This window comes from Triticum urartu, chromosome 3A, assembly GCF_056163025.1.
Source record: "Triticum urartu cultivar PI428250 chromosome 3A, HENAU_Tu73, whole genome shotgun sequence".
Lineage (NCBI taxonomy): Eukaryota > Viridiplantae > Streptophyta > Magnoliopsida > Poales > Poaceae > Triticum > Triticum urartu.
The window spans coordinates 493,759,286-493,831,374 of record NC_141875.1 but is presented as its reverse complement, the minus strand read 5'-3'; the positions used below and the strand labels follow the sequence as shown (position 1 = coordinate 493,831,374).

Here is a 72,089-nt window from a genome sequence, read left to right as displayed (position 1 = left end):
TAATTCAATGACCTTCTGTTGACCTAGTAAATTGTGCACCAATTTTGCTAGAGGTTCTATCCTAAGACAAAGAGGGTGAACTTTTTAGAAGGGCATTTCAGGTTCATTGAAAATAATTTTAGTAAACCCTAGTTGTTTCCAGGGGGTGTTGGGGTTTCTGCTTTCCCCATTTCAAATTTAAGAGAAATTTAAACATGATGCACACTCTAATGCTTGAACTAGCTAGGGTGTGACAGCAATTGCGCCAGTATTGTCACAAAAGATTTTCATTGGACCCGATGCACTAGGTATGACACCTAGATCGGATATGAACTCCTTCATCCAGACTCCTTCGTTTGCTGCTTCCGAAGCAGCTATGTACTCCGCTTCACATGTAGATCCCGCCACGACGCTTTGTTTAGAACTGCACCAACTGACAGCTCCATCGTTTAATGTAAACACGTATCCGGTTTGTGATTTAGAATCGTCCGGATCAGTGTCAAAGCTTGCATCTACGTAACCGTTTACGATGAGCTCTTTGTCACCTCCATATACGAGAAACATATCCTTAGTCCTTTTCAGGTATTTCAGGATGTTCTTGACCGTTGTCTAGTGATCCACTCCTGGATTACTTTGGTACCTCCCTGCTAGACTTATAGCAAGGCACACATCAGGTCTGGTACACAGCATTGCATACATGATAGAGCCTATGGCTGAAGCATAGGGAACATCTTTCATTTTCTCTCTATCTTCTGCAGTGGTCGGGCATTGAGTCTGACTCAACTTCACACCTTGTAACACAGGCAAGAACCCTTTCTTTGCTTGATCCATTTTGAACTTCTTCAAAATCTTGTCAAGGTATGTGCTTTGTGAAAGTCCAATTAAGCGTCTTGATCTATCTCTATAGATCTTTATGCCTAATATGTAAGCAGCTTCACCGAGGTCTTTCATTGAAAAACTCTTATTCAAGTATCCCTTTATGCTATCCAGAAATTCTATGTCATTTCCAATTAGTAATATGTCATCCACATATAATATCAAAAATGCTACAGAGCTCCCACTCACTTTCTTGTAAATACAGGCTTCTCCAAAAGTCTGTATAAAACCAAATGCTTTGATCACACTATCAAAGCGTTTATTCCAACTCCGAGAGGCTTGCACCAGTCCATAAATGGATCGCTGGAGCTTGCACACTTTGTTAGCTCCCTTTGGATCGACAACACCTTCCGGTTGCATCATATACAACTCTTCTTACAGAAATCCATTTAGGAATGCAGTTTTGACATCCATCTGCCAAATTTCATAATCATAAAATGCGGCAATTGCTAACATGATTCGGACAGACTAAAGCATTGCTACAGGTGAGAAGGTCTCATCGTAGTCAACCCCTTGAACTTGTCGAAAACCTTTTGCGACAAGTCGAGATTTGTAGACAGTAATATTACCGTCAGCGTCAGTCTTCTTCTTGAAGATCCATTTATTCTCAATTGCTTGCCGATCATCGGGCAAGTCAACCAAAGTCCATACTTTGTTCTCATACATGGATCCCATCTCAGATTTCTTGGCTTCAAGCCATTTTGCGGAATCTGGGCTCACCATCGCTTCTTCATAGTTCGTAGGTTCATCATGATCTAGTAGCATGACTTCCAGAACAGGATTACCGTACCACTCTGGCGCGGATCTTACTCTGGTTGATCTACGAGGTTCAGTAGTATCTTGTTCTGAAGTTTCATGATCATTATCATTAGCTTCCTCACTAATTGGTGTAGGTGTCGCAGAAACAGGTTTCTGTGATGTACTACTTTCCAATAAGGGAGTAGGTACAGTTACCTCATCAAGTTCTACTTTCCTCCCACTCACATCTTTTGAGAGAAACTCCTTCTCCAGAAAGTTTCCGAATTTAGCAACAAAAATCTTGCCTTCGGATCTGTGATAGAAGGTGTATCCAATAGTTTCCTTTGGATATCCTATGAAGACACATTTCTCCGATTTAGGTTCGAGCTTATCAGGTTGAAGCTTTTTCACATAAGCATCGCAGCCCCAAACTTTCAGAAACGACAACTTTGGTTTCTTGCCAAACCACAGTTCATAAGGCGTCGTCTCAACGGATTTTGATGGTGCCCTATTTAACGTGAATGCGGCCGTCTCTAGAGCGTATCCCCAAAATGATAGCGGTAAATCAGTAAGAGACATCATAGATCATACCATATCTAGTAAAGTACGATTACGACGTTCGGACACACCATTACGCTGTGGTGTTCCGGGTGGCGTGAGTTGCGAAACTATTCCACATTGTTTCAAATGTACACCAAACTCGTAACTCAAATATTCTCCTCCATGATCAGATCGTAGGAATTTTATTTTCTTGTTACGATGATTTTCAACTTCACTCTGAAATTCTTTGAAGTTTTCAAACGTTTTAGACTTGTGTTTCATTAAGTAGATATACCCATATCTGCTTAAGTCATCTGTGAAGGTGAGAAAATAACGATATCTGCCACGAGCCTCAACATTCATCGGACCACATACATCTGTATGTATGATTTCTAACAAATCTATTGCTCTCTCCATAGTTCCGGAGAACGGTGTTTTTGTCATCTTACCCATAAGGCACGGTTCGCAAGTACCAAGTGATTCATAATCAAGTGGTTCCAAAAGCCCATCAGTATGGAGTTTCTTCATGCGCTTTATACCGATATGACCTAAACGGCAGTGCCACAAATATGTTGCACTATCATTATCAACTCTGCATCTTTTGGTTTCAACACTATGAATATGTGTGTCACTACTATCGAGATTTAATAAGAATATACCACTCTTTAAGGGTGCATGACCATAAAAGATATTACTCATGTAAATAGAACAACCATTATTCTCTGATTTAAATGAATAACCGTCTCGCATCAAACAAGATCCGGATATAATGTTCATGCTTAACGCTGGCACCAAATAACAATTATTTAGGTCTAATATTAATCCCGAAGGTAGACGTAGAGGTAGCGTGTCGACTGCGATCACATCGACTTTGGAACCGTTTCCCACGCGCATCGTCACCTCGTCCTTAGCCAATCTTCGCTTAATCCGTAGTCCCTGTTTCGAGTTGCAAATATTAGCAACAGAACCAGTATCAAATACTCAGGTGCTACTACGAGCATTAGTAAGGTACACATCAATAACATGTATATCACATATACCTTTGTTCACCTTGCCATCCTTCTTATCCGCCAAATACTTGGGGCAGTTCCGCTTCCAGTGACCAGTCTGCTTGTAGTAAAAGCACTCAGTTTCAGGCTTAGGTCCAGACTTGGGTTTCTTCTCTCGAGCAGCAACTTGCTTGTTGTTATTCTTGAAGTTCCCCTTCTTCTTCCCTTTGCCCTTTTTCTTGAAACTAGTGGTCTTGTTGACCATTAACACTTGATGCTCCTTCTTGATTTCTACCTCCGCAGCCTTTAGCATTGCGAAGAGCTCAGGAATTGTCTTATCCATCCCTTGCATATTATAGTTCATCACGAAGCTCTTGTAGCTTGGTGGAAGTGATTGGAGAATTCTGTCAATGACGCTATCATCCGGAAGATTAAGTCCTAGTTGAATCAAGTGATTACAATACCCAGACATCTTGAGTATATGCTCACTGACAGAACTATTCTCCTCCATCTTGCAGCTATAGAACTTATTGGAGACTTCATATCTCTCAATCCGGGCATTTGCTTGAAATATTAACTTCAACTCCTGGAACATCTCATATGCCCCATGACGTTCAAAACGTCGTTGAAGTCCCGGTTCTAAGCCGTAAAGCATGGCACATTGAACTATCGAGTAGTCATCAGCTTTGCTCTGCCAGACGTTCATAACATCTGGTGTTGCTCCAGCAGCAGGCCTGGCACCCAGAGGTGCTTCCAGGACGTAATTCTTCTGTGCAGCAATGAGGATAATCCTCAAGTTACGGACCCAGTCCGTGTAATTTCTACCATCATCTTTCAACTTTGCTTTCTCAAGGAACGCATTAAAATTCAACGGGACAACAGCACGGGCCATCTATCTACAATCAAACATACATAAGCAAGATACTATCAGGTACTAAGTTCATGATAAATTTAGGTTCAATTAATCATATTACTTAAGAACTCCCACTTAGATAGACATCCCTCTAATCCTCTAAGTGATTACGTGATCCAAATCAACTAAACCATGTCTGATCATCACGTGAGATGGAGTAGTTTCATTGGTGAACATCACTATGTTGATCATATCTACTATAGGATTCACGCTCGACCTTTCGGTCTCCGTGTTCCGAGGCCATATCTGTATATGCTTGGCTCATCAAGTATAACCTGAGTATTCTACGTGTGCAACTGTTTTGCACCCGTTGTATTTGAACGTAGAGCCTATCACACCCGATCATCACGTGGTGTCTCAGCACGAAGAACTTTCGCAACGGTGCATACTCAGGGAGAACACTTCTTGATAATTAGTGAGAGATCATCTTATAATGCTACCGTCAATCAAAGCAAGATAAGATGCATAAAAGATAAACATCACATGCAATCAATATAAGTGATATGATATGGCCATCATCATCTTGTGCTTGTGATCTCCATCTCCGAAGCACCGTCATGATCACCATCGTCACCGGCGTGACACCTTGATCTCCATCATAGCATCGCTGTCGTCTCGCCAATCTTATGCTTCCACGACTATCGCTACCGCTTAGTGATGAAGTAAAGCATTACAGCGCGATTGCATTGCATACAATAAAGCGACAACCATATGGCTCCTGCCAGTTGCCGATAACTCGGTTACAAAACATGATCATCTCATACAATAAAATTTAGCATCATGTCTTGACCATATCACATGACAACATGCCCTGCAAAAACAAGTTAGACGTCCTCTACTTTGTTGTTGCAAGTTTTACGTGGCTGCTACGGGCTTAACCAAGAACCAATCTTACCTATGCATCAAAACCACAACGATAGTTTGTCAAGTTGGTGCTGTTTTAACCTTCGCAAGGACCGTGCGTAGGCACACTCGGTTCAACTAAAGTTGGAGAAACTGTCACCCGCAAGCCACCTATGTGCAAAGCACGTCGGGAGAACCGGTCTCGCGTAAGCGTACGCGTAATGTCGGTCCGGGCCGCTTCATCCAACAATACCACCGAACCAAAGTATGACATGCTGGTAAGCAGTATGACTTATATCGCCCACAACTCACTTGTGTTCTACTCGTGCATATAACATCAACACATAAAACCTAGGCTCGGATACCACTGTTGGGGAACGTAGTAATTTCAAAAAAATTCCTACGCACACGCAAGATCATGGTGATGCATAGCAACGAGAGGGGAGAGTGTGATCTACGTACCTTTGTAGATCGACAACGGAAGCGTTAGGTTGATGTAGCCGTACGTCTTCATGGCCCGACCGGTCAAGCACCGAAACTACGGCACCTCCGAGTTCTAGCACACGTTTAGCTCGATGACGATCCCCGGACTCCGATCCAGCAAAGTGTCGGGGAAGAGTTCTGTCAGCACGACGGCGTGGTGACGATCTTGATGTACTAATGTCGCAGGGCTTCGCCTAAGTACCGCTACAATATTATCGAGGACTATGGTGGAAGGGGGCACCGCATACGGCTAAGAATATGATCACGTGGATCAACTTGTGTCTCTAGGGGTGCTCCCTGCCTCCGTATATAAAGGTTCAAAGGGGGGGTGCGGCCGTCCAGGAGGTGGCGCGCCAGGAGGAGTCCTACTCCCTCCAGGAGTAGGATTCCCCCCCTTTCCTAGTTGGAATAGGATTCGGTAAGGGGGGAAAGAGGAGAGAGAGAAGGAAGGGGGGCGCCGGCCCCCTCTCTCCTTATCCTATTCGGACTAGGGGGGAGGGGCGCGCGGCCCAGCCCTGGCCACCTCTCCTCTCTTCCACTAAGGCCCATATACCTCCCGGGGGGTTCCGGTAACCTCCCGGTACTCCGGTAAAATCCCGATTTCACCCGGAACACTTCCGATATCCAAACATAGGCTTCCAATATATCAATATTTATGTCTCGACCATTTCGAGACTCCTCGTCATGTCCGTGATCACATCCGGGACTCCGAACAAACTTCGGTACATCAAAATGCATAAACTCATAATATAACTGTCATCGAAACCTTAAGCGTGCGGACCCTACGGGTTCGAGAACAATGTAGACATGACCGAGACACGTCTCTGGTCAATAACCAATAGCGGAACCTGGATGCTCATATTGGCTCCTACATATTCTACGAAGATCTTTAATCGGTCAGACCGCATAACAACATACGTTGTTCCCTTTGTCATCGGTATGTTACTTGCCCGAGATTCGATCGTCGGTATCCTATACCTAGTTCAATCTCGTTACCGGCAAGTCTCTTTACTCGTTCCGTAATCCATCATCCTACAACTAACTCATTAGTCGCAATGCTTGCAAGGCTTATGTGATGTGCATTACCGAGAGGGCCCAGAGATACCTCTCCGACAATCGGAGTGACAAATCCTAATCTCGAAATACGCCAACCCAACATGTACCTTTGGAGACACCTTTAGAGCACCTTTATAATCACCCAGTTACGTTGTGACGTTTGGTAGCACACAAAGTGTTCCTCTGGCAAACGGGAGTTGCATAATCTCATAGTCTTAGGAACATGTATAAGTCATGAAGAAAGCAATAGCAACATACTAAACGATCGGGTGCTAAGCTAATGGAATGGGTCATGTCAATCAGATCATTCACCTAATGATGTGATCCCGTTAATCAAATAACAACTCTTTGTCCATGGTTAGGAAACATAACCATCTTTGATTAACGAGCTACTCAAGTAGAGGCATACTAGTGACACTCTGTTTGTCTATGTATTCACACATGTATTATGTTTCCGGTTAATACAATTCTAGCATGAATAATAAACATTTATCATGATGTAAGGAAATAAATAATAACTTTATTATTGCCTCTAGGGCATATTTCGTTCAATATTCCTTGCCAAGCTCCTTGCGCTCTGCCACAATAGCTACGCTAACAGCCCAGGCATTAGCAGCCACATATAGTAATAACGGCTCTTTATCGATCGACGCTACAAGCACGGGCGGTTCAGCTAGCTGCCTCTTCAGATCCTTGAACGCTTTATCAGCTGCCACGCTCCAAACAAAGTTATCTGTTTTCTTGAGCATCTGATATAAAGGGATGGCCTTCTCTCCAAGGCAACTGATAAACCGGCTCAAGCCTGTAATCCGGCCGGCCAGACGTTGAACATCGTTGATACATGCCGGTTTAGCCAAGGATGTAATTGCTGCAATCTTTTCCGGATTAGCCTCAATGCCTCTGTTTGACACCAGAAAACCCAAGAGCTTGCCTGCCGGGACACCAAAGACACACTTCTCCGGATTGAGCATCATCTTGTAAACCCGGAGATTGTCAAAGGTTTCTCTCAAATCATCTATCAATGTCTCCTCCTTTCTGGACTTTACCACAATATCATCCACATATGCATGAACATTGCGCCCAATTTGCTTATGAAGGCAATTCTGAACACGTCGCTGGTAAGTTGCCTGGGCACTCTTGAGTCCAAAAGGCATGGAAACATAGCAGAAGGCTCCAAAGCGAGTTATGAAAGTTGTCTTCTCCTGGTCCTTAACTGCCATCTTGATCTGATGATAACCAGAATACGCATCCAGAAAACACAAACGGTCACAACCTGCCGTCGCATCAATTATCTGATCAATGCGAGGGAGAGCAAAGGGGTCTGCGGGGCAAGCTTTGTTTAAATCTGTATAATCCACACACATACGCCAAGTGCCATTTTTCTTAAGAACCAGCATCGGATTAGCCAGCCACTCTGGATGAAAGACCTCTACAATAAACCCTGCGGCCAACAGACGGGCTACCTCTTCACCAATAGCCTTACGTCTTTCTTCATTGAAGTGGCGGAGAAACTACCGGACCGGTTTAAACTTAGGATCAATGTTGAGTGTGTGCTCAGCGAGTTCCCTCGGTACACCTGGCATGTCAGAAGATTTCCATGCAAAGATGTCCCGATTCTCACGGATGAACTCGATCAGCGTGCTTTCCTATTTGGGATCCAGGTTAGCGCTGATGCTGAACTATTTGGATGAATCGCCAGGAACAAAGTCAACCATCTTAGTATATGTGGACGATTTAAACTTCAATGCCGGATCGTGTTCCGTAGTTGGCTTTTTCAAAGAAGTCATGTCTGCCGGATCAACTTGCTCCTTATAGAATTTCAGCTCCTCCGTGGCACAAACCGACTCAGCATAAGCCGCATCACCTTCCTCACATTCCAAAGCGATCTTTATGCTTCCATGTACTGTGATAGTCCCCTTATGACCTGGCATTTTAAGCTGTAAATAAATATAACATGGCCTTGCCATGAATTTAGCATAAGCCGGCCGCCCAAACAATGCGTGGTACGGACTTTTGATTTTTACCACCTCAAACGTCAATGTTTCTGACCTTGAATCATAATCATCTCCAAAAGCCACCTCTAAGGCTATCTTGCCAACAGGATATGCAGACTTACCAGGCACCACGCCATGAAAAACGGTATTTGACGGTTTAAGATTCTTATCTGTCAACCCCATACGACGGAATGTGTCATAATACAGAATGTTGATACTGCTTCCGCCATCCATGAGCACTTTAGTAAACTTATATCCCCCGACTTGCGGGGCTACCACCAGGGCCAAGTGACCCGGATTATCAACCCGGGGTGGGTGATCCTCTCTACTCCATAAAATGGGTTGCCCAGACCAGCGTAAATACTGAGGCACTGCCGGTTCAACAGAGTTTACCGCCCTTTTGTGAAGTTTCTGATCACGCTTACACAAACTAGTAGTGAAAACATGATATTGCCCGTTGTTTAGCTGCTTGGGATTGCTCTGGTAACCCGACTGCTGCTATTGCTGCTGATTCCCCTGATGGTTGTAGCCTCCCTGGTTGCCTTGGTGCCCTTGATTGATGTGTCCGGTTTGGTTGCCTTGAAACCCTGAACCGGAACCACCACCTCCATAACCCGGCCCGTGGAAACCACCTCCTAAACCGCCGGGCGGGCCATTATCATACTGGAACATATTGGAATTTTTGAAATCCCGCATGATATAACAGTCCTTCCAAAGATGTGATGCTGCCTTCTCCTTTGATCCATGCTTTGGACAGGGCTGATTTAACAGGCGCTCCAAATTGGGGCCTGAACCTCCACCCCTCTGGGGCTGCTTGCCCTTACGGCGCTGGCCATTCTCCTGAGCATTGGTGTTAGCAACAAAGTCCAAGCTGTTGTCGGCCTTGCGCTTACCGCTGTTCCCATGGCCTGCCGGATTATGCTGCTGACCCTTGGCGTTGCCGTTCTTTTTCCCTTTCCCCGGTTTGTCCTCCTCTGAATCCAGGTCCTTGGTATTATATGAATCGACGTACTTAACCAAAGCGTCCATGAGCGTTGACATATCATTGCAGTGACGTTTGAGCCTTCCTAATTTCTGTTTGAGTGGCAGGAAACGGCAATTGCCCTCTAATGTTAACACTGCGGTGTTTGCATTGATACGATCTGATGAGTGCAAAATCGCTGAGACCCGTTTGACCCAATGGGTCGTGGACTCCCCTTCCTCTTGGACACAAGCGGCCAGATCCATGATTGACATTGGCTGCTTACTTATCTTTGAAGTTCTGGATAAACCGGTGCTTCAATTCAGTCCATGATCCGACAGAGTTGGTTGGTAAGCTCTTCAACCAAGTACGAGTTGTTCCTTCCAACATCATGGTGAAATATTTAGCACACACTGCCTCATCCACATCTAACATCTCCATTGCCATCTCATAGCTTTCCACCCACGCCTTTGGTTGCAAATCGGTGGTGTAATTTGGTACCTTGTGAGGTCCCTTGAAGTCCTTGGGCAGTCTCACATTACGCAAAGCGGGGGTGAGACACGGCACCCCTAAGGAACTGAACACCACACCTGGCTCTACTGAAGCGGTTGGGTGAACTGGAGTATGTTGTCGTGCTCTGTGTCAAGATGCTAACTCGGCCTCCCAACGCGCGCGGCCATGGTCCACAACATCATGCACATTAGCACCTTCCCCTGCCGGGTTGTTTCCTCGTGGTGAATTTCGGCGACGCGCACTGCTGGACAGAGCCGGTTCATCCTCAACATGTCTACTATAGCTCCGGCTTGGACGGGGAGTGGAATGAATCCTTTCACGACTGTGTGAATATGCCTGCTGTTGATTTAGCTTTGTTTGAAGGAGATCCCTAGCCCGACGTGCTTCAACTGCAACTAGTGACTCGCCATCGGTTGGGAGGGCTGCCAGGCGTGAAGCGGCGGCCACAATATTGTCCAACGGGTTGGAATAATGCCCGGGAGGTGTTGGTACATACTGTGGCACAACGTTGCTCTGGCGAGGCGGGTCCATCATGCGCGGTTGAACCGGCGCTTCCGTTCCTGGTGCCTCCGCCCGGTTTAGTATGGGTTGGTTACCAGCTCCTGCTCCCGGTGTGTTGAAGAGATTCTGCGGCTCATAAACCGATGAGAGACGCGATCGGTACCTTCTTCTCATGACTTCCTCTGAAGCATTGTGATCCAGCCTAATCCGGTAGGCCTGTGCTTCCAATTCAGCCTGTTCTGTAGCCATCCTAGCGTTCTCTGTCACCAGGTCCGCTTTAGCCTGAGCTATCTGATCTTTCACCTTTGCAATCTCCGCATTGTGCTGATCCCTGGCCGCTGCATCCACCTCCGCGGCCATCAACGTTGCCAAAGCGTCGAACAAATCGGACAGGACTTGGGCCGGAGGCGGCGCAGAGCTTCCTGCCCCTGTCGGTGTGGCCGTTGTTGAACCGGAGAGTATTGCTGTGGCGGCCGATGAATGAGGTGCTGATTGTGAGCCGGCCATGAAGATGGCGGCCTGGTTTGGCAGATCAGGGGAATCCGGAATACTGTTGCCCTCGGATCCTCCATCAATCCGGTCGTCCTGTAACTGGTAAAGCGATTCGGTCTCTCCAGAAGACCCGTCATCAGAACAGACCACGGTCTCTCCATCGGACACCGGCCCGTCCTCGTATCTCACTCCATGGATGACACCTACGAAAACATGCTTTGCCACGGGATGAACCGGCGAAGAACTTGCACGCTGAGCCGTTTCAATGATGTCGGTGCAGATGTCCAGCTCAGGGGTCGGTTCGTCGATCTTGCCGATGAAGACATGAATCCCATCGAAGGGGACCCGGTATCCGTACTCGATTGAATCGTCCTCGGGACCCCATCCTGCATTGTCGATGTAGAGCTTGCCGCGACGACTCTTCGTCATCCGGCCCACAGCGTATCCCTTAAGTCCATCAAAGTTGCCCTTCAAGAACTCAAAACCATCGTGCGATAGCCCCACGGTGGGCGCCAACTGTCATGGGTTTGTCACGGCAGATGTCCTTGTGAAAGGACTTAGTCGTGGAGCCATCGCTACGGGTTAGCTTAAAGGGGTTAAACCGGACAAGGGGACACGTGGAGTTTTATACTAGTTCGGCCCCTTCAAGGAAGGTAAAAGCCTACGTCTAGTTGTGATTGGTATTGCTAGGGTTTCGAAGGCCAGGGAGCGAATCCGCTTTGTCTAGCTCTCGAGTTGTTGTCTGTCCCTAAACCGCTGCCGGGTCGTCCCTTTATATACATAGGTTGACGCCCGCCGGGCTACAGAGTCCCGAAGCCGGATCATAAACGTGTCTGGTTCGGTCTCTATCCTTCCTATCTTACAATACAAGTTACATGACTAGGTCGGTTTACATTTACAGGCTTTAACCCGCCTTCGGGCCTTGGGCCTTTGTGAAGCGCCATCATCCTTGCATCTTCATGGGCTTCTAATCTTCAAGGAGTTAACCCGGCTACACAAGGCCGGTTTACCTCCAGTAGTAATATCCCCAACAACAATGCAACATTTGACATGACCAAGATGCAACATAAAGATGACAAGTGCAGAAGATGATGGCATGACATGAATAAAATGCAAAACGAGAAATCCCAACCACGGATGATATAACATACTCCCTCCATTCCAAAATATAGTGCGCCCGCGCTTCCCGAGGTCCAACTTTGACCATAAATTTAACCAACGACCAACTGCGGCGGGAGAAAAAATTATATAATTGAAAACTTCTTTCGAATACGAATTCACTGATATAATTTTTACTCCCGCCGCAATCGGTCTTGGTAGTTAAATTTATGGTCAAAGTTGAAGCACGGAGATAGAGGAAGCACTACATTGTGGAATGGAGGGAGTATAACATTGCCGGAAATGGCAAGAGTTGGAGGTACAATTATGGAATGTTACATCCGGGACGTTGCACGGGGTGGCACCAAATATACCCTCACCAGCCCCATTTACTCGCTCACCTCTAGTTATAGGACAAATCTTTCTATGTTGTTGGCATCGGCGGCGGTGGCGACTTAGATCTGCGGATGTGACTGCGGCGGTGACTCAGATTTGCGGTTGTGCCACTCCCCTACGGCGGCAAGAGGTGGCAAGAGCACTCCCCGGCAGCGGCAACTGCTTCTCCCTTTCTTCTTCGTCTCCGTCCAGCCATCCTCGTCTCCGCCATGTCTCCCCCGACCTCGAAGCTGGTAAGCTACCCCCTTCCCCTCCCCTCCTCTGGTATGTGTTACGTCATTTGATAGGAGCGTTTAGGGTCGATAGTGCCATCGTTGACCGCATCATGGATGTCGCTTAGGTTGTGGATGAACATACAAAGCTTCTAGTTCAGGCTGTTGGAAATATGCCCTAGAGGCAATAATAAAAGGATTAGTATTATATTTCCTTGTTCATGATAATTGTCTTTTATTCATGCTATAATTGTGTTATCCGGAAATCGTAATACATGTGTGAATACATAGACACCAACGTGTCCCTAGTAAGCCTCTAGTTGACTAGCTCATTGATCAACAGATAGTCATGGTTTCCTGACTATGGACATTGGATGTCATTGATAACGAGATCACATCATTAGGAGAATGATGTGATGGACAAGACCCAATCCTAAACATAGCACAAGATCGTATAGTTCGTTTGCTAGAGTTTTCCAATGTCAAGTATCTTTTCCTTAGACCATGAGATCGTGTAACTCCCGGATACCGTAAGAGTGCTTTGGGTGTACCAAACGTCACAACGTAACTGGGTGACTATAAAGGTATACTGCGGGTATCTCCGAAAGTGTCTGTTGGGTTGACACGGATCAAGACTGGGATTTGTCACTCCGTATGACAGAGAGGTATCTCTGGGCCCACTCGGTAATGCATCATCATAATGAGCTCAAAGTGACCAAGTGTCTGGTCACGGGATCATGCATTACGGTACGAGTAAAGTGACTTGCCGGTAACGAGATTGAACGAGGTATTGGGATACCGACGATCGAATCTCGGGCAAGTAACGTACCGATTGACAAACGGAATTGTATACGGGGTTGCTTGAATCCTCGACATCATGGTTCATCCGATGAGATCATCGAGGAGCATGTGGGAGCCAACATGGGTATCCAGATCCCGCTGTTGGTTATTGACCGGAGATCCATCTCGGTCATGTCTACATGTCTCCCGAACCCGTAGGGTCTACACACTTAAGGTTCGGTGACGCTAGGGTTGTAGAGATATAATATGCAGTAACCCGAAAGTTGTTCGGAGTCCCGGATGAGATCCCGGACGTCACGAGGAGTTTCGGAATGGTCCGGAGGTGAAGAATTATATATAGGAAGTGCTATTTCGGCCATCGGGACAAGTTTCGGGGTCACCGGTATTGTACCGGGACCACCGGAAGGGTCCCGGGGGTCCACCGGGTGGGGCCACCTATCCCGGAGGGCCCCATGGGCTGAAGTGGGAGGGGAACCAGCCCCTAGTGGGCTGGTGCGCCCCCCTTGGGCCTTCCCCCTGCGCCTAGGGTTGGGAACCCTAGGGTGGGGGCGCCCCACTTGCCTTGGGGGGCACTCCACCCCCCTTGGCCGCCGCCCCTTGGGGACCCTATATATAGAGGGGGGAGGGAGGGCAGACGTACCCTTGAGTCTTGGCGCCTCCCTCTCCCCTGCTACACCTCTCCCTCTCGTAGTAGATCGGCGAAGCCCTGCTGCGGTGACCCCTGCATCCACCACCACGTCGTCGTGCTGCTGGATCTTCATCAACCTCTCCTCCCCCCTTGTTGGATCAAGAAGGAGGAGACGTCACGTTGACCGTACGTGTGTTGAACGCGGAGGTGTCGTCCGTTCGGCGCTAGGATCTCCGGTGATTTGGATCACGTCAAGTACGACTTCCTCATCCCCGTTCTTTGAACGCTTCCGCGCGTGATCTACAAAGGTATGTAGATGCAATCCGATCACTCGTTGCTAGATGAACTCATAGATGGATCTTGGTGAAACCTTAGGAATTTTTTTGTTTTCTGCAACGTTCCCCAACAGTGGCATCATGAGCTAGGTCTATGCGTAGTTCTTTTTGCACGAGTAGAACACAATTTGTTGTGGGCGTAGATGTTGTCAACTTTCTTGCCGCTACTAGTCTTATTTTGCTTCAGCGGTATTGTGGGATGAAGCGGCCCGGACCAACCTTACACGTACGCTTACGTGAGACCGGTTCCACCGACTGACATGCACTAGTTGCATAAGGTGGTTGGCGGGTGTCTGTCTCTCCCACTTTAGTTGGAGTGGATTTGATGGAAAGGGTCCTTATGAAGGGTAAATAGAAGTTGACAAATCACGTTGTGGCTTTAACGTAGGTAAGAAAACGTTCTTGCTAGAACCCTCTTGCAGCCACGTAAAACTTGCAACAACAATTAGAGGACGTCTAACTTGTTTTTGCAGCAAGTGTTTTGTGATGTGATATGGCCAAAGTTGTGATGAATGATGAATGATATATATGTGATGTATGAGATGTTCATGCTATTGTAATAGGAATCACGACTTGCATGTCGATGAGTATGACAACCGGCAGGAGCCATAGGAGTTGTCTTTATTTTTTGTATAACCTGCGTGTCATTGAGAAACGCCATGTAAATTACTTTACTTTATTGCTAAACGTGTTAGCCATAGTAGTAGAAGTAATAGTTGGCGAGCAACTTCATGGAGAAATGATGATGGAGATCATGGTGTCATGCCGGTGACAAGATGATCATGGAGCCCCAAGATGGAGATCAAAGGAGCTATGTGATATTGGCCATATCATGTCACTATTATTATTTGATTGCATGTGATGTTTATCATGTTTTTGCATCTTGTTTACTTAGAACGAAGGTAGTAAATAAGATGATCCCTCATAATAATTTCAAGAAAGTGTTCCCCCTAACTGTGCACCGTTGCGACAGTTCGTTGTTTCGAAGCACCACATGATGATCGGGTGTGATAGATTCTAACGTTCACATACAACGGGTGTAAGACAGATTTACACATGCAAACACTTAGGTTGACTTGACGAGCCTAGCATGTACAGACATGGCCTCGGAACACAGAAGACCGAAAGGTCGAGCATGAGTCGTATAGAAGATACGATCAACATGAAGATGTTCACCGATGTTGGCTAGTCCGTCTCACGTGATGATCGAACACGGCCTAGTTAACTCGGATCATGTTATACTTAGATGACTGGAGGGATGTCTATCTGAGTGGGAGTTCATTGAATAATTTGATTTAGATGAACTTAATTATCATGAACTTAGTCTAAAATCTTTACAACATGTATTGTAGATCAAATGGCCAATGTTGTCCTCAACTTCAACGCGTTCCTAGAGAAAACCAAGCTGAAAGACGATGGCAGCAACTATACGGACTGGGTCCGGAACCTGAGGATCATCCTCATAGCTGCCAAGAAAGACTATGTCCTACAGGCACCGCTAGGTGACGCACCTGTTCTCCCTGCAGAACAAGACGTTATGAACGCTTGGCAGACACGTACCGATGATTACTCCCTCGTTCAGTGCGGCATGCTTTACAGCTTAGAACCGGGGCTCCAAAAGCGTTTTGAGAGACACGGAGCATATGAGATGTTCGAAGAGCTGAAAATGGTTTTTCAAGCTCATGCCTGGGTCGAGAGATATGAAGTCTCCGACAAGTTCTTCAGCTGTAAGATGGAGGAAAACAGTTCTGTCAGTGAGCACATACTCACTATGTCTGGGTTACATAACCGCTTGACTCAGCTCGGAGTTAATCTCCCGGATGACGCGGTCATTGACAGAATCCTTCAGTCGCTTCCATCGAGCTACAAGAGCTTTGTGATGAATTTCAATATGCAGGGGATGGAAAAGACCATTCCTGAAGTATTTGCAATGCTGAAATCAGCAGAGGTAGAAGTCAAAAAGGAACATCAAGTGTTGATGGTGAATAAAACCACTAAGTTCAAGAAAGGCAAGGGTAAGAAAAACTTCAAGAAGGACGGCAAGGGAGTTGCCGCGCCCGGCAAGCAAGCTGCCGGGAAGAAGCCAAAGAATGGACCCAAGCCCGAGACTGAGTGCTTTTATTGCAAGGAAAGTGGTCACTGGAAGCGGAACTGCCCCAAATACTTAGCGGACAAGAAGGCCGGCAAAACGAAAGGTATATGTGATATACATGTAATTGATGTGTACCTTACCAGTACTCGTAGTGGCTCCTGGGTATTTGATACCGGTGCAGTTGCTCACATTTGTAACTCAAAGCAGGAGCTGCAGAATAAGCGGAGATTGGCGAAGGACGAGGTGACGATGCGCGTCGGGAATGGTTCCAAGGTCGATGTGATCGCCGTCGGCACGCTACCTCTGCATTTACCTACGGGATTAGTTTTGAACCTCAATAATTGTTATTTAGTGCCAAGTTTGAGCATGAACATTGTATTAGGATCTCGTTTAATACGAGATGGCTACTCATTTAAATTCGAGAATAATGGTTGTTCTATTTATATGAGATATGTTTTATGGTCATGCTCCGATGGTGAATGGTTTATTCTTTCTCGAGCGTAATGCTACACATATTCATAGTGTGAGTACCAAAAGATGTAAGGTTGATAATGATAGTCCCACATACTTGTGGCACTGCCGCCTTGGTCACATAGGTGTCAAACGCATGAAGAAGCTCCATGAAGATGGACTTTTAGAGTCTCTTGATTACGAATCATTTGACACATGCGAACCATGCCTCATGCGTAAAATGACCAAGACTCCGTTCTTAGGAACAATGGAGCGAGCAACCAACTTATTGGAAATCATACATACTGATGTGTGCGGTCCAATGAGTGTTGAGGCTCACGGTGGTTATCGTTATGTTCTCACCCTCACTGATGACTTGAGTAGATATGGGTATGTCTACTTAATGAAACACAAGTCTGAGACCTTTGAAAGGTTCAAGGAATTTCAGAGTGAGGTTGAGAATCAACGTGACAGGAAAATCAAGTTCCTGTGATCAGATCGTGGAGGAGAATACTTGAGTCACGAATTTGGCACACACTTAAGAAAATGTGGAATAGTTTCACAACTCACGTCGCCTGGAACACCTCAGCGTAATGGTGTGTCCGAACGTCGTAATCGCACTCTATTAGATATGGTGCGATCTATGATGTCTCTTACCGATTTACCGCTATCTTTTTGGGGCTATGCTTTAGAGACTGCCGCATTAACTTTCAATAGGGCTCCGTCGAAATCCGTTGAGACGACGCCGTATGAATTATGGTTTGGGAAGAAACCTAAGCTGTCGTTTCTAAAAGTTTGGGGATGCGATGCTTATGTCAAGAAACTTCAGCCTGAAAAGCTCGAACCCAAGTCAAAAAAATGCGTCTTCATAGGATACCCTAAAGAAACTATTGGGTATACCTTCTACCTCAGATCCGAAGGCAAGATCTTTGTTGCCAAGAATGGATCCTTTCTAGAGAAAGAGTTTCTCTCGAAAGAAGTAAGTGGGAGGAAAGTAGAACTTGATGAAGTATTACCTCTTGAACCGGAAAGTGGTGCAACTCAAGAAAATGTTCCTGAGGTGCCTGCACCGACTAGAGAGGAAGTTAATGATGATGATCATGAAACTTCAGATCAAGTTGCTACTGAACTTCGTAGGTCCACAAGGACACGTTCCGCACCAGAGTGGTACGGCAACCCTGTCTTGGAAATCATGTTGTTAGACAACGGTGAACCTTCGAACTATGAAGAAGCAATGGCGGGCCCGGATTCCAACAAATGGCTGGAAGCCATGAAATCCGAGATAGGATCCATGTATGAAAACGAAGTATGGACTTTGACTGACTTGCCCGTTGAGCGGCGAGCCATAGAAAATAAATGGATCTTTAAGAAGAAGACAGACGTCGATGGTAATGTGACCATCTATAAAGCTCGGCTTGTCGATAAGGGTTATCGACAAGTTCAAGGGGTTGACTACGATGAGACTTTCTCACCGGTAGCGAAGCTGAAGTCCGTCCGAATCATGTTAGCAATTGCCGCATTCTATGATTATGAGATATGGCAAATGGACATCAAAACGGCATTCCTTAATGGTTACCTTAAGGAAGAATTGTATATGATGCAGACGGAAGGTTTTGTCGATCCTAAGAATGCTGACAAGGTGTGCAAGCTCCAACGCTCGATTTATGGGCTGGTGCAAGCATCTCGGAGTTGGAACATTCGCTTTGATGAGATGATCAAAGCGTTTGGGTTTATGCAGACTTATGGACAAGCCTGCGTTTACAAGAAAGTAAGTGGGAGCTCTGTAGCATTTCTCTTATTATATGTAGATGACATACTTTTGATGGGAAATGATATAGAGCTTTTGGACAGCATTAAGGCCTACTTGAATAAGAGTTTTTCAATGAAGGACCTTGGAGAAGCTGCTTATATATTAGGCATCAAGATCTATAGAGACAGATCAAGATGCCTCATAGGTCTTTCACAAAACACATACCTTGATAAGATACTGAAGAAGTTCAATATGGATCAGTCTAAGAAGGGGTTCTTGCCTGTGTTGCAAGGTGTGAAATTGAGCTCAGCTCAATGTCCGACCACGGCAGAATATATAGAAGAGATGAGTGTCATCCCCTATGCCTCAGCCATAGGTTCTATTATGTATGCCATGCTGTGTACCAGACCTGATGTAAACCTTGCCGTAAGTTTGGTAGGTAGGTACCAAAGTAATCCCGGCAAGGAACACTGGACAGTGGTCAAGAATATCCTGAAGTACCTCAAAAGGACTAAGGAAATGTTTCTCGTTTATGGAGGTGAGGAAGAGCTCGTCGTAAAGGGTTACGTCGACGCTAGCTTCGACACAGATCTGGATGACTCTAAGTCACAAACCGGATACGTGTATATTTTGAATGGTGGGGCAGTAAGCTGGTGTAGTTGCAAGCAGAGCGTCGTGGCGGGATCTACATGTGAAGCGGAGTACATGGCAGCCTCGGAGGCAGCGCATGAAGCAATTTGGGTGAAGGAGTTCATCACCGACCTAGGAGTCATACCCAATGTGTCGTGGCCGATCAAACTCTTCTGTGACAACACTGGAGCTATTGCACTTGCCAAGGAGCCCAGGTTTCACAAGAAGACAAGGCACATCAAGCGTCGCTTCAACTCCATTCGTGAAAATGTTCAAGATGGATACATAGATATTTGTAAAGTACATACGGACCTGAATGTAGCAGATCCGTTGACTAAACCTCTCCCTAGAGCAAAACTTGATCAACACCAGAATTCCATGGGTGTTCGATTCATCACAATGTAACTAGATTATTGACTCTAGTGCAAGTGGGAGACTGTTGGAAATATGCCCTAGAGGCAATAATAAAAGGATTATTATTATATTTCCTTGTTCATGATAATTGTCTTTTATTCATGCTATAATTGTGTTATCCGGAAATCGTAATACATGTGTGAATACATAGACACCAACGTGTCCCTAGTAAGCCTCTAGTTGACTAGCTCGTTGATCAACAGATAGTCATGGTTTCCTGACTATGGACATTGGATGTCATTGATAACGAGACCACATCATTAGGAGAATGATGTGATGGACAAGACCCAATCCTAAACATAGCACAAGATCGTATAGTTCGTTTGCTAGAGTTTTCCAATGTCAAGTGTCTTTTCCTTAGACCATGAGATCGTGTAACTCCCGGATACCGTAGGAGTGCTTTGGGTGTACCAAACGTCACAACGTAACTGGGTGACTATAAAGGTATACTACGGGTATCTCCGAAAGTGTCTGTTGGGTTGACACCGATCAAGACTAGGATTTGTCACTCCGTATGACGGAGAGGTATCTCTGGGCCCACTCGGTAATGCATCATCATAATGAGCTCAAAGTGACCAAGTGTCTGGTCACGGGATCATGCATTACGGTACGAGTAAAGTGACTTGCCGGTAACGAGATTGAACGAGGTATTGGGATACCGACGATCGAATCTCGGGCAAGTAACGTACCGATTGACAAAGGGAATTGTATACGGGGTTGCTTGAATCCTCGACATCGTGGTTCATCCGATGAGATCATCGAGGAGCATGTGGGAGACAACACGGGTATCCAGATCCCGCTGTTGGTTATTGACCGGAGAGCCATCTCGGTCATGTCTACATGTCTCCCGAACCCGTAGGGTCTACACACTTAAGGTTCGGTGACGCTAGGGTTGTAGAGATATAATATGCAGTAACCCGAAAGTTGTTCGGAGTCCCGGATGAGATCCCGGACGTCACGAGGAGTTTCGGAATGGTCCGGAGGTGAAGAATTATATATAGGAAGTGCTATTTCGGCCATCGGGACAAGTTTCGGGGTCACCGGTATTGTACCGGGACCACCGGAAGGGTCCCGGGGGTCCACCGGATGGGGCCACCTATCCCGGAGGGCCCCATGGGCTGAAGTGGGAGGGGAACCAGCCCCTGGTGGGCTGGTGCGCCCCCCTTGGGCCTCCCCCTGCGCCTAGGGTTGGGAACCCTAGGGTGGGGGGCGCCCCACTTGCCTTGGGGGGCACTCCACCCCCCTTGGCCGCCGCCCCTTGGGAGATTGGATCTCCAGGGCCGGCGCCCCCCCTTGGGGACCCTATATATAGAGGAGGGAGGGAGGGCAGCCGTACCCTTGAGTCTTGGCGCCTTCCTCTCCCCTGCTACACCTCTCCCTCTCGTAGTAGATCGGCGAAGCCCTGCTGCGGTGACCCCTGCATCCACCACCACGCCGTCGTGCTGCTGGATCTTCATCAACCTCTCCTCCCCCCTTGCTGGATCAAGAAGGAGGAGACGTCACGCTGACCATACGTGTGTTGAACGCGGAGGTGCCGTCCGTTCGGCGCTAGGATCTCCGGTGATTTGGATCACGTCGAGTACGACTTCCTCATCCCCGTTCTTTGAACGCTTCCGCGCGTGATCTACAAAGGTATGTAGATGCAATCCGATCACTCGTTGCTAGATGAACTCATAGATGGATCTTGGTGAAACCATAGGAAATTTTTTGTTTTCTGCAATGTTCCCCAACACAGGCAGCATCCCTGATAGTTGTGGTTCAGTCCTGGATCATGTTGGTCCATAAGAGAGTTGTTCGTCGAAATGAGAAACCTTGCATACAGTATGATCCGATGTTAATCCAGGATCAAGAGAGGATAGTGAATCTGAACTACATCTACAACTGCAACGACACGAAGGCTCTATAGATGCTTTGAATGAAAAGAGCACCTTTCTCCAGGCTTGTGCAGACGTTTAGGAGCAGGGGGCTGCTAGAAGATAGCATCCATGCCACTGTGGAAGAGCAAGTGGCCATGTTCCTCCATGTTGTTGGTCATAATCAGAGCTTCAGGGTGGTACACAACACCTTCGGGAGAGCAAGTGTTGTATGTTGTTGGGGAGCTCGGAGGAGAGATGATCAGGTCACCAACCGGCTGGACTCCTACCAAAATTCGCACTAGCCCATGATGGTATCCATACTTCAAGGTGAGCACTTACAGTATGTAGTTCATGCCTTCATATGTTGTTATTGTTATGTAGTAGACTAACAACATATTGTAATGTCATTCCAGGATTGCATTGGAGCAATAGATGGTACTCATGTCACTGCTAGAGAGTCGAGGTCATAAGTTGCAGCATACAGAGGGAGGAAGCACTACAAAAGCCAGAATGTGCTAGCTGCTGTTGACTTCGATCTGAAGTTCACATATGTGCTGGCTGGCTGGGAAGGATCAGCACATGATGCTAACCTTCTCAGTGACAACATGAGTCGTCATGATGGCATCAACATCCCCGATGGCAAGTTCTAGCTTGGAGATGCTGGCTATGCATGTCGGCCAGGTGTTCTTCCACCCTTCAGGAAAACTAGGTACCATATGAACAAGTTTGCTGGTAGGAACCATCCTTAGAGTGACTGTTGAGAGGGCATTTGGAGCTCTGAAGAACGGGTTTAAGATCCTAGATCGGAAGACATTCCACCCTTACCCTACCCAGGTGAAGCTTGTTCTTGCATGTTGTGTCATTCACAACTGGATCCTACAATGAGGAGTTGATAAATTTGTGCCGGAGGAGGAAGTTGTGACTCCATATGAGGTGGTCAGCTCCGACCATGGTGTGGAGGCGTTCAACAACGAAGCATGGAAAAACAGAAGGTTGGAGTGGGCTTAGGCTATCACAAGCAATGTGTGATACTAGAGGTCGGACAAGGATATGAAGCAGAAGAACAAGAGGAAGAAGAAAGAGACAGCAATAGAAGCGAGGAAGAGGAAGCAGCACATCAGCAGGAGAGGAAGAGGAAGAGGATGAACTTACACCTACTTAGCATCATTGAACTTTCCTTATTCAGTCATTTGGCTCTTAATAATTTGTACCGTCATTTGCTAGTAGTTAGAATAAACTGTCATTTGTTTTCTAGCTAGAACAAGACAATGGTCAATGTGTGTGGTAAGGTCATCACTAGTGAAAAGTGATGATCGCATCTTTAGCCATTTGCAACCAAACAACATGTTTGTTTAACAATAGTGACGCACGCAACCAAACAACATGCTAACTAATTGATTCCTTCATGCAAAAAGACTAATGAAGGTAACCAAACTACATGCAAACGTTGGTTTTTAGCCTATATTTGTCCAACCAGACCCAACTAGGACAAGTATGCAAAATGCCCTAACACAAAGATGTGAACCAAGCGCGCCCCTAGTGATCTAATCGCTCTTACAGAGTACTACCAGTGTCGTCGACAACTGAAGCCCGACAAATTGGCGAGGCATCCTAAAAAAAGTGACGTGACATGCAGAGAACGGCGGAGGCAGCAGTGAGGTTGTCACATCCACCGGAACCGGATGTACCCAGGCTACAATTTCTTGGAAAAGCAAATGATAGATCCGAGGACACGCTAGCTTAGCCCTGCGACATTCTTCTATAAAAGGAGAGAATTTTCCTTAAGAAATTTGAAAGAAAGGGTCGCCGATATACAGCCGAAATACAAGAGTTCAATATATGTATCCCTGCCGGTCTGCAGGACCAACAGGCTAGATTTTTACAAGTTTTATACAGAGAAACGGTTCCACCTCTCAAGGCACTGGGAGGTCTGTTGTAAAGCATTCGCCAGGTTCGTCTCAGCTATCAGCGTACTCGCAGTCCAGCAAGCGAGCGAGGATCTCCTGGCAGCTCGGCCGATCCTGGGGCTCTGCCCAGCAATCTGCAGTAAACAAAACAATTGTCCCTAAGCTGAAACTGAAAACAGAATAAGCTGAAGAACACTGACTCAAAAGTGATCCCAGACTTGTTCCACCGTTAACCTGGAATAGAAAAATATCGCTTCTGAAAGCATCATTACCTGCAATTAACTTGCCAAGAGGCCCTTTTGGAATTTCAAGCAGCGACCCTTCAGTAACTGCATACACCACCTATAAAATGCCAATTCTCAAGTTCAGTGAACAACTCTTGGAGCAAAAGAACTGCTTTGCCTACTAACATGTATAACCATCAAGAAATAGGGATGCACCAGACATGATTAAATGATCAGCACGGTGGAGATCAGAATGCCGCATATGGTTCAGTTAAGAGAATCTCTTTAGATAATTCGGTTATATTGCAGACGTTTTGATGAAAGTCGATGAATGCTTACTTTAACTGGGCCGATCCCATCCCATGGGCGGCTCAATGTGCACAGCTCCCACATTATCACACCAAGGCTGAAAATGTCACATTTTTCTGAGAAGGGTTCGTTCCTTATGAGCTCAGGGGCCATCCATTCTGGTGTGCCAGCAGAGGAGTTATCAGTCATAGGACTATCTGTTATCGCTCGAGAAAGGCCAAAGTCACATATCTTGACAGTCCAATACTTGTTCACCAGACAGTTGGCACTTTTCAGGTCCCTGTGAACTATCTTCATGCGGTGTATGCACATCAATCCCCTTTCACAAAATAATTCCTTTTAGACGGGCAATTAATGATAAAAAGTGGTCGGAGCTGGGACGAGATTGAGGATTTGAGCTCTAAACGGTAAGAGAATTACATCAAATGGATTGAGTATTTTCCCAGAAGTTCCAGGACATCAAATAACAGCTAATAGACATGTATAGAGTAACATCACTTGTATACAGGGTAAGAGCTAACCTGCATATATCACGAATAATTTTCAGCCTCCTGCGCCAGCTGAGTTTCTTTTTGTGACCACTCATATGGATGAGATAGTACAGTGATCCCATTTCCATATATTCAGTAACCATTGACAGGTGCGGAGGTACCATGCATGCCCCAAGGAACAATATTACTACAGAACAGAATAGAAAAGTTCATTTAAGAGCCCTGTTCCTAACATATGGCAGTTGATGCCTCAAACAGAGATGCTGAGATTGTAGTTTCATACTATAGTTTGCATTTGTCAAAATGAGCTCTTACCATTTGGATGCCGCAGCCGGCTGAAAAGGAATAGTAAAATTATTAATGCGCTCGTGCAGATAATGAAAAACAGAAGGTTAACCACATTAGTGAATCAAGAGTGGCTCAGGTACCTCAGGATGTATATCTCATTGCAAAAATCTTCCATGTTTTCAGTCGTCAGATCCTGCTCCAGAAATACTTTGATGGCGACATCAGTGCCATTCCATATACCACGGAAAACCTCTCCAAAGAATCCTGGAGAAGCATTTCGACAAAGGTGAGCCTGCAATTTTGTCAGGCTAAAAAAAATGCTGACGAATAAAAACACAAAGGAAAACAGACAATTTCAAGCTAGAGCATTTGAATATGAAACAGAAGACTGCATTATGATGACTATCAAATGGTCCAAACAAGTCTCCATGTTTATTAGCATGTCTACTCATTGATTCTAACTATCAGAGCGGAATAGCCGCCATTTAATAGTGACATCTTTAAATTCTCAGAAAAAAAAGATGTCACTTACACAGTTTGACCTGAATATTTGATTTATTTTAATAAACTTTCAGTAAAACAATAATAAGATTTCATGAATAGCTTTGGCGAAGTCAAAATATGAAGACAGATATAACAATATCAAGACAGTGTGTAAGACTTAGGATATAATTGAATCCGATTCATTTGATTATGAGAGCATTGTAGATAAGTCATACAAAAAAATAATAACATTTTGTTGATCATTTGATTCTGAGTGCATACTACAAACATATCATACCATACTAAAAGCAGCAAACACTTATCATTGCAAAGAACACAAGCATAACAACAAAAGAATGGGAAAGGTTCATTTCAAAACACATGCATCAAGTCGACAATAGTAAATTTGTGTGAGGAAGTTCAAGATGACTTGCCTATTCCAACCCGTGTACCAATTGTAAGCTCAGAGAAATCTATGTTCCACTCTTGGAAAGGCGATAGAGGCTTATTAAAAGGAGAGCTTTGCAAAACCCTGTTCCATGCAAATACCATCTTCTCTTCGCTTATAAAATCACAATTATTGCTTGTTTCAGAAATTTCGCCCCCATAGTCATGAGGAGAAGTAGGCAATGACATAGCCTTCTGAGTAGAACCAGCTCGGTTTCTCAAGCCATTGTTCGTCCCAGATTTATCATCCTAAGAATGAAATGAAATTAGGATCCAAGCTGATGAAATTCACAAGGGAATTACACGCACAGGAGATGAAAAGCCAACATATATAACATAAAACAATGAAAAACTAATGTACATTATTTGGGCAGTCATTTGCATTGCTTTCGTCCGCCCCAATATATGAACATGAACCATCATTAACATGATCCCTTTGGAGGCGATTCTGCTTTAGTGTTTCATTCATAGCCCGAACTGCCCTGTCAAGATTTAAGATTTAAACAGTGAATACCTGATGCTCGATGAGCATATCTAACAGAATACAGACACATGCTCTAGGATATCTAGCATCTATACATGGCCATGAGCAAAGTATTCAGTGACACTTGAATCTTGCTATACTGGATTGAAGGCAACAAGCAAGCGCACCTACAAAACTTCTAATACAACCATGGAAACACCAACCCCATCATATAGTTCAAAACAAGAATTACCTCACAATGTCATCTCCAATCTCAGGTGTGATGCTAATGCTTCTTCGTCTTATTCTTCGAGGGTTCGGTGTAGTAGTGACACCCTGATCATCTGATCTGCAAGTGTGTAATGATTTATTCAAAAATGGGGTTGCTATCCGAATTATTTTCATGATTATGAAAAGAAGCTTCAGAAAAGAAAAGAAAAACTGACATAAGACAAGTTCTTGTTCTTTACAAGGGTAAAGGATGCAAATTAATTTGGCTTCTCAAAAACTAACAAGGAATTTGAGTCCACAACCATGGAGATGGACATATGGGTGGAGATAAAAAAACAGAAATGTAAGAGAAACATATTTCAAACTAGTTTCCATTACGAAGAGCAACACAAAGGTAATATTATGATTGGGAATAAGGTTAGTGGTTAACTAAAAAAAGGTAGATTTCATCATCTATCGTGCGCAACACTTGTATTGGTTGCCCCTTTTCTTTTAGAGAGCTTGCATTTACCTCCTAGATACATATATATGTATATCAAATCATATGGTTGCTACTAACAGTGAATAAGAGGAAGAACATAATGGAATAAAGGCCAGCAGTTTGTATTTGTGGCAGTAGGCAGTCAAGCTGACCAACTGAAACAAATTGGTCAATCGATATACAATGGAAAATAGTTGCACCAGCAAAAGAACATTAAAAAATGCAACACCACACCAATAAAAAAACACTGGCAAACCTTAAAGTAACTCTATCGGTGTATTCTTGAAATGATTGCCGGTCACCACCAAGTATAGATCTTCCCTTGGCCCTCATTAATGGATGCTCAGGACTACAACAGGGGAAAGCGACAAAAGTATCCTGTGAGAACATATATACCACCAGAAACTGGGAGGAAGACACAATGAAACAATAGATCGATGCTTATAGTTCCTATCATGTAAGAGAATACTCACTACTAGATAAACATTTGGTAACACAGAAAAGCATACAAATTATAAGCATGCACGTGATATGGTAATATTAGTGCTAGTTTTGGTGAATGCAAAATAGGATGATTTTAGGAAAGGCGTGTATGAGTGCATCTGCAAATCAAACAAAAAAGAGCATGTAATTCGTCAAAATGGAATTTCCCAAGCCTATGAACAATGCATAGAACCTAAAAATCAGTGCATTAAACCCTCGGTAAAAATACCTTAGTACCTCTCAGCAATAAGGTTGTAGGGAAAGAACTACGAACAGCAATACAAGGGATTACAGAATTTTACTAAAGCAGTTAATGCCTAGAGTCGAGTGGAAACCTTGAGCTAGCACCACGAGGTTCTTCAGCAACTCCTCTCCTCTGGCTTCGCCTCCAGAAGGCATTTGCGATGTTTGGCTCACTACATGATGTGCTGGTTTAAACAACGAACAATTTCTTAGAAAATGCAATGGAAAAGGCAGTAAAAACTCAAAATATTGACACAAGTATGAGATTATTACATAAAATTCTGACAAAACAAACAAGACATCTCGGCAATAGCAACTTTCAATCTATGAAAGAGAAGGAAGAGTTCCATCTTTTTTCGAGAAAACGCAAAAGCTTTGCGTTTCTTTTCATTGAAAAGGGAGAGGTTCAGTTACAATCATCCGGGGATGTGCGGATTACAGCCGGTTAATTAATGTACATCCCAGGTTTGGGGCAGCACAAGTCGGAGGCCAGGTGCCCCAGCTGCCCCCCATGAGCGGGCCTCGTCCTTAATGCTATCTAGAAGCGTGTTGAGGGATGGCGTCACATTGTCGAAGACGCAGCTGTTCCTGTGCTTCCAGACCATCCATGGCACGAGCAACGCGACAGAATTCAGGGCCTTGCGTAGGATCAGCGGCGTGTCTTCCTTGGCATGTTTCCACCAGTCCGTAAGCGATAGTTCCTGCATGGGGATCGGGGCCGGGATGCGTAGCCAGGCCAGGGTCTCGTGCCATGCCTGTCGGGCGAGGGGGCATTCCAGCAGCAGATGTCGCACCGTTTCCGGCTGCTGGTCACATAGGAGGCAGCGGGGATGATGCTGGAGGCCGTGGCGAGCCAGCCTCTCCGCCGTCCAGCAGCGGTCCTGGTTGGCCAACCAGTGGAAGAACTTGACTCGTGGCGGCGCCCAGCATTTCCAAATTAGCTTCCAGGAACGGCAGGCCGTTGATCCATGGAAGGTGGCCATGTAACAGGACTGCGCAGAGTAGTTGCCGCCCGCTGTCCATCTCCAGATCAACCTGTCCGGTGTGGTGGAGAGGTCGGTGCGCTGCATGATCTGCCAGAGCTGCAGATACTAACCAATTTCATGGAGGCCGAGGTTGCCTTGGATGTCGCATGCCCAGGAGTTGCCATTGAGCCCGTCCGCCACAGTTCTCGCCGTCCGTCGTCGCTTGGGGATGCAGCCGTAAAGGTTAGGCATGAGCTCGCAAACGGATTGGCCGCCGATCCACTGGTCCTCCCAGAGCAGGGCGGTCTGCCCATTCCCAATGACCGTGAACGTGGATGCCCAGAACAAGGCTCGTTCCGTGGGCGAGAATTGAAGGTCTAGCCCTTGCCATGCTCGCTCCAGGTCCGTTCTGGAGAACCATAACCAGCGTAGTCACAGGGCGAGGCCGGCACGCTCGAGGTCTCGCACGCCTAGGCCCCCAAGCTCGATAGGGCGGCATACTCTGTTCCAGTTCAAGTGGCAGTGTCCACCATTGGCAGCGACACGTCCATCCCAAAGGAAACCGCGCTGAATCTTCTCGATCTGCTTGAGGGTTTTTTTGGGAGGCGCAAACGCAAGCAGTTGGTGCACCGGGATGGCACACAAAACCGACTTGACCAGCGCGAGGCCCGCCCGGTTTTAATCATCAGCCAGGCCTTCTAGGTCGGTAGGCGCGCGGCGACCGCATCCACCATGGGTTGTAGCTGGGCGGCAGATGGGCGGCACATAGACATGGGGATGCCCAGGTAGGTGATGGGAAGGGTCACCACCGGGCAGCCGAGGTGCGCGATCATCTCCGTGGCCGCTTGGTTGCCGTGCAGGATGGTGGCGGAGCTCTTGGTGTAGTTCACCTTCAGGCCGGAGGCCCTGCCGAACAAGGCGAGGATCTCCCTGATCGCAGTTGTGTCATCCACCGTGGCGTGGCAGAAGACCATGACGTCGTCGGCGTAGAGGGAAATCGCCGGGATGTGTCGCCGTGGGTGTAGTGGCTGCAGGATGCCCAGGCTGTGTGCGCGTCGTAGGAGCCGTCCCAGAGTGTCGACGGCGAGCACGAAGAGCTGCGGGGACATGGAGTCGCCCTGCTGGAGCCATAGGGGGGGGGGGGGGGGGGCTCGCCGCTCAGGAGGATGCGCGTGCTGGCAGAAGACAGGAGGATGGCCGTCCACTCCAAGAATCGGTTCCCGAATCCATACTAGCGCAAAACCTCAGAGGAATGGCCATGATAGGGAATCGAAGGCGCGTGTGAGGTCGAGCTTGAGCATGACTCTCGGAGCTCCCAGTTGGCGCAGCAGCTTGAGTGACTGCTTGACAAGGACGTAGTTGTCGTGCAAGCTCCTTCCCGAGATGAAAGCGTTTTGGTTGCGGCTAACCAGGTGGTCCAGTTTGGCACCGAGGCGGATTGAGAGCACCTTGGCGAAGATTTTGGCCACAAGGTGTATCAGGCAGATCGGCCGGTAGTCGCGCAGCCCATGGGCGGCGGCGTTCTTTGGAAGCAGCGTCAGCAAATGCTTGGTTCAGCTTGTAGAACCCCCTTCCTCGCAAGTCATATAGTTGCTGGAACACGTCAAGGAAATCCTGCCTGATGATGGTCCAGCATGCGCGGAGGAATTCTGCTGTGAACCCGTCTGGGCCCGGCGCCTTGCGAGCAGGGAGGCACTTGACAGCCTCCCAAATCTCCTTAGCGCTGAAAGGCGCATCGAGGTCGGCGAGGTCGGTCGGCTCAATGAGCTGTGACAGGTCCAGGGAGTGCTCCCGGGCAGTCGCCATGCCAAGCAAGGCCTCAAAATGAGCGAAGGCTGCCTCCGCCATGTCAATGTGGTCCGTGAGCACCCTACCGTCCGCGACCAGGCTGTAGATGTGGTTCTTCTGCCGACGGGACGAGCACTGCCGGTGGAAAAAACCGGTGCTAGCGTCACCGTCTTTGAGGTTGGTGATGCGGGAGTGTTGCCGGGCGATCATGCGCTCCATGGATGTGAGCCCAAGATAGGATATCTTGAGCTGCTTGCGGAGCCAGGCTTCCGATGGCGAGAGGTTGCGCGATTCCTGGGCTTGGTCGAAGCGCGAGATGAGCTCCCGTGAGATCGCAAGCTTGGCCTTGATGTTGCCCGTAGACCTGGAGCTCCAGCTAGTAAGTCTCGCCGCCGTCGCCTGGAGCCGGAGCATGAGCCGGTGGAAGGGATCGGCGTGGTGTGTAGAGCCCCAGGCCGCGGTCACCACGTCATGGAATCCGTCCAAGCAGAGCCAGTATTCCTCAAAATGGAACCGTCTGTGCGAGGTGGGCGTGGGTGAGCAGTCCAGCAGCAACGGGGCGTGGTCCGACACCACAGCCGCAAGGCATCGCAGGTGGCATCCGCTGTGCGCGTCCTCCCAATCTACGGTGCAAAGTACACGGTCGAGCTGCACAAGTGTCGGCGGTGATTGCTCGTTGGACCATGTGTAGCACCGCCCGTTGAGGTAGATCTCCTTGAGCGCGAGGTCATTTGTGAGACGGCGAAATTTGCCCATCATTGCGCCGATTGACTTGCCGGTGTTTTTGTCGTCGTCGCGGCGGATGAGATTGAAGTCGCCGCAAACCATCCACAGGTCGGGGCAGGCGGCTCGGATCTCGCGAAGCTCCTGCAGGAAGGTGATCTTGTCGGCATCTTCCTGGGGGCCATATACCACCATTAGCCACCATGGTGTGCCTGTGGCCGTGGCCACCTTTGCGGTGATCGCATTGGTGGTGAACATTGGGTCCGTGATGGTCACAACCCTGCTCTTCCACGCTAGCAAGATGCCGCCCCGCGTGCCATCGGCTGGGAGGTACGTGTAGTCATCGAATTCGGAACCAAACGCATCCAAGACAATAGCCGAGTAGATCAATTCCATTTTCGTTTCTTGAATGCATACAATGGAGGCCCCGGTGGTGTCCAGCAGCGACCGGATAGCACGTCGGCGAGCCCGCGCATTCATGCCGCGCACGTTCCAGATTGCGATCTTAAGGCCGTGATCCATGGAAACGGGATCGATGGGTAGACGCGCCTAGACTGGACTAGCCCTCGCATGCAATGTCGACGCGTGCCTCGCCGGTCGCAGCCGATGCCATGCAGACTGGGATCTCGCTGTCAACCAGTGTGGTGATGGCCTTGAGGACCGTCAGGGGTAGCGGTGCCGCGAACATGCCGTCATAGGCCTTCATCTCTGCGGCAATAATCTTCTGGTCGATTCTGATGATCCCGAGGGTGCGCAGGATTTGCACGTGGGCGCGTCGCTCCGTCGTGGGGGGAGCGCTCGGTTGGCAGGTCGTAGCTGCAGATCGTCCACGGAGAGGGGCGAAGTTGAGTGGTCGACGCGGCTTCTTCCCCGGGGCCGGCAAGGCGGCGTTGAGATGTTTCGTGGCGGTGGCCAGGAACTCCCCAAGGGTCCAGGACGGTGGCGTGGTGCGGCCTCGAGATTGCCGTAGCGTAATTGGTGGCGATGCGAACCGGCTCGGCGTGCGGCCACTTGGGCCTTGGGTTGTCACGGCCCCAGCGTTTGGGGACATCGGGTCTTCAGTGGGCCTCAGTGGGGGTGGTGTAGCCACGGGCCACTGCAGGATCACTACCAAGCCCGCTGGGCTATGGGTCGGCCGCGCGGCAGCAGGTGGAGACAGCCCGTCTGCATGGGCGGGTGGGTTGGCACAGAGGGGGTGCGTTTCCCCGCCCGAGGCAGCGCATGTGGGGTTGGTGGCGGCGGACTAGTCAGCGGAATCCAGCCCCACTTCTGGACCGGGTGGGGCGGTATCTCCGCTTTGTCCCGGTCGGGTCTCTGGCGCTGCAGATCCCTCCTGCGAGGTGACAGGGGCCGGTTCCCGACAAGCCGATGCGTCAGGGGGACCCGAGCTTTGGCCCACAAGATCGTCGTTGGGATCGTTGCTGGCCACCAGATTTGAATTCACGTCCGGTTGTGGATCGACACGCTTTCCGACCAGGCTTAGCTGGCCGTCTGCGGCGGCCGCGTCAGCGCTGCCAGACTGGCCCTCGGTTGTTTGCTGCTTTTGCTTTCCTCTGCCTTTTCCTCTTCTGGCATGGTGATGCGGGCGGTGGCCCCCGCGCTGGCCTGGCCAGGGCAGCATGCCCGTACGCAGCGGGTTCGCGAGCGGCGCTGCGCCGGAGCTGGTAGGCCACGCCAGCGACGAGGAAAGGCCATCCGGCCGTGCCTGCCGGGCAACGCGCCAGCCCAGTTCGTCCATGGCCATGCCGTCGGCCCGGCCGAGAGCGGGCGCGTCTGTGCGTCCGCGGCGGCGCGCGCGTCCCAGGCCGCGGTCGTGAGCGGGATCACGGTTCCCGCTAGCGCCGCACTCGTGGTCTGGCCATGCGCCCAGGGCCTGGGAGTCGCCAGCGCCCGGATCATGACGGAGCGGGCGAGCGCGATGGGGTAGGTCAGAGTCCTGATGGTGGGCGCGTCGGAGTCCAAGGCCGCCGGCACCTGCTCGACCACCTCCAGAATGGCAGCACGGTGGATCTTGTCAGGGTCGTGCGTGCGCCCAGATAGCCGAAAGGTGGCGAGGTCGGCACGGGAGCGGGTATGGGGGTGAAGGTGTTCGATCCAGCAGCTTTGCCCGAGGATGTGCTCGGCGGTGGAGAGGTGCCAAGCTTGGGCAGGGACACCGCACAGCTCGAGTTCGACGTGGAATTCGAACTCACTCTGCAGCCGGCGTGTGCGAGCTTGCACCATGGCCGCATCGAGAGGGAGAAGCGTGGCGAGCGGATGAAATGGTCGCCGGCGAGCCGCTCCTTGATGGCTAGCGAGCTGAAGAGGATCAGAAAGTCCTCCAGGTGGTGGCGGTGGACGGTGAAGTCGCCGTCGCCGAGGTCGAATGAGTCCCAGAGCAGCGCAACAACCTCGTCGATGGAGATAGACGGGCGGTTGCCGGTGATGGACGCGACCATCGCGCGGGACAAGACCATCTCCGCGTCCTCCATCTCGACGGTGCGCGCCATGATGACCCGCACGGGCTCGAGCGGGTGCGCGTCGACCATCGATGGCGCCATGGCAGGGGTTGCGGCCTGCGGGGGGCGGCAGCGGAATGAGCGCGGACAACGGCCGCGCGTGTGCCGGGACGGCCGGGTTGGCGTGCTCTTGACGATGTGGCGCCACGTCTCGGCGGCTCGGGTTGCAGGAACGGGAGTCATGGCCAGACTGCAAGCATGTGTGGCACCGGATGTCGTTGGTGCAGTCGCGCACACGGTGGCGGTGGTCCAGGCAACGGAAGCAGAACCCGGCGACTTCCTCGGGCAAGGGGCTCCGTCGGCGAGGCACCGGAGGGCTGGGGGTGGCCGCCTGTCGCTGGTGACGGCGGCGGTTCCGGCGCCGAGGCAGTTGGTATCCGTCCTCGTCCACCACGTCTCCGCCTGAGACACGGTGCACCTCCGAGCGGGGGCCAAGGCGGTTTCTAGCCGGCAGGCTGGGGCGCGCCGCCGTGGAGCCGTGGGAGGGCGATGGAGTCTGCCTCTATGGGGCCGAAGGGGGCGGCGGAGTGCGGGCGACGTCGCTGTACAAGCGCGCCGGGGACTCGCTCTCCGAGCTGAGCGTCGCCAGAGGACACGCGCTCGCCAGAGAGGGCCACGCGACGGTCGACAGGGTCAGCACCGGAGTCCGCCATGGCAGGGGGCAGGGGCAGGGGCAGGAGGGGGGGAGGGGGGAAGGCAGCCGGCGAGGGGTCACCGGCGGCGGGGCTGGAGGCTAGGTGGGTAGGGGAGAGCTAGGGAGCGCGCAGCGGAGCGCCGACCATACTTCTGGAAATGCCAATCTTCTCCGAAGAGTTCCATCTTATTGGTGAAGGACCAGGAATCAATGTTCTGGTAGATATCAAAGATCTTTGCCGCTCTTGAGGGCACGCCTGCCTAGGCATCACACCAGAACACACTCCCAACCCCCTCGGCGGGGAGCACAATACGGCATGGGTCCCACATCCTGCAAGGGGTGGTGGGCTGAAGATTGGGATGCCGGCGTACCATGCTGGGCACAACGTGTGGTGCACGACATTTTTAATAGTTTACGAGTTTTAATGTAGATCAAAGGTGGGGATTCAAACTAGTCCTTAATTGGTAATGTGATGAATTCCAGTTTTGCAACACCACTCAGCTCACCCCTCTGTCATGGCCTCCTTCACCCGACTGACTCCCAACTCATCTTCGTTATGTCGATCTACTTCCTACACTGACAGACATGTTCCAGAATGTGCAAGCTTCTCCAACTCCCACTGCAAGACACTTGTCCAGCAGCTTGTCTCACGCCCCTTCCAGGAGACCCTCTTGATGTAAGATGGGCTGGCCCAAGCCAAGAAGCTATCGCGGCTATAAGATGGATGTTGAGAACTTGAGATGACCCTAGAGTATGATGTAAGCGTTGGGTTGGAACGCTAACTTGCTTTAAAATTCTGCATGCAGGCATGGCAAAATCCACCGCATGCATGTGTACATTGATTTATGTAATGTAGTATGTACTATGCAATAAAAATGATTATTATCCTTGCAATAATACTTACAATCAGAGGAAAGTATGGAACTGTGCTTTGTAAGTGACTAGAATTCAAAAGCCATATCCCCGATGGGGTGTATACTAAAGCAAAATTTACCATGGATAGTGACTAATATTATATCATTAGGTGATACCTTAATTTCCCCTCTGAGAATGTTCTCGATCTCAACATTGTATTACGCAATGAACGCCCAGATAGATTTGATGAAGCTTCGATTCTGTACTGAGATAGAGATGGAATATTTTTATCTTGCTCAAATATAAACTCTAGAAAGTTAGGAAAAATTAACAGAAGGATTGCACAAAAAAATAATGAAAGAACCAATACAACCTGAGCATGTAACCTTTTCTAATGGTAATTTCAAGTTCAAAATATCGGATACCATGCTCGTAGATTTGGTGTAGAAAGAGCGATATGAGCAAAATATCGGCCGATATGACCAATACTGGGGCTGATGTGACCAAAATATCAGACCATACTTGATATAAGCAGGCAGCCCAAACCGCAATATCAGCAATTTATCAGCCGATACAGACGCTATTTAGAACCATACCACAACAACTATACAATTAAAATATCCATGACTGATTTTCTTCTGTACAATTTATTTATTTGGTTAATGTTGTCAGATATAACTTCCGACGTAAATTTCTCAAATATTCTGTATTTTCTCTTCATGCAAATAACCTATCTCAGCTTCTATTGCGGCCAGTGTGAAGATTCACTGTTCCACCATACAATCAATAATGTTCCAACCAACCAACCTAAACCAGCAAGGGGCATACATCACCATGTCTTACAAAATTACTTGTTTCAACAAGCATATATATGCTAGAATAATTATCAATCTTACAGTTCTATTGCATGATTATATTTAAAAGTCATTAATAGCCTGCCCCACAACACAAACAATGATTTTTTTTCTCTATAATCAGACCATGCTATCTGTTTATTTTATTTTATTTTTGAACTTTAATGACAGTGGGAGGCCATGCTTTCTGTTCAAAGCTTCACGGTATAAGTTCATCCATAAAAGGGTGTGAGCCACTCAATATGCCAACAAACATTTTGTCCAGTGAGTGAACTATTAGCTCTCTATCATTATACTCATAGTGATATTGAAAAAATATAAAGGCCTGAATTGCATAACTAGAGATATTTAATGCATAAGCATACCCTTCAGCTTCAACTTTATCAGATAATCCATATAGAGGACTGTTGGGCTCCAGGGGAGAATCACACGAGTCATTTTCAGCTGAATCACTCTCACCCGCAGCAGAGATATGTGATATAAAGATGGCCTTGGCTGAAAAAGGAATCAACTGGCCGGGAAATCGCATAAGGTCAACTAGTAGCTCCATAGAATTCAGCGGAACTACCACAGACATATGTTTGTAGGAGTCCACAAATCCAACTGCACCGTCATCAGGTAGACCCTATGAAGGAAACAATTTTAAGCATTTGAACTTAATTTTTATCCTAAATATAACATGAACACGGAATATTATTTGATGCGCAAAGAAATATCTGAAATATACAAAAGATTGAAAAGGGATGTCAACATACCACAACAAGTTTACTCTCAAGGCCAACAGCATCTGCAAGAACTTTAAATAGGATAGCTCGGGGTCGGCATGACCCATGCCTTATCTGCCCAAGAAGTTGGGGTCCTCTATTTCCAAAGAAGTGAGTATCTTCGGTTGAAGCTCTTCCTGGACTTGCATCAGAGCTTTGGCCCTTGAAGCAGTCAAAAACCTGTTCGGGAATAACTTGCCAAGTTCTATTAGATACATCAAGCAATAAGTTAATTCTTTCTTACTTCAGCATCAATTCAATAAGAACGATTTGATGTAACTAATGCAAGGACTAACTAAGATATCAGTAACCAATACTACTCTAACCGAAAGTTTTAACCAAAATTGGTTTTACATGTCCATTCAGCCTCAAAAGTATCCCAAGATCATACCATAGAAGTGATCAACAAAGCCCCCAATGAGGAATTGCGTATGTGAAAAATAGACAGTTGTATCGGATTATAATTTCTAGAACTTACCAAACCTGCTATCTTCTTTATCACTAGAGCTGGATTGTTCAATCCTTTCACAAGTGCGCCACTAAGCTGCTTCAACATGAAAATCTTCTTATCCTTTTCAGCATCTACAACAATTATTTCAGGCTTAAGCCCATCTGCTTCAAGACTTTGAAGGTCAGTTAGTGATGGTATTGTTGGGAAACTCTCCTTCAGCTTTTTATCCTGTATGAGAGCACCACAGGTGGAAAAAACATAACCACAAAGAACTGAACAAAAGCAGAACATCCTCTAAATCATTCGGGACTTAATAATCAGATTGAGAAGAGAAGTAAAAATTGTTGCGAAATCATAAGTCCAAATTCTAGTGTTTCTCCAATGATCCATAGTTTTATGACCTAGGAACTTGATTCCTCGTTTTCCGAGAAAACAACTTGAGAAAAGACATTGGAAAGGTTGACATTCTGCAAAACTGTGGCACTTTCTGAACCATATGAAATGTGATGGTCTAAAAGAATGCTGCCCTTCAAAAATATAGGCAGTTTGTTACATTTTCAGATTTATCGTTACTACACTGAAATAATACAAAGCCACCAAAAGAACAAAAAAATCAAATTAAGTCCACTTCCATAGCCACCAGTTTAGATGGAGCATTAAGCATCTTCTTCGGAAAGCAAGTGCTTGACATGAATTTGGGAGCATCTAACTCAAAAGCCACATGACATGCACAAATAATCTAGTGTAGTTCTTTTGTAAGGACTATGTCTCCAAAGAACAAAACATGCTTACTGGAGGGGGGGTACTCACCGGGATGATCGAATAGAAACCGTTTGGAATGAACCCTGAATAAGTTCCAGTTGACCACAGTAACTGAGAAGCCTTCCAGGATGAGGACCTTGAATTTGACAGACTGGATCGCGATTCTTTTTCAGCCAAAACTTCTTGTTCTCTTGCTAAGGCGACAGATTCTATCTTCTCCAAAAAGTCTGGCGGCCACCAACTAGGTTCACATGAAGTAGCTTCAGATCGCCCAGAACTAGTTGGTGTTTCATCCATTTCTAGGTAGTGTAGTCCCTCATTCCAAACCCATGGGCACCATCTTTTGCATGCTAACAAAAACCATACGAGAAAGCTTTGTATTCAATATGACCACTGATCAGTCTGGCTGATATCTGCAAAATAAAAAAGAAACTTAATACAGATCTCAAGAAAAGCAGAAACCACTCAGACAAAGTTTAGTAGAGACCAGAGCTTTTCTTATATCTAATTATCTGCACGGGGATTCTTTCACCCCATCTGCAGTACTACTAAACTGATTGGCAGTTCTGCAGCAGAAACCAAATACTTCGACTTTTTAGCAAGTCAGGGTTTGCTTAATCTAAACCCATCTATACACCTTGTCCACTTCTGATGGTGAGAATGGATTGTCTTTTGAACAACAAAATGCATGATTGATTAACAGACTATTTAGAAGTACAATGATAAGCGCAAACTTGAGACAAACAGTCGGCTACTTGTTACTTTTCAAATTCAAAAAAAAAAAAAACTTGATAGAAACATCCAACTGAAAAGAGTGAGGACATGTGAACTGCGTGAGGCTTTGGCTTTGCCCAGGGGAAAGGGCAACCTTTGTGGTTAGTAAAGCTCAGTTAGTGGCGTACAATGAAGGATTGCTAACTAAATAGAAGTGAATCACGTCTCAACAGCTGACGTGCATCCTGATGGAAATCAGCTTCCGAAAAAGAAGCCAGCCCGCAACATCACATGAAAGTTTCCCATGTCTCATCAGAAACTTCCAGGGCAACTTGCATATTCTGTTGCATACAACCAAGCATAGCATGATGTACAGTTCCAGTTAACTCACATTTTATCCACTAGATGCTATGACGAGTGGGCGCTGTTCATGCTGGCAGCCAAAAATGTCGGCAATAATCCTATCCACGTCACTAACTGGGCCCACTCCCGATATGAGTACATGGGGGCATACTCTGCGGTGTAGATCCAGGCTTTTATTTACCAAAATTTAGCAACTCGGTAAAAACCGTGGGTAAAAATGGAAAAGGTAAAACAGACCACTCTACGCATGAACATACAGTAAGCATAGTATAGGCCACAATCCCATAGACGACCATGTAATGGCGTCGGGCTGTAGCTCAAGCCTTCCCTCCGGCGGCTATTTATGACCGAAACGGGAGGAATCAGGGGCGCCCGCACCTCGAGCCCGATTCTCTGGGGTCGCAGGACAATAACACCCCTGCCTGAGATGCTGCGCGCGCCGAGCAAAAACAGGAACCGAATCATACGGATGGGCGGCGTACGCTGGCGGAGTACCAGCGAGCGAATCCGCACCTGCAGCGAGTATATTTCCCGGTACGGACGCATTTACACGTATTGCACAGGGCGCGGCCCATATATTCGGATTCGAATTCTCGCAGGCCAGGACCGACCGACCGACTAGATCAGAGCGAAACGAATCCAGACAGGGAAGGGAGGGAAAGCCGGCTTACCAGCGGCAGGAGGAACAAGTCCGGGTGGATCTCCACGCCAATCCAGCACCAGCGGCGCAGTGCGGACGGAGGAGGACGCGGTGGCGGAGAGCCCGAGGCGGCCCGCTTCGCTTCGGCGGAAGGAGTTGCCCGGCGGCTTCGGATTCGGACGGGCGGGCAGGGCTCGATCGCTGACGCGGGGGGGTTTGGCGGTGCGGGCGAGAGAGGCAGTGGGGGAGAGGGGCGGTAGGTGTGATGGTATGTATGGTAGGTACTAGGTAGGCGACGATCGAGCGGCGTGCGGGCGAGGCCAGGGGAAGGAGGAGGTGGAGGAGGAAGTAACTGGGAGGGAGTTGAGAGCTGAGGCCCGGGAACGAGGAGGGAGGAGAGCGCGAGACGGCGAGAGAGTGAAAAGTACGGCGGCTCGGCTCCAGGCTGTGGGGGAAGCGTCGGTACGCACTGGCCTTGTGCGGGGAATGGCAGGGCGGCCAGGAGGGAACCCTGGCGACGGGGGTTTCGTGGGAGCACTTTGCTCCCGTGTGGCCGGCCCGTACGGTTTTTTATCGCGAGCGTAATGCGCATTTACTTCGAGGTCTTCCTTCGGAGCGTAATTAATGTTGGCTCGTTCGGTCCATTCGAGCTTTAGAGATTCTCGTGCTGCTTGTTTCGATTTGATCGTACGGCCATGGAGTATTGGAGTGGAGTGATCTGTTCGCTTGATTTTGAACGTTATAATAAATATTACTCCCTCTATGCCTTAAAATGTAAGATGGTTTTCCATACTGTCAGCTACTATTGTGATGGTATATGGGGGTTTTGTAATTTCGTACAATGACAATTTATGGATTTATCAGACAAACTGAGTGCTATCCTAGATATGAGTGCAGCTTGCTATCATGTTTATCACTCCATATCAGACATAGACTTTCCGCGCCGAAAGTAGATATTTATATGAATTATTAGCTTTCGCAAAAGGAAGATATATATGAATAAATATCTTGCTTATCTTGCACCGAAGTCGCAAAACCATACATGTGGTTATCTTAGCGATGCATGCTTGCAATCTGTCATCCATTGTAACCTTTTTGCGCGACGTGTCTTCTGACCCTATGTCATCATGTTGTCAGTTTCGGTTCACTCGTCATCGAGATAAAGAGGTTGTGTTCGGATATGTGTTAGCTTGCGGCTTTGTACAAAAATCACATGTATACTCATCAAGAAAATTGTGTCCTTCACCAACCACAGATATTGGCTTGCTATCGTCTTAAAGATGAAAGATGATAAACAATGAACATTATATTTTATATGTTATTTGCATATGGACAAGTATGAGGAGCAAAAGGAGTAATTATTTGTACAATAGTTTTTCATATCTCGCGAAACTGCATATCTTTCAGTAAAGTGGTAAACTTTCCAAGTGCGTGTTCGATTGAAACGCAGACATGGCATTTTTCATAGTCGGTTAATTGATATCTTACTTACATTACACCATGTATTCAATTATGGTATAACTTCCACTTGATTTTGAAAAGGTTATCATGATTACTGCACACTTTCGTACAAAGTTGTCTATACATCTATATGTCGGGATGAGCAATGAACTTGGTACCCTAAAGTTAGATGTAGATTGATGGCTTTCTTATCTCATGCCGGTTACTAGAAAACGTACACGACATGTTTTTACATGTAAAGCTATTTTACCTTTTATTGATGTTGTATTTACATGGTTACTCATTCGATTGCCATGAGCCACACTTAGTTGCCTTAGTGGTACACTAGTGGTATGGAGTGTGACACAATCTTTGTACACAAATCGGTGTTTGTGATCCTATGACATCTTACTTTCTCTTTGGATTGTTGCTAAAACTGAAATAAAGGTTTCCCACTCTGCCTCAAAATCATATGCACGAGGGTTCTGACAGAAGAAAGCTTAAAAACATACTAACAACCATAAAACATATAGCTAGGGGCCTTTATGGTAGAAATGGAAGGGGGTGTTGATGTCTACTACGCAACATTTCTTCTTGTAGATGTTGTTGGGTCTCCAAGTGCAGAGTTTTGTAGGACAGTAGCAAATTTCCCTCAAGTGAATGACCTGAGGTTTATCAATCCGTGGGAGGCGTAGAATGAAGATGGTCTCTCTCAAACAACCCTACAACCAAATAACAAAGAGTCTCTTGTGACCCCAACGCACCCAATACAATGGTAAATTGTATAGGTGCACTAGTTCGACGAAGAGATGGTGATACGAGTGTAACATGGATATTAGATATAGGTTTTTGTAATATGAAAATATAAAAACAGCAAGGTAACTAGTAACAAAAGTGATCAAAAATGGCATTGCAATGCTTGAAAACAAGGCCTAGGGTTCATACTTTCACTAGTGCAAATTCTCTCAACACTAACATAATTGGATCACATAACAATCCCTCAACATGCAACAAAGAGTCACTCCAAAGTTTCTATAGGAGAATGTAGGACGAAAACATAAATCAACCCCTATGCATAGATTATCCCAATGTCACCTCGGGAATCCGCGAGTTGAGTGCCAAAACATACATCAAGTGAATCAATAGAACATCCCATTGTCACCACAGATATCCCATCGCAAGACATACATCAAGTGTTCTCAAATCCAATACTCAATCCAACATAACGAAACCTCAAAGAGCAAGACTCAATTCATCACAAGAAGGTAGGGGGGGACACCATATGATCCAACTATAGTAACAAAGTTCGCGGTACATCAAGATCGTGCCAAATCAAAAACACGAGAGAGAGAGAGAGAGAGATCAAACACATAGCTACTCGTACATACCCTCACCCCGAGGGTGAATGTAACACCCACAATGTGGCTATATCTCCCACGTGTCGGGGCACGACTTAGAGGCATAGCCGCATGGTAGGCATGTCGCAAGAGGGGTAATCTTTACACATCACATGTACTGAATAAGAAACAATCGCCACTTCACACGATACATAAATAATCCATACATCATCCAAGGTACAATCAAAGGTCCGACTACGAAACCAAAATAAAGAAAGACAACCCCAATTGCTAGATCCCCGATCGTCCCAACTGGGCTCCTCTACTGATCATCCGGAAAAGAAACATAGTAATGGCCTGAATCCTCGTCGAACTCCCACTTGAGTTCGGTAGCGTCCCCTACACTGGCATCATCGGCACCTACATCTGTTTGGAAGTAACCGTGAGTCACGAGGACTCAACAATCTCACACCCGCGAGATTAAGACTATTTAAGCTTATGGGTAGGAAAAAGTTAGTGAGGTGGAGCTGCAGCAAGCACTAGCATATATGGTGGCTAACATACGCAAATGAGAGCGAGAAGAGAAGCAACGCACGGTCGAGAAGCTATAAGTGATCAAGAAGTGATCCTGAAGCTACTTACGTTCAAGCATAACACGAGACCGTGTTCTCTTCCCGGACTCCACTGAAAAGAGACCATCACGGCTACACACGCGGTTGATTCATTTTAATTAGTTAAGTGTCAAGTTCTCTACAACCGGATATTAACAAATTCCCATCTGCCCATAACCACGGGCACGGCTTTCGAAAGTTCAAAACCCTGCAGGGGTGTCCCAACTTAGCCCATCACAAGCTCTCACGGTCAACGAAGGATATTCCTTCTCGCGGGAAGACCCGATCAGTCTCGGAATTCCGGTTACAAGACATTTCAACAATGGTAAAACAAGATCAGCAAAGCCGCCCGATGTGCCGACAAATCCCGATAGGAGTCGCATGTATCTCGTTCTCAGGGCACACCGGATAGGTCAAGCTACGAGTAAAACCAACCCTCAAGTTGCCCCGAGGTGGCCCCGTAGGTTGCCCGTTTCGGACCAACACTCAGAGGAGCACTGGCCCAGGGGGGTTTAAAATAAAGATGACCCTTGAGTCTGCAGAACCCAAGGGAAAGATATATGGTGGTAGGTAGGCAAATGCTAAAACCAAGGTTGGGCCTTGCTGGAGGAGTTTTATTCAAAGCGAACTGTCAAGGGGTTCCCATAACACCCAACCGCGTAAGGAACGGAAAATCAAGGAACATAACACCGGTATGACGGAAGCTAGGGCGGCAAGAGTGGAACAAAACACCAGGCAAAAGGTCGAGCCTTCCACCCTTTACCAAGTATATAGATGCATTAAAGTAAATAAAATATAATAATGATATCCCAACAATATCCATGTTCCAACATGGAACAAACTTCATCTTCACCTGCAACTAGCAACGCTATAAGAGGGGCTGAGCAAAAGCGGTAACATAGCCAAACAACAGTTTGCTAGGAAAGGTGGGTTAGAGGCTTGACATGGCAATATGGGAGGCATTATATAGCAAGTGGTAGGAAGCGCGTCATAGCAATAGAGCGAACAACTAGCAAGCAAAGATAGAAGTAATTTCGAGGGTATGGTCATCTTGCCTGCAAAGTTCTCAGAGTTGTCGAAAGCTTGATCCTCGTTAGCGTACTCAACAGGTTCCTCGATCACGTACTCATCTCCTGGCTCTACCCAAAGAAAGAACACAAGCAAAGGACCAACAATCAATCACGGTGCAATGCACAAGCCACATAATGCAAAACATGGCATGACATGCAAGACATGATATAAAATGCATATGCGTGCTCCGGAAGGGAAAGAATTATCAAGGCATCAACTTGGCAAACCAAGTGTGCCGCTGGAAAGATGAGATGATTTCGGTCGAAATCGATATAAATATCACCGGAAACGGATGCATGCTTTGCAAATGGCAAGCAAAACAAGAATGACACAATTCTGTGATTAACAGCACGATGTGTAACACCCCGGATGTAACTTTCCATATTTGTATCCAACTCTTGCCGTTTCCGGCGTTAACTTATATTTATTTCTCGGGTTCGGGTCTTTGTCTCCGTGTGTTGTTCTCGTTTTTCGTGCATCGCATATCATGTCATCACGTGCATTGCATTTGCATACATATTCATCTCATGCATTCGAGCATTTTCCCCGTTGTCCGTTTTGCATTCCGGCGCTTCGTTCTCCTCCGGTGGCCATTTCTAGCTTTCTTTTGTGTGTGGGGTTCAAACATTTCCGGACTGGACCGAGACTTGCCATGCGGCCTTGGTTTACTACCGGTAGACCGCCTGTCAAGTTTCGGGTCATTTGGACTTCGTTTGATACTCCTACGGTTAACCGAGGGACCGAAAAGGCCTCGTGTGTGTTGCAGCCCAACACCCCTCCAATTTGGCCCAAAACCCACCAAACTCTGCTCCATGTCCTAGGGCGTTCGATCACGATCGCGTGGGCGAAAACCGCACCTCATTTGGACTCTCCTAGCTCCCTCTATGCCTATATATACACCCCCTCCGAAATCCACGGTTCTTCTCCCCCCTAACCCTAGATCCAACTCCTCCCGCCGCCGCCAGACAAAAATCGCGCGCCGGACGTGTCCGCCCGGCTCCGCGGGACGAATCCGCCGCCGCCACGTGTCCCGGGGCCGGTCCCCAGTTCGCCGCCGCCCGCGGGCCCGCGAGGCCCGTGCGGGGCCCTCCCGGCCCGCTCCGCCGCCCGCCTCCTCCTCCAGTCGCCGCTCCCGAGCCCGGCGACGCTCGCCCGCTCCGGCCGCCGCGGCGCCATTGCCGGCCGCCGCCCGGAGCACCTCGCCCCGCCGCCCCAAGCCCTCGCCGACGCCCGCGCCAGGGAGAGGAGCTCCCGGCTCCGGCGACCGCCCGCCGCGCCGCTTCCTCCTCGCCGTCCGGCCCCCCTCCCCGCTCCGGCTACTTCCTCTCCGGCCGCCGCCGTCGTCTACAGGAATCCCGGCGAGATCCGCCGCCGTCTCGGGCCGCGTGCCCGAACCCTAGATCTGGATCCTGGGGTAGTTTTTTTCACTAAGTCCCTAGATTTTTATTCCATATGCTCCTATTCGAGGACCCGTATCTCTGCATCCGTAACTCCGATTTGGGCATATTATATATCAAAATCTTCGTCTCGACATGTACATCATTTCATTTCATTGCATCATTTGCATTTGAGGTCATCTTGTTGCCCAAAATGCTATTAGAAGGAGGCTTTGTGAGTTAAATTGCAGATCCGTTAGTTCATCATGCACTTTTGTCATTTTTTCCATGTTTAATCCGTGCATGATATGCCTGTGCCCCTTTGGGATGAATTGTTAAGCATTTGGTCTTCTTTCCAGAGGTGCCACCCATGCATTTTTAGGATGTGTGTGTTGTCTTGTGCAAGCTTGCGAAGAGAGGTACCTGAGATTGCTGATTTCAGGGACTTAGTGATTTTCACTAAGTCTGGGATATTTTAGTTCATGATGCTATATGTCCAGCTTGTTTCCTAGTGATCCGTGCCTCTTTTGAGGATGATCAGTAAGGGAGTTTTGATATTTATGTTATGCTCTATCCATCCATGTCTTTGTTTGCATATGTGTAGTGCTCTAGATTGACTCAATCGAGCTCAACTTTTGCTTCATTGTTAATCTGGTCAGATCGTCAACTTGTTTGCGACTTTGCCGATGCTACCGTTAGTGTTCCATGCATGCTATGCCTTTGTTCTTGCCATGTGTAGCTAGCATATTGTGCCTTCTTGCTGGTTATATGCTTGCCTTGCTATGACTTGCACCATGGTGAGTGCATCGAGCTCGTTTACATGCCTTCGTGAGTTAAATTTCTGCATGTCTCAGTTTTCACCAAGTCTGAAAACTGATGGTGTTCGAGCTATGTTCGTGAGCTCGGTAGAGTATTTTGTGAACCCTTTTGGCCCCAGGTCACTTTGGGTGTTTTGTTAATCTTGTTGAGTAGCTCCATGCCATGTTCTTACTTGTCATGTTCAGGTCATCTATCATGTTGTTTTGCTGCTCCGAAGAGGGCTTCGTGATCTGAAATTTCAGGCTAGTGTTAATTTCACAAAGTCTGGAATCTGTTTTGCATATTCATTTTTGCCATGCTTGTTTGAACCTCTTAATGGATGAATTTGCCTATGGCTCAGTGCTAGTGTTTTGTTAACCATCTTGTGTACATCACTGCCATGTATTTTGTTTTCATGTTTGGTGGCTGTAGCATGTTCATTTCGTTGCATTTAGATGCCTACTTGCTGTAAATCGCAGACCGGTGTCATATCTTAAAACGCTTGCCATTTCCAAACCGTAACTCCGATTCCAATGATCTTTATATCGTTTTCAAGCGATTTCATCCCCTCTATCCAGTGGCACCCTTGGAATTCCAAGTTGAGGCCAGGTTCATGCATTTCCTGTCATATCTTGCATTTTGCATCCCGCATCGCATCCCGCATAGCATGTCATCATTTCATCATATTGCTTGGTCTTGCACGTGGTTGATTGTATCCTTGTTGCTTGTTTGTCTTGTTGGGTAGAGCCGGGAGACGAGTTCGCTACCGAGGAGCCCGTTGAGTTTGCTTGTGAGGATCCAGTCAACTTTGACAACTGTGCAGGCAAGATGATCATACCCTCGAAATCACTACTATCTTTGCTATGCTAGTTTGCTCGCTCTTGCTTTGCCAATGCTACGATGCCTACCTTTTGCTTGTCAGCCTCCCAATTGCCATGTCAAACCTCTAACCCACCATTGTCCTAGCAAACCGTTGATTGGCTATGTTACCGCTTTGCTCAGCCCCTCTTATAGCGTTGTTAGTTGCAGGTGAAGATTGGAGCCGTTCCTTGTTGGAACATTTATTTACTTGTTGGGATATCATTATATTGCTATGTTATCTTAATGCATCTATATACTTGGTAAAGGGTGGAAGGCTCGGCCTCTCGCCTAGTGTTTTGTTCCACTCTTGCCACCCTAGTTTCCGTCATATCGGTGTTATGTTCCCGGATTTTGCGTTCCTTACGCGGTTGGGTTATAATGGGAACCCCTTGATATTTCGCCTCGATTAAAGCTTTTCCAGCAATGCCCAACCTTGGTTTTACCATTTGCCACCTACCCTTTTCTTTCCCTTGGGTTCTGCAGACCCAAGGGTCATCGTATTTTAGCCCCCCACGGGCCAGTGCTCCCTCTGAGTGTTGGTCCGAACTGAGCTGCCTGCGGGGCCACCTCGGGGAAACTTGAGGGTTGGTTTTACTCGTAGCTAGTCTCATCTGAGTGTGCCCTGAGAAAGAGATATGTGCAGCTCCTATCGGGATTTGTCGGCACATTCGGGCGGTGTTGCTGGACTTGTTTTAACCTGTCGAATTGTCTTGTTGTACCGGGTTACCGAGTCTGATCGGTGTGTCTCGGGTGGAGGTCTATTCCTTCGTTGACCGTGAGAGCTTGTCATGGGCTAAGTTGGGACTCCCCTGCAGGGATTGAACTTTCGAAAGCCGTGCCCGCGGTTATGGGCAGATGGGAATTTGTTAATATCCGGTTGTAGACAACGTAAACCTTAATTAATTAAAATGAATCAACTGAGTGTGTTACCGTGATGGCCTCTTTTCGGCGGAGTCCGGGAAGTGGACACGGTGTTGGAGTAATGCTTGCGCAGGTTGTTCCTTCTAGTTTCTCGCTCGCGCTTTGCCTCCTCTTCTCGCTCTCCTTTGCGAATAAGTTAGCCACCATATATGCTAGTCGCTTGCTGCAGCTCCACATATACTTGCCTTATCCTGTCCTATAAGCTTAAATAGTCTTGATCGCGTGGGTGCGAGATTGCTGAGTCCTTGTGGCTCACAAATACTATAATTCCAGATGCAGGTCCAGGTGATTCCGCTCCAGGTGACGAGTACGAGCTCAAGTGGGAGTTCGACGAGGACTCTCAGCGTTATTATGTTTCCTTTCCCGATGATCAGTAGTGGTGCCTAGTTGGGGTTCGATTCAGGGCCTTGTCGCATGTTGGGTTCTTTTCCATTTTGGCGCTGTAGACGGGCCATGAGTGTTTGTTTGATGGATGTTATTTATGTACTCTGATGTGACGTGGCGAGTGTAAGCCAACTATGTTATCTCCCTCTTTTATTATGTATTACATGGGATGTTGTAATGATTGCCTGACTTGTGACATTGCTTTCAATGCGGTTATGTCTCTAAGTCGTGCCTCGACACGTGGGAGCTATAGCCGCATCGAGGGCGTTACACGATGCCATCTAGAATGCAACAAGAAACTAAGCTACTGCACTCCAACATAGCAACACAGTATATGGCAGTGATGTACACAAGATGCTTGACAAAACATGAACACTGAGCTACGGCTAAATCACACAAGAGCAGGTTCAAACAAGCATGGCAACAGTGCAAAAGATATCAGCTTCACAGACTTAGTGAAAATACTAACATGCCAGAAATAACATCAGAAAGCCATGTTTAGAGCAAGCAAATAACATCCTACATGAACATATCATAGCAAACAAAGGCATGGCATGATGTAGTCCAAAACTCATGTAGAGCTCATGCTCATATGAAGCACACATCAAATGTGACAAAAATGACAAATCATCATAATCTGATAAGTAGCAGTAGTAAACGTTTTATAGCACTCTTGCATCAATGATTAGGGCATCAATATGAACTCAAACAAGCATGTCACAATGTAATGAAATGAAGAGCATCTTACAACGAACATTTTGATATATCACATGCATCAAACGGAGCTACGGTCATAGAGATATGGCATGACGAACAGGGCATAAAAATAATAGAGAGCTCCGGGACTTGGTGGAATTTCACCTCCATGAAAGTCAACGCGGGACGGAGCCATACCGGGACAGAGAGGATCGGGACGCCGGGGGGCGTTTGGTTCGAAGGATGGGTGGATCTGGTCCCGGTTGGCGCGGACTTCGAGGATCGCCGGGATCCATGCTGGAGTCGAGGGAGATGGTCAGCTGGAGCGGAGGGAGCTCGCCAAAGTCGGGGAAGGAGCGGATCCGGCGGGCGGACGACGCGGCGGAGCGGCGATCGGACGGGACGGCGGAGGAGCGGTGGGGTGAGGCGGAGCCGAGGCGGCGGCGTCGAAGTGGCGGGCCCGTGATGCGGTTGGCGGCGGCGGCCGGCGAAGTGGCGACGGCGGAGGGCGGAGCAGGGAGGCGCGGGGAGGCGGCCGGGCGGTGCGGGCCGGGAGGGCCGTGGTCGGGCCCCGCGGGCCGGCGCGGTGGGAGGCGGCGGTGCGCCACGTGGCGGCACGCCAGTGGCTGCGGGCGGTGGCGGCAACTCGTCCGGTGCGGACCGGACGTGTCCGACGGCGGAGAGGGTTAGGTTAGGGTTTATCTGCGCGAGAATTTCGGGGAGGGCACATATTTATCGGTAGGAGGAGGTAGGAGTGTCCAAATGAGGTACAGTTTTCGCCCACACGATCGTGATCTGATTACGGAGGACATGGAAGTGGTTTGGATGGGTTATTGGGCTGTTTTGGAGGGGTGTTGGGCTGCAACACACAAGAGGCTTTTGCGGTTACCCGGTTAACCGTTGGAGCATCAAATGGCCTCCAAATGGAATGAAATTTGACAGGCGGTCTACCGGTGGTGTACCAAGGCCACTTGGCAAATCTCGATCAATTCCGAGAACGTCTAACACCTGTTCACGAAAAGAGACAAGAGGGGTGCGCCGGTGCATGTAGGAGTGTCGGATTGCAAAACGGACAACGGGGAAAATGCTCGGATGCATAAGACGAACATGTATGAAAATGAGATGCACATGATGACATGATATGGAATGCAAGACATGAACAAAATGCAAAACGAAGACGAAAACCCAACCACGAAGGGAATCTCATAACTTAAAGCCAAAAATGGCAAGAGTCAGAGTTACAAATATGGCAAGTTACATCTGGGGTGTTACAACACTCCACCACTACGAGAGGATCTCGTCCCGAGATCTAGGATTGAAAGAACTCCGCATATTCGGAACGAAGGTGATCCTCGCGCTCCCAGGTGGCTTCTCGGTCAGAATGGTGTGACCACTTCACTTTCAGGAATTTGATAGACTTGTTGCGAGTCTTGCGCTCGGTTTCTTCAAGAATAGCAACGGGATGCTCATGATAAGACAGATCTTCTTGGAGATCAATCTCTTCGAAGTTGATGGTGCGCTCAGGAGTCTTGAAGCACTTGCGAAGTTGTGACACGTGAAACACATCGTGCACATTTGCGAAGTTGGACGGAAGCTCAAGTTGATAAGCGAGGTCGCCTCTTTTGCCAATGATCTTGAAAGGACCCACGTATCTAGGGGCAAGCTCCCCTTTGATACTGAAGCGACGAGTACCTTTCATTGGAGAGACGCGGAGGTAGACATGGTCTCCTATCTCGAAAGCCAAGTCACGGTGCTTGCTATCATAGTAACTCTTCTGGCGCAATTGCGCGGGTTTGAGATTTTCACAGATGACTTTACACATTTCTTCAGCTTCTGTGATTAAGTCATTGCCAAGAAGTTGGCGTTCACCAGTCTCTGTCGAATGGGGCCTTGCCCGAACTCGCTTGGAAGCTGTTGTTGTAGGAGAACTCGGCATATGGAAAACAATCTTACCACTTCATACCGAAGGAAATGACACAAGCCCTGAGCATATCTTCAAGGATTTGATTGACTCGCTCGACTTGGCCGCTAGTTTGAGGATGAAAGGCTGTGCTGAAGCGAATGTTGGTGCCCATGGCCTTTTGGATGGAGTCCCAGAACTTAGAAGTGAAGATGCTTCCATGATCTGGAAATATCAATTGCGGAATGTCGTGCAAAGAGACAATCCTGGAGGTGTATAGCTCTGTCAGCTGAGCTGCTGTGATAGATTCTTTGATTGGAAGGAAATGAGCCACTTTAGTAAGCTTGTCGATGACAACGAAGATAGCATCATTTCCACGCTTGGACTTGGGAAATCCAGTCACGAAGTCCATCTCAATATGGTCAAACTTCCATTCTAGAATAGCAAGAGATTGGAGAAGACCAGCTGGCCGTTGGTGTTCAGCTTTCACCCTTCTGCAGACATCACATTCATTCACGAACTGAGCAATTTCTCGCTTCATTCGAGTCCACCAATACGACTGCTTGAGGTCATGGTACATCTTTGTACTTCCAGGATGAATGTATAGAAGGGAATTTTGCGCCTCGTTCATAATGACTTTCCTTAGATCACCTTTAGGAACCACAATTCGATCCTCGAAGAATAGAGTGTCTTTGTCATCAATGCGATAACACTTGTATTTGGGTTGGCTCTTGGCAATCCCATTTTTCACCTTCTTCACCATGGAATCTAGGAGTTGTGCCTCACGAATTTGATCTTCCAAAGTAGGAGAGACTTGGAGATTGGCAAGAAAGCCTTGAGGAACAACTTGGAGATTCAGTTTGCGGAAAGCTTCACAAAGGTCCGGTTAGAAGGGATTGAGAATTAAGTTGTTGCAGTAAGCGTTCCTGCTCAAAGCATCTGCAATGACATTGGCCCTGCCTGGAGTATATTCGATACTCGGATTGTATTCTTGAATCATTTCGACCCAACGAGTCTGCCTGAGGTTGAGGTTGGGTTGAGTGAAGATGTACTTGAGGCTCTTATGATCCGTGAAGATGTCCACTTTCCTTCCCAACAAGAGATGTCTCCATGTTAATAATGCATGGACAACTGCCACCAACTCAATGTCGTGAGTGGGGTAGTTCCTTTCGTTGGGCTTCAACTGACGAGAGGTATAGGCCACAACTTTCTTATCTTGCATTAACACAACACCGAGACCTTGCAAGGAAGCATCATAGAAAACTTCAAATGGCTTGGATTCATCAGGAGGAGTCAAGACAGGAGATGTGACTAACTTCTTTTTGAGGGTGTTGAAGGCAACGTCACATTCAGGCAGCCAGACATACTTGACATGCTTCTGGAGGAGGCTAGAAAGAGGCTTTGCAATCTTAGAGAAATTCTCAATGAATCTTCGACAATATCTTGCAAGCCCAAGAAAACTGCGGAGCTGCTTAACATTCTAAGGAGGTTCCCAATTCACAATTGCAGACACCTTCTTGGGATTAACAGTGATGCCTTTGGTGGAGATGATATGACCAAGGTAAAGAAATTCGTCAAGCCAGAACTCACACTTGGAAAACTTCGCATAGAATTGATGCTCTCTGAGTTTGTCAAGCACCAATCTCAAATGCTTGTCATGATCCTCCTAATTCTTGGAAAAAGACCAAGATGTCATCGAGATACACCAGGACGAAATCATTTGTATAAGGGTTGAAGATGAAGTTCATCATGCGAGAGTACATTAGAGGAGCATTGACAAGGCCGGAAGACATGACAGTATATTCATAAGAACCATAGCTTGTTCTGAATGCTGTCTTGGGGATATCTTGTTCATGAATGCGAATCTGATGATAACCCATACGGAGGTCAAGCTTGGAGAATAGTTGGGCACCTTTAAGTTGCTCGAAAAGCTCATTGATGTTGGGAAGTGGATACTTGTTCTTTATTGTCTTCTTGTTCAATGGACGGTAGTCGAAGCAGAGTCGTTCCGTTCCATCCTTCTTCTTGACAAAAAGAACACCACAACCCCATGGAGATGAACTCGGTCTGTTCAGACCCATACGCTCTTGTTCATCGAGTTGTTTCTTCAACTCCTTCAACTCCTCTGGTCCAAGCTTATAAGGACGTTTGCAAACAGGTTCCGTGACAGGCTCAAGATTGATAATGAATTCAACTGGCCGGTGAGGAGGCATTCCTGGAAGCTCTTCTGGAAAGACGTCTTGATATTCACAAACGACTGGAATCTGAGAGATGGCATTCAACTCGCCCTTCTCATTGAGAGAAAACAGTCGAATGGTATCATCACAAGCGGCATAGATGATCACATCCTCAGAAGAGTGTGTCAATTGAATCTGCCTGGCAGCACAATCAAGCTAAGCCTTGTGCTTAGAAAGCCAGTCCATGCCGAGAATTAGATCAATATCCGAGTCACCAAGAACAATTGGAGAAGACAGAAATTTATAGTTGCCCATCTCAATTGACACATCAGGAGCTATCAAACTAGAGCTCAAATGTTTACCCAGAGAAATGACAGCCATGGGTTTAACCAAAAGTGAAGTAGTGAAGTCATGCTTGGAAAAAAACGATCTTGACATGAAACAATGCGATGCACCAGTGTCAAAAAGAACTTTTGCAGGAATAGAGTTAACTGGAAGGTTACCCATGATCACATCTGAAGAATCCTCTGCCTGAGCTGCGTTCATCATGTTGACCTTAGCATGCTTGGGATTATGCTTGACCACTGCATTGCTGGCAGATCTCACAGGAGGCGGAGGTGGAAGGTGCCTTTGGTTGAAGCACTTGTTTGCATAGTGCCCTTTCTGCTGACACTTGTTGCAAGTAACCTCTGAGAGCGGATGGTGATAAGGAGCACTTGACCTTGGAGTATGAGACTGAGCTTTGTTCTGATAGCCTGGGTTGGGTGGGTGGGAAGATCCATTGCCACCTTTGCTTTTCTGCTGATAAGGCTGACGAAACAGAGGAGGAGGCAACCAGAACTTCTGTTGCTTAGCTCCCACTTGTGATGAAGAAGAAGATTGAACTACATCCCTGACTCTCTTCTTAGATGCCTCACACTTGAGCTGAGCAACTTCTTGCTTTAGTGCCATGTTGTAGAATTGATCAAACTTAGTCGGCTCAAGAAGCACGAGAGCTAATTGCATATCTTCTCTAAGGCCACCTCTGAATTGATAAATCATACTCTTTTCATCAGGGACATCTTGTTTAGTGAAGCGAGCAAGTTTCTGAAACTGGATATTGTATTGATACACGGACATGCTGCCTTGCTTGAGACTACGGAACTCCTCACGCTTGCTCTCAGCAACACTTGGTGGGATGTGATGAGCTTTGAAGTCTCGGCGGAAATCATTCCAGGTAATCACACGACCTCCTCTGGAATCTCTGTATTGTTGATACCACTCAGCAGCTTGGTCCTTGAGTTAAAACGAAGCAAACTTGACAAAATCCTCAGGCCTGACATTGCTACATTCAAAATGTTTGCAGATATCCACGAGCCAGTCGTCAGCGTCTGTGGCCTCGACACAATTGCTGAAGGACTTCGCCTGGTTTATGAGGAACTGCTTAAGGGTAGCAAACTGAGGGTAATTGTTGCCTTGGCCTTGATTTCCTTGGTTGCCTTGCCCTTGGTTGCGCTCTTGCAAGAGTTGCAAAAGCATCTGAGTGTTGGCGTTGGTGGCTGCCATGACGGCTTGCCATGCCTCCGGAGGTGGAGGTGGTGGCGGAGGGTTCGACTGATCCCCATCATTGCGGTCCGGATTCTGACGCGTTGGAGGAGCCATCCTGAAGAGGTTGACATCCATTAGCATCTTGAAAGACATATATTCAAGCTGAATCAATGGATCGAAATTGCAACATAAAGTCTTAATATTCGAAAAAGGATGAATGAATGAATTCCAAAGTAAATCATCACACTTCCATTAAGGTTGAGAAGCCACTTAGATAAAGGTATAAGAATAAAGCAACAAGGTACAGATATGAACAAATAAATGGTAAGGATTACCCAATCACAAACCAAATATCTGTGGGAAGAAATACTAGAGCTACATGAATTCCCACCTATAAAACTCCCGAAACTTTCTGGTTATGCAATCAGGTGTTGGGGATACAGGGGAAGCATAATATCTCACCCAAAACTAACAAATCCTACATCCAGCTGTATCCATCCTTCAACACATAACCAAGAAACCTTTGGAAATCATTTACCTCAACCTTCGAAAAGCATCCATTATACGAGTTATGGCAATACTACCGAACTCCCGCCCTAGTACTGGGTGACGTCGAGGTTATCTCACCAACAACTGCATAAAAGAGATTTTGGATGTCGGCGAACTCAGGTATTCCAGAACTGCAACGATAAAATTGTGACGACAACACCTCAGAGATCAATTCCCCGGGACACTTCCACAACCCCTAAATGTTAGGAGGCACCAAGAACAATGTTCTCATCACAAAACCATCGGAACGATTCCAAGATACCCGCGTGATCCTAAAAAAATCGTGAAATTTAAGGAGAGAAGAGTCAAAAATCTACGTTAGGAGGCCTCACCAGAGCGACGAAGGGACTGAGGAGTAAAAAGAATCCTACTCTCCGATATATATAATCCTAAGACTCAAAACATTTTGTTCTAGACTCAACAACGTCAGCGATTCGATCAAGCAGGGGGCTCCTAAATTGGGGAAGGCTCTGATACCAACTTGTAACACCCACAATGCGGCTATATCTCCCACGTGTCGGGGAACGACTTAGAGGCATAGCCGCATGGTAGGCATGTCGCAAGAGGGGTAATCTTTACACATCCCATGTACTGAATAAGAAAGGGATAAAGAGTCGGCTTACAATCGCCACTTCACACAATACATAAATAATCCATACATCATCCAAGGTACAATCAAAGGTCCGACTATGGAACCAAAATAAAGAAAGACAACCCCAATTGCTAGATTCCCGATCGTCCCAACTGGGCTCCTCTACTGATCATCCGAAAAAGAAACATAGTAACGGCCCGAATCCTCGTCTAACTCCCACTTGAGTTCGGTAGCGTCCCCTGCACTGGCATCATTGGCACCTACATCTGTTTGGAAGTAACCGTGAGTCACGAGGACTCAGCAATCTCACACCTGCGAGATCAAGACTATTTAAGCTTATGGGTAGGAAAAAGGTAGTGAGGTGGAGCTGCAGCAAGCACTAGCATATATGGTGGCTAACATACGCAAATGAGAGTGAGAAGAGAAGCAACACACGGTCGAGAAGCTATAAGTGATCAAGAAGTGATCCTGAAGCTACTTACGTTCAAGCATAACACGAGACCGTGTTCTCTTCCCGGACTCCGCCGAAAAGAGACCATCACGGCTACACACGCGATTGATTCATTTTAATTAAGTTAATTAAGTGTTAAGTTCTCTACAACCAGATATTAACAAATTCCCATCTGCTCATAACCGCGGGCACGTCTTTCAAAAGTTCAAAACCCTACAGGGGTGTCCCAACTTAGCCCATCACAAGCTCTCATGGTCAACGAAGGATATTCCTTCTCGCGGGAAGACCCGATCAGTCTCGGAATCCTGGTTACAAGACATGTCGACAATGGTAAAACAAGACCAGTAAAGCCGCCTGATGTGCCGACAAATCCCGATAGGAGTCGCACGTATCTCGTTCTCAGGGCACACCAGATAGGTCAAGCTACGAGTAAAACCAAACCACAAGTTACCCCGAGGTGGCCCCGCAGGTTTCCCGTTTCGGACCAACACTCATAGGAGCACTGGCCCAGGGGGGTTTAAAATAAAGATGACCCTTGAGTCTGCAGAACCCAAGGGAAAGGTATATGGTGGTAGGTAGGCAAATGGTAAAACCAAGGTTGGGCCTTGCTGGAGGAGTTTTATTCAACGCGAACTGTCAAGGGGTTCCCATAACACCCAACCGCGTAAGGAACGGAAAATCAAGGAACATAACACCGGTATGACGCAAAGTAGGGCGACAAGAGTGGAACAAAACACCAGGCAAAAGGCCGAGCCTTCCACCCTTTACCAAGTACATAGATGCATTAAAGTAAATAAGATATAATAATGATATCCCAACAATATCCATGTTTCAACATGGAACAAACTTCATCTTCACCTGCAACTAGCAACGCTATAAAAGGGGTTGAGCAAAAGTGGTAACATAGCCAAACAACGGTTTGCTAGGAAAGGTGGGTTAGAGGCTTGACATGGAAATATGGTAGGCATGATATAGACAGTGGTAGGAAGCGCGGCATAGCAATAGAGCGAACAACTAGCAAGCAAAGATAGAAGTGATTTCGAGGGTATGGTCATCTTGCCTGCAAAGTTCTCAGAGTTGTCGAAAGCTTGATCCTCGTTAGCGTACTCAACAGGTTCCTCAATCATGTACTCGTCTCCCGGCTCTACCCAGAGCAAGAACACAAGCAAAGGACCAACAATCAATCATGGTGCAATACACAAGCCACATGATGCAAAACATGACATGACATGCAAGACATGATATGCAATGCATATGCATGCTCCGGAAGGGAAAGAATGATTAAGGCATCAACTTGGCAAACCAAGTGTGCCGCTGGAAAGATGAGATGATTTTGGTCGAAATCGATATAAAGATCATCGGAAACGGATCCACGGTTTGCAAATGGCAAGCAAAACAAGAATGACACAATTCTGCGATTAACAGCACGATGCCATCTAGAATGCAACAAGAAACTAAGCTACTGCACTCCAACATAGAAACAAAGTACATGGAAGTGATGTACATAAGATGCTTGACAAAAAATGAACACTGAGCTACGGCTAAATCACACAAGAGCAGGTTCAAACAAGCATGGCAAAAGTGCAAAAGATATCAGCTTCACAGACTTAGTGAAAATACTAACATGCCAGAAATAATATCAGAAAGCCATGTTTAGAGCAAGCAAACAACATGCTACAGGAACATATCATAGCAAACGAAGGCATGTCATGATGTGGTTCAAAACTCATGTAGAGCTCATGCTCATATGGAGCACACATCAAATGTGACAAAAATGACAAATCATCATAATCTGATAAGTAGTAGCAGTAAACATTTTATAGCACTCTTGCATAAATGATTAGGGCATCAAGACGAACTCAAACAAGCATGTCACAATGGAATGAAATGAAGAGCATCTCACAATGAACATTTTGATATATCATATGCATCAAACGGAGCTATGGTCATGGAGATATGGCATGACGAACAGGGTATAAAAATAACAGAGAGCTCCGGGACCTGGCGGAATTTCACCTCCGCGAAAGTCAACGCGGGACGGAGCGGTACCGGGGCGGAGTGGATCGGGACACCGGGCGGCATTTGGTTAAAAGGATGGGTGGATTTGGTCCCGGTTGGCGCGGACTTCGAGGATCACCGAGATCCACGCCGGAGTCGAGGGAGATGGCCGGCCGGAGCGGAGGGAGCTCGCCGAAGTCGGGGAAGGAGCGGATCGAGCGGGCGGACGACGCGGCAGAGCGGCGACCGGGCGGAACGGCGGGGCAAGGCGGAGCCGAGACGGCGATGGCGAAGTGGCGGGCCGGTGACGCGGTTGGCCGCGGTGGCCGGCGAAGTGGCGACGGCGGCACGCGAGCACGACGGCGGAGGGCGGAGCAGGGAGGTGTGGTGAGGCGGTCGGACCCCGCGGGCCGGTGTGGTGGGAGGCGGCGGCGCGCCAGTTGGAAGCACACCAGTGGCCGCGGGCGGCGGCGGCGACTCGTCCGATGCGGACCGGACGTGTCCGGCGGCGGAGAGGGTTAGGTTAGGGTTTATCTGCCCGAGAATTTCGGGGAGGGCACATATTTATAGTTAGGAGGAGGTAGGAGTTTCCAAATGAGGTGTAGTTTTCGCCCACACGATCGTGATCCGACGACGGAGGACATGGAAGTTGTTTGGATGGGTTATTGGGCTGTTTTGGAGGGGTGTTGGGCTGCAACACACAAGAGGCTTTTGCGGTTACCCGGTTAACCGTTGGAGCATCAAACGGCCTCCAAATGGAATGAAATTTGACAGGCGGTCTACCGGTGGTGTACCAAGGCCACTTGGCAAATCTGAACCCATTCCGAGAACATCTAACACTTGTTCACGAAAAGAGACAAGAGGGGTGCGCCGGTGCATGTAGGAGTGTCGGATTGCAAAACAGACAACGGGGAAAATGCTCGGATGCATAAGACGAACATGTATGCAAATGAGATGCACATGATGACATGATATGGAATGCAAGACATGAACAAAATGCAAAACAAAGACAAAACCCAACCACGAAGGGAATCTCATAACTTAAAGCCGAAAATGGCAATAGTCGGAGTTACAAATATGGAAAGTTACATTTGGGGTGTTATAGTGAACTATTCCCTCCTCATCATGGAGACCGCCAGGATGATGAAGGTGGCCTCCGGTGATGGTTTCCCCCTCCGGCAGGGTGTCAGAATGGGCTCCCGATTGGTTTTTCATGGCTATAGAGGCTTACGGCGGCGGAACTTCTGATCTAGGTTTCTTTCTCGGGGTTTCAGGATTTATAAGAATTTTTGGCATCAGTCTCACGCCAGGGGGTTCCCGAGGGACCCACAAGCCAGGGGCGTGGCCTAGGGGGCACCCCTACCCTTGTGGTTGCCTCGGGACTCTTCTGGCCCAACTCCGATGCTCCGTGGGCTTCTTCTGGTCCATAAAAAATCACCGTAAATTTTCAGCTCGTTTGGGCTCCGTTTGATATTCCTTTTGTGTAAAACTCAAAAACAAGGAAAAAACAGAAACTGGCACTGGGCTCTGGGTTAATAAGTTTGTCCAAAAAATAATATAAAATAGCATATTAATGCATATAAAACATCCAAAGTAGATAATATAATAGCATGGAACAATCTAAAATTATAGATATGTTGGAGACATATCATGTCTGCAAATAGGTTATTTGCATTTCTTGAAGAAAGATGATTATATCATGATGACTTTTGATATGATTCGATGTAACTGGCTTTTTAGATTAACCTCTGTGTGGGTCTTAATGATATCTGGTTTATATGGGGAGGTTTGTAATCTTGTACAGTGACCATTTATTGATTTATCGAAGAAACTAAGTTTCATGTGGATTAGAGGTATCTTAGTTATGAATGCAGCTTGCTATCATGTTTATCACTCCATTTTGGACTCTTAGACTTTCCACGCCGAAAGTAGATATCCCAGAGGTTTATATGAATTATTATCTTTCACAAAAGGAAGATATGTATAAACATGGATAGATATCTTGCTTATCTTGCACCGAAGTCACAAAACTGTACACATGGTTATCTTCATTGTGCATGCTTGCAATCTGTCGTCCAACGTAACCTTTTTGTGCAGAGGTGTCTTTTGACCTATGTCATCATATTGTCGCTTTTGGTTCACTCGTCACCGAGATAAAGAGGTTGTGTGAGGATATGCTTTTAGCTTGTAGTTTTGTAGCGAACCACATGTATACTCATCAAGAAAATTGTTTCTCCACCATCCATTCATATTGGCTTATAATTATCTTAAATATGATAAACAATGAACTTGATATTTTGTATGATATTCACACACACACACACACGCGCACACACACACACATATATGGGAGGCATGATAAGCAAGTGGTAGGTATCGCAACATAGGCATAGCAAAAGAGCAAGCAACTAGCAAGCAAAGATAGAAGTGATTTCGAGGGTATGGTCATCTTGCCTGAAATCCCGCAAGGAAGAAGAACGAGTCCATGAAGAAGACAAACGGACGTAGTCGAATGGGTCCTCACAAACGGGACGTTACCGGAACCAACCCAAAGAAGCAAACACCGGAAAGAAGCACACAACATAGTAAACAACCAACACATGAACATGGTATGATATGCGGAATGTGGTATGCGATGCATATGCATGATTTGACAAGGAATGATTGAACCTGGCCTCAACTTGGAAATCCAAGTGTTCCACTTGAAAGGTGAGGTGATTTCGGTTGAAATCGATATAAAGATCACCGGAATCGGAGGCACGGTTTGGAAATGGCAAGCAAAACAAATATGGCACCGGTCTGCGATAAACAACAAGTAGCCATATAAATGCAACAAGTTAAACATGCTACAACACTCAAACATGGCAAAAAAATACATGGCAGGGATCCACTCATGATACTTGACAAAAGATGAACACTGAGTTATGGCCAATTCATCCATTAACATGCTCAAACAAGCATGGCAAAAGTGCAATTGTTAAACAGGTTTCAGACTTAGTGAAATTAACACAAGCCTGGAATTTCAGATCAGGTAGCACACTTTAGAGCAATAAAACTATATGCTACAGGAACTTAACATGGCAAAGTAAAGCATGCCATGAAGCTACTCAAAGAGCTTAATAAAAGTCCCTTAGTGACCTTGAGCCAAAAGGGATCAGAAAATACAATTGCAAGCATGTGAACATGGCAAAAACATAATCAGATTACAGACTTAGTGAAAAACTGGAGCATGCAAATCTGTTAACGAGTAGGCATGTTTATGAGCTCGATGCACTCACTACAGAGCAAGGCATGACAAACTAAGCATACACCCATCAAGAATACATATCATATAAGCTAGACATGGCAACAACAACAACATAGCATACACGGATCAACAACAACATCCTCGGCAAAATCGCTAACAAGTAGACAATCTGCCAGGATTTACAAAATAGAAAAGGTAGAGCTCGATTGACTCAAGCTAGGGTGCTCCATAATTTCAAACAAAGACATGGATGGATAGAGCACCACAAGATTAACAAATCATCCTTACTGGTCATCCTCAAAAGAGGCACGGATCACTAGGAAACAACATGAACATATTGTTGGAAATATGCCCTAGAGGCAATAATAAAAGGATTATTATTATATTTCCTTGTTCATGATAATTGTCTTTTATTCATGCTATAATTGTGTTATCGGAAATCGTAATACATGTGTGAATACATAGACACCAACATGTCCCTAGTAAGCCTCTAGTTGACTAGCTCGTTGATCAATAGATAGTCGTGGTTTCCTGACTATGGACATTGGATGTCATTGATAACGAGATCACATCATTAGGAGAATGATGTGATGGACAAGACCCAATCCTAAGAATAGCACAAGATCGTATAGTTCGTTTGCTAGAGTTTTTCCAATGTCAAGTATCTTTTCCTTAGACCATGAGATCGTGTAACTCCCAGATACCGTAGGAGTGCTTTGGGTGTACCAAACGTCACAACGTAACTGGGTGACTATAAAGGTATACTACGGGTATCTCCGAAAGTGTCTGTTGGGTTGACACGGATCAAGACTGGGATTTGTCACTCTGTATGACGGAGAGGTATCTCTGGGCCCACTCGGTAATGCATCATCATAATGAGCTCAATGTGATCAAGTGGTTGATCACGGGATCATGCATTACGGTACGAGTAAAGTGACTTGCCGGTAACGAGACTGAACAAGGTATTGGGATACCGACGATCAAGTCTCGGGCAAGTAACGTACCGATTGACAAAGGGAATTGTATACGGGGTTGCTTGAATCCTCGACATCGTGGTTCATCCAATGAGATCATCGAGGAGCATGTGGGAGCCAACATGGGTATCCAGATCCCGCTGTTGGTTATTGGCCGGAGAGCCGTCTCGGTCATGTCTACATGTCTCCCGAACCCATAGGGTCTACACACTTAAGGTTCGGTGACGCTAGCGTTGTAGAGATATGAGTATGCAATAATCCGAAAGTTGTTCGGAGTCACGGATGAGATCCTGGACATCACGAGGAGTTCCCGAATGGTCCGGAGGTGAAGAATTATATATAGGAAGTGTAGTTTCGGCCATCGGGAAAGATCCGGGGTCACCGGTATTGTACCGGGACCACCGGATGGGTCCCGGGGGTCCACCGGGTGGGGTCACCCATCCCGGATGGCCCCATGGGATGAAGTGGGGAGGGGAACCAGCCCTTGGTGGGCTGGTGCGCCCCCCCTTGCCCCCCCATGCGCCTAGGGTTGGGAACCCTAGGGGAGGGGGCGCCTCCACTTGCCTTGGGGGGTACTCCACCCCCTTGGTCGCCGCCCCCTAGGAGATCCCATCTCCTAGGGCCGGCGCACCCCCCTAGGGGGCCTATATAAAGGGGGGGAGGGAGGGAAGCAACACCCCAAGTCTTGGCGCCTCCCTCTCCCCTGCTACACCTCTCCCTCTCGCAGAAGCTCGGCGAAGCCCTACTGCGATCACTGCTGCATCCACCACCACGCCGTCGTGCTGCTGGATCTCCGTCAACCTCTCCTCCCCCCTTGCTGGATCAAGAAGGAGGAGACGTCATCTGCTCCGTACGTGTGTTGAACGTGGAGGTGCCGTCCGTTCGACACTTGGTCATCGGTGATTTGAATCACGGCGAGTACGACTCCATCATCCACGTTCTCTTGAACGCTTCCGCTCGCGATCTACAAGGGTATGTAGATGCACTCCCCTCTCGTTGCTAGATGACTCCATAGATAGATCTTGGTGAAACGTAGAGAATTTTTTTTGTTTTTTGCAACGTTCCCCAACACATATGGCATATTGATAAAAACATATCAAGGACTTAGAGAAATCCTAAGTCCCTGAAATCAGCATCAACGAATGCATCACTTTGCAAGCTTGTGCTAGTCACCACACATATCAAAAAAAATACATGGATAACACCTCTGGAAAGATGGCATGGCATATAACAAAACACATGTAGAGCTCAGGAGCATATCATGCACACAATAATCATGGCAAAAATGACAAATAGCTATTTGGTGCAGCAGATCTGACAATTATCTCATATAGCTCTCTTCCAACAGCATTTCGGGCATCAAGATGAGCTCAAATGAAAATGATGCAATGAGATGAAATGATGTACTCTCTGAGGCGAACATTTTGATATGCTACACGCACAAAACGGATCTACGGATGCAAAGTTACAGCATGATGAAATATGCTAGAAAAAGTATCTGGAAAAAGATTTAGAGAAAAGGAGAGGTCAACCCTAGGGTTTTGAACCCAGATCTGAGATCCAGCATGCGGATCGAGGTTTGTCGGGGTCCTTGCCAGAGTTTAGGAAAGCTCGCCGGAGCTCGTTGGGGAGGAGCTTGCCGGAGATGGAAGGGGCCAGTCGGGGCGGTTCGACGGCGTGGAGGAGGCGGCGCGGTCGCCGGAGCACGGCGCGGTGTCCGGCGGCGGATGCGGCACGGTGGGGTGGCACCGGAGCGAGGAGGCAGTGACCGGCGATGGCAGCCGCGGCGGCCGGCGTCGAAGTGCGGCGGCGAGGCGGGATCGGCCGCGGGGAACAGGAGGCGTGGTGCGGCGCCTGGCGGCTGGGCCGCGGGGGGCCGATCCGGGCTCGGCGGGCCGGCGGCGGAGGGAGGCGGCCGGGCGAATGGGAGGCGCCACGTGGCGGTGGCGGCGCGGGTCGGACGTGTCCGGCCCGGCGATTTTTGTCCGGCGGCGGAGAGGGAGCGGGGCTAGGGTTAGGGATCCGGAATTTTCGAGGGAGTGCACCTATTTATAGATAGAGGGAGCTAGGAGAGTCCAAATGAGGTGCGGTTTTTGGCCATGCGATCGTGATCGAACGCTCTAGATGATGGAGAAAGTTTTGGTGGGTTTTGGGCCACTTTGGAGGGGTGTTGGGCTGCAACACACACGAGGCCTTTTCGGTCCCTCGGTTAACCGTTGGAGTATCAAACGAAGTCCAAATGATACGAAACTTGACAGGCGGTCTACCGGTAGTAAACCAAGGCCGCATGACAAGTCTCGGTCCAAACCAGAGATGTTTAACACCCGCACACGAAAAGAGGTAGAAAGGAACACCGGGTGACATAGAGGCGCCGGATTGCAAAACGGACAACGGGGAAAATGCTCGGATGCATGAGACGAACACGTATGCAAATTCAATGCACATGATGACATGATATGAGATGCAACACGCAAGCAAAGACAAGGCAACAACAGCGAATAACTGGAGGACACCTGGCACATCGGTCTCGGGGCGCTACAATCTATCCTTTCCTCCCTCTATTCATCCCTTTTCTCTCTCGCCAACAGTGTCGCTCCACCACCCTGGCTGCCCCCAAGCCCTTCTCGGAACTCCACGACCTTCACCGCTACACCTGGGCTCCACACTGCTTGTCCTTCGCCACCGGTCCACACCTCTCATCCGTCCTCCACGTAGGTATACCATCCCCCTACAGTAGTCACCACGGCCGAAAAGTGTTTGCTGAAATGCTTGTGCTAAATTTTGTCCCTTCTTTGAAGCAATGATTTAGACATGGAGTGCATATACAAGAACTAAGTTGAGTCGTCTGGCAACTCATCTGACGAGGAGGACTATATCGATGAAACAATGATGATGTATGCGGTCCTTGCAGATGCAGAACATACGAAAGAGCATGTTCTTAATTTCAATGGATCAATCAAGGGTCACTGAGTGCTCAATCGGAATAGGGCACAGTGTCGAGTCGATTCCGACGAATCTCAGGTATGGGGTCCCGAGCTAGTAGCCTAAGTATGATGGTAACAATAGACACGAGGTTTTACCCAGGTTCGGGCTCTTTCTAAGAGATAATATCCTACTTCCTGCTTTTTATTGTATTGAATGTGGATGGAGTACAGAGTGCATGGGTTTCCACCACGAGATTGTCTATTGCTTGATTGCGCACTAGGCCTCTACGTGCCCTACCCTGATGCGGTTTGAAACTGCGTCGGTATTTCCCCAAAGAGGAAGGGATGATGCAGTACAATTATGGTAGGTATTTCCCTTAGTTATGAAACCAAGGTATCAATCCAATATGAGAACCAAGCAACACTATGTAAACAATACCTGCACACAAAGAACAAATCCTCGCAACCCAACGCGTAAGAGGGGTTGTCAATCCCTCCTCGGTAAAAAGATAGATTAATTTGTATGAGTTTGGATAAATAGATCTTGCAAAAATACGAAATAAAATAAATAAAGAAAAAGTCTAGCAAGGTATTTTTGGGTTTTTGGAATAATAGATCTGAAAATAAATATGGTAAAAGATAGATCGGAAAGCAAATATGATAAAAGATAGACCCGGGGGCCATATATTTCACTAGTGGCTTCTCTCGATAAAATAGCATACGGTGGGTAAACTAATTACTGTTGAGCAATTAATATAAGAACAAATAATTATGACGATATCGAAGGCAATGATCAATATATAGGCATCACGTCCAAGATTAGTAGACCAAAATGATTCTGCATCTACTAGTATTACTCCACACATCAACCGCTATCCAGCGTGCATCTAGTGTATTAAGTTCTTGGAGAAACGAGTCATGCAATAAGAACGATGACATGAAGTAGGCAAGATATATTCACGTAGGAATAGATCCCATCTTATTATCCTTAATAGCAACGATACATACATACCTCGCTACCCCTTCTGTCACTGGGTGAGGACACTGTAAGATCGAAGCCATCATAAAGCACCTCTTCCCATTGCAAGAAAAATCGATCTAGTTGACCTAACTAAACCAAAGATTCAAAGAAGAAATGTGAAGCTATAAATAACCATGCATATAAGAGATCAAAGAAAACTCAAATAATATTCATGGATATAGATCTGATCATAAACTCGAACTTCATCGGATCCCAACAAACAGACCTCAAGAAGTCATTACATCAAATAGATCTCCAAGAGACCATTGTATTGAGAATCAAAAAGAGAGAAGAAGCCATCTAGCTACTGCCTATGGACTCTTAGGTCTATGGTGGACTACTCACGCATTATTAGAGAGGCACCAACGAGGATGATGAACCCCTCCGTGATGGTGTTAGATTGGATCTCGTGGTTCTGGAACTTGCGGTAGCTGGAATTGTGTTTCATCGATTCCGCTAGGGTTTCTGAAATATTTTGGTATTTATAGAGCGAAAAGGTGGTGCAGGAGACCCCCCGTGGGCCCCACAACCCATCAGGGCATGCCAGGGGCCTCTGGCGTGCTCTAGTGTCTTGTGGTCCCCACGGGCCTCCCCCAGGTGCTTCCTTAGCTCCCTATTTGTCTTCTAGTCCAAAAAAAATCTTCAAAAAGTTTCACTGCATTTGGACCCTATTTGATAGGGATATTCTGCGAAGTAAAAAACAAGCAAAAAACATCAACTAGCACTAGGCACTATGTTAATAGGCCAGTCCCAAAAAATGATATAAAGTTGCTATAAAATGATTGTAAACCATCCAAGAATGATAATATAACAACATGGAATAATCAAAAATTATAGATATGTTAGAGACGTATCATACCCCCTGGTTTATGTAAGTACCAGGGGGGGGGGGGTCGAGGGTCATAGCTATGTCAGCTACGTATTAGGGAAAGTGTGTTGTAGTCGACGCGTGAGTCCCTGGAGTATGCGTGAAGTCTTCAGGAACCTTCCTTATACACGCCATGGGCTTCTTATGTGTGGCCCATTACCAAACCAATATGGGGGTCCTCGGTCCATCCCACCTCTCCGGGAGACGGCGTGTTGAGTATTACCATGTACATGACACCATCACACGGGGTCATTTGACGCTCATGAACAGCTACTTTGCCCCCGATACCTTGTTCACTGACACTTATCGTTGTTGCTTTTTCAGATGTGAAAAAATGCCTTTGATCATCTCTTGCTACTCCTGTAGGAGTTGTTGGATTTTCCTGAAGAGGAAGGGTGATGTAGCACAACAACAAAAAGTATTTCCCTCGGTTAAGAACCAAGATTTAATCGAACCAGTAGGAGTCAACAAGCTAACAAGATAAGCGACACATGCACACAAACAAAATAAAAAGCTTGCACCCAACTTCGCAAGGGGGTTGTAAATATCCTTGTCTTTCTAGTTGCAAAATTAAAAGAAAGTAGTGGATAGATAGCAGAACAACATAATAATCAAAGTAAATAAAAGAGTAATTGTGTAAACGCAAGTATTGATGTTGAATGGACCAGAAGGCCATAGGTTCACTAGTGGCATCTTTCTCTAAAGCGGAAAATGGCATGGTAGACAAATTATTATTGGGCAATTAACACAAAAGTAGCATTTATAACTATGACCATTCATGGAATAATCTTATATAGGCATTACATCCGTGATAAGTGGACCAATATCCAACTGCATCTACTACTATTACTCCACCCCAACCGCTATCTAGCATGCATCTCAAGGTGTTAAGATTAATGAGAAACAAAGTGACGTAGTAAGCAATATGATATAATGTAGATAGAGAGAAATTTGGAAATAAGACAAATCCATGTTGTTTTATCCTTAGTGACAACAATACAATATATGCCTTGGTCCATGCTGTCACTGTAGTAGAATCACCATGACACGTTTCCAATGTATCTATAATTTTTTTATTGTTAAATGCTATTTGCTACTTCTTGAGCTTGCGTTGATTTTCCCCTTGAAGAGGAAAGGGTGATGCAGCAAAGTAGAGATAAGTATTTCCCTCAATTAAGAACCAAGGTATCAATCCAGTAGGAGGCACAAGCAAGTCTCCAATCTATGCACTTGCACAAACTAACAAACATTTGCACACAGCGCGAAAAGGGGGTTGTCAATCCCTTCACGGTCACGAACAAGAGTGAGATCTAAAAGAGATATGTATAAACAATAAATAAAAAGGCAAACTAAAGTAAATATAAATAAATTGCAGCAAGGTATTTTGGGGGGTTTTGGTTTATAGATCTGAAAATATATGATGGAAAATAGACCCGGGGGCCATAGGTTTCACTAGAGGCTTCTCTCTTGAAGATAGCATACGGTGGGTAAACAAATTACTGTCAAACAATTGATATAAAAGTGCAAAGTTATGATGATATCAAGGCAATGATCATGAATATAGGCATCATGTCTGTGTCAAGTAGACCGACTCCTGCCTGCATCTACTACTATTACTCCACACATCGACCGATATCCAGCATGCATCTAGAGTACTAAGTTCATAAGAACGGAGTAACACCCTAAGTAAGATGACATGATGTAGAGGGATAAACTCAAGCAATATGATGAAAACTCCATCTTTTTACCCTTGATGGCAACAATACAATACGTGCCTCGCTACCTATTGGGGATATAACTATTAGGTATGACCCGCCCAGGAGGGGCCGGGTTATACCTATGGCGATTCATGAAGCCCAAGACAGTTCTGGAAGATGGCGGTTTAGTTAAGGGCCCAAGACCCAAAGGTGACTCAAGGCCCGTAAAGATAAACCTCTATATGTACATAACTTGCATTGTAAGACATGAATAGTTAGAGACTGAGCCGGACACTATTTATGAGCCGGTCGGGATTCTATGAGCCGCCGGGGGCAGCCTCTGTATATAAAGGGACGACCCGGCGGCGGTTCAGGGCAAGAAATAACAGATCGAGAGCCAGGTTAAGCGTATTTGCTCCCTAGTCATCGAAACCCTAGCAATACCACCTCAAACTGGATTAGGCCTTTACCTTCACCGCAAGGGGCCGAACCAGTATAAACTCCTCGTGTCCTTTGTCCCATTTAACCCCTTTAAGCTTCCTAGTTGCGATGGCTCCATGATTAAGTCCTTTCACTAGGACATCTGCCGTGAAAATTCCACGACACTACCCCTACCATGTCACTGGGTGAGGACACCGCAAGATTGAACCCAAAACTAAGCACCTCTCCCATTGCAAGAAAAACCAATCTAGTTGGCCAAACCAAACCGATAATTCGAAGAGAAATACAAAGATATTTGATCATGCATAAAAGAGTTCAGAAAAGACTCAAATAATATTCATAGATAATCTGATCATAAATCCACAATTCATCGGATCTCGACAAACATACCGCAAAAGAATATTACATCGGATAGAACTTCAAGAATATCGAGGAGAACATGGTATTGAAGATCATAGAGAGAGAAGAAGCCATCAAGCTACTAGCTATGGACCCTTAGGTCCGTGGTAAAGTACTCACGCTTCATCGGAAGGGCAGTAAGGTTGATGCCCTTTGTGATCGAATCCCCCTCCGACAGGGTGCCGGAAAAGGTCCCAAGATGGGATCTCACGGGAACAAAGGCTTGCGATGGCGAAAAAGTATTTTGGTAGATGCCCCTGGTGGTTTGGGCATATTTTGGAATTTATAGTGCAATAATTATGGTTGGGGGACTCCCGAGGTGTCTGTCGTGGATCTAAGACTGATAGTAGAATGGGGGGTAGGTATGAGGAGGCAAGATCCTAGCTATGGAGTAGTTGTACACATGAGTTTTACGAGTTCAGGCCCTTCTCGGAAGAAGTAGCAGCCCTATGTCTCGGTGCCCTGAGGCGGTCGACTAGATTATGTGTGTGTGTGTGTGTTTACAAAAGATGCGAACCCTTGTCCCAGAGGAGGGGGGTGGCTTATATAGAGTGCGCCAGGACCCCTGCTCCCCTCTGTTACACAAGGTTCAATGTACATTAAGAGAGGAACGTTACTCGTAATGCTAGCCATTAAGTGCTATAAATGAAAATTAAGCCTATAAGTAAATGCTCGACCGTTGTTGGTGCAGAGTGGCTTTAGATATTCTGCTCGTCGAGTGGCTTCTGCGATGGTCGAGTGACATTGATTCTTCCAAGTGGAACGTCTCTGGTCGAGTGGATGATGGTACCCTTTGAATGATTCTGGCTTTAGGGTGATGTCCTAGGGGAAGGTGTCTAGGTCAGGCCTATGACCCTACCCTAGGTACATAGCCTCATCAGTGTCCACAAGCTAGGGGTGCCCCACTAGGGCGCGCCCTAAGGGCTTGTGGGCCCCTCTAGACTCCTCTGACCCCCTCTCCAAGTCCTACGGGTGTCTTTTGGTCCACGAAAAATCATCGAGAAAGTTTTATTTCGTTTGGACTCCGTTTGATATTCCTTTTTTGTAAAACTCAAAAACAAGGAAAAATAGAAACTGGCACTGGGCTCTAAGTTAATAGGTTAGTCCCAGAAATAATATAAAATAGCATATTAATGCATATAAACATCCAAAACAGATAATATAATAGCATGGAATAATAAAAAAATTATAGATATGTTGGAGACGTATCAAGCATCCCCAAGCTTAATTTCTGCTCATCCTTGAGTAGGTAAATGATAAAAACAGAATTTTTGATGTGTAGTGCTACCTAACATATTTATCCATGTAATCTTATTTATTGTGGCATGAATATTTAGATCCATAAGATTCAAAACAAAAGTTTAATATTGACATGAAAACAATAATACTTCAAGCATGCTAATAAAGCAATCATGTCTTCTCAAAATAACATGGCCAAATAAAGTTATCCCTACAAAATCATATACTCTGGCTATGCTCCATCTTCATCACACAAAGTATTTCATCATGCACAACCCCGATGACAAGCCAAGCAATTGTTTCATACTTTTAGTGTTCTTAAACTTTTTCAACTTTCACACAATACATGAGTGTGAGCCATGGATATAGCACTATAGGTGGGATAGAATATGGTGGTTGTGGAGAAGACAAAAAGAAGGAGAAAGTCTCACATCAACTAGGTGTATTAACGGGCTATGGAGATGCCCATCAATAGATATCAATGTGAGTGAGTAGGGAGCCATGCAACGGATGCACTAGAGCTATAAGTGTATGAAGTCTCAAAAAGAAACTAAGTGGGTGTGCATCCAACTCGCTTGCTCACAAAGACCTAGGGAAATTGAGGAAGCCCATCATTGGAATATACATGCCAAGTTCTATAATGAAGAATTCCCACTAGTATATGGAAGTGACAAAATATGAGACTCTATTGTTGGAAATTTGCCCTAGAGGCAATAATAAAATGGTTATTATTATATTTCCTTGTTCATGATAATTGTCTATTGTTCATGCTATAATTGTGTTATCCGGAAATCGTAATACATGTGTGAATACATAGACCACAACATGTCCCTAGTGAGCCTCTAGTTGACTAGCTCGTTGATCAATAGATGGTTACGGTTTCCTGACCATGGACATTGGATGTCAGTGATAACAGAATCACATCATTAGGAGAATGATGTGATGGACAAGACCCAATCCTAAGCATAGCACAAGATCGTGTAGTTCGT

The 72,089-nt window shown here is 46.9% G+C and overlaps 1 protein-coding gene across 1 annotated transcript; it reads right to left on the bottom strand.

The window, feature by feature from the left end:
* Positions 1 to 23,280: 23,280 nt before the first annotated feature.
* On the bottom strand, positions 23,281 to 40,134 carry LOC125544582 (Mitogen activated protein kinase kinase kinase-like protein). The gene is made up of 17 exons (XM_048708315.2): positions 39,633 to 40,134; positions 37,933 to 38,297; positions 37,150 to 37,350; positions 36,663 to 36,851; positions 36,273 to 36,532; positions 35,230 to 35,313; positions 27,683 to 27,775; positions 27,121 to 27,213; positions 26,406 to 26,501; positions 26,051 to 26,171; positions 25,677 to 25,938; positions 24,900 to 25,023; positions 24,787 to 24,806; positions 24,502 to 24,658; positions 24,011 to 24,299; positions 23,720 to 23,789; positions 23,281 to 23,581 (listed from the first exon to the last, which is right to left on the bottom strand). Exons 2-17 carry the CDS (start codon positions 38,179 to 38,181, stop codon positions 23,499 to 23,501), a joined length of 2,391 nt encoding a protein of 796 aa, XP_048564272.1. The 5' UTR covers positions 38,182 to 38,297; positions 39,633 to 40,134; the 3' UTR covers positions 23,281 to 23,498.
* Positions 40,135 to 72,089: the final 31,955 nt, after the last annotated feature.

Coding starts and splice junctions, on each gene's coding strand:
- LOC125544582 (XM_048708315.2), bottom strand. CDS start 38,181: ATGGATGAAACACCAACTAGTTCTGGGCGATCTGAAGCTACTTCATGT. Junction 36,533..36,662: donor TTGAGAGTAAACTTGTTGTG/GTATGTTGACAT, acceptor TTTCCTTCATAG/GGTCTACCTGATGACGGTGC. Junction 27,214..27,682: donor CCTCGTGGTGCTAGCTCAAG/GTTTCCACTCGA, acceptor CCCCTGTTGTAG/TCCTGAGCATCCATTAATGA.